Genomic DNA, 72089 nt, shown 5'->3' on the forward strand with positions numbered 1-72089 from the left:
TAATTGTTTATCTAAATTCCATTTCAAGCACCGCAGAAGAATGTGAGCATAGAGGAAACAAAATTAAGCAGCAGTAACAGCAGATGCAAAATTTGTTTCTCAAGTTTTTTTTTGATATATTTTGTGTTACAAGGAGATTTAATGCGTATAGAAAAGTGTTACTATTAGGGCATCTTCAACAGTGTATCAAATATTTCATCAAATCTGAGTAAAAATTTGAGAAATTCCTCTATCTGATATCCAGTTCTTCAACGGTGAATTTTTGGTTGTCAGCAAAACGCCAGTCAACCGGCAAGTGCAATTCTTCATCCAACTGTGCTTCAAGCTTCCTTGCCTAAATGATGCCAGATAATGCCATTCTTCAAAAACAGTTAAACAGAAAAAAACCCATCTTCATAACCACGAATTCGATATAACAATAGCAATTTTGAAGCAAAATGAGAAAGTGATGATGATCACTTGGATTTAAAATGAAAAGAGAGGAGATAATCAACATCAGATTCATGGCATCATTCATGAAGGTTTTCCGTGAAGAGTATGATTGCTCCACAACATTTAATTGTAGAGAAAAAATTGGGACTTGATCAATGAAATGAATCCAAATATCGAAATTCACCACACAGAAGATATATATATATATATATATAGTGTTAGCAGATATTTTAATATTATAATGTATTATAGATTATATCGTGTGCTTGGGTTCCAAGCAATTTGTTCTCCAAGCTACATTTCTTTGCCTCTAAAAAAATTTTCTTTCCTTCCAAGTTCTCTTTTCTTTTCCTCCAAGTATTCTTGCCCACCAAGTAACTTTTGTTTTTTCTTTTCCTCCAAGTCTTCTTGCCCACCAAGTTAACCCTTTTCTTGCCCACCAAGTTTCCTCTCCTATAAATTAAGCTAACCTCTTATCTTCAAAAAGTGAGAAGAAATTTTTGTTATTTTATTATTTTTGTGTGAGATTATCAGGCAAAGAAATAAAGGGTGTATGTGATGAAACTTTGGGTTCAACCAATTGTGCAGTATTGGTAACCCATACGACTTAGTCAGGCTGTTGTATCTTGAGGGAGACAAGTCAAAGTTTTTTCTGTTGCACTGGTGTGAGGTTTTGCCTAACTACAGAGGGCTTGAATTTTCTCAAAGAGAGCGAATTTTCTGCGCTTTAGACATTTCAATAGTTATTGTAATTTTTATTATATCTATTTTCTGGTGTTTTATTTGTAATTATCACCAACAATTTTAAGGAGATTCAAACAGTAAAATTCATGGAGCCAGTATTGGAGAAGCCCAATGGAATACCAGCGATCTCAACAAGCCCTTCCGATTCAAGGGAGCTAATTTCAAGAGATGGAAAGGCAATGTACTTTTCTACCTAAGTCTCCTTAAGGTGGCCTATATCTTGACCTAGAAAAATCCGAACAAAAGTCCCCACTAAAGACATGACCGACAAGGAGTATGCCGCTTATCTTGAAAAAATTGAGAAATACAACACAAATGAGTATAAATGTCATGACCTGAACCCGCCCCTATAGATTAAGGTCATAACCGGCCAGTAATCAAGGGATTACCTACGGCCTCAAACCAAACAAGACATAACTCATCAGAGTCAAGGGGCCAAACAGAAGCAAATTTAAAACTTTTGTCTATATGAGATATGCTTATATGGCATAACAAAACATTTCACATATACTTAATAATAACTCACACCGCATATCAGTAGTCAACATCTTGTATACCCAGGACCATTCAAACACATAGTCGGCCATGCCAAAAGCTTATACACATAAATGGTCTATCATGATCAATAGAAATAGCAAAAGAAATACAAAAGATCATAAACAAAGCCTCTTGCGTAAGGCACCTGGGCTGACTTCACAAAACTCGGGTTCCTTTCTTAAATTCCACTAAGGCTGGGGTCGAACGTCCCTTTGCTCACCTGCATACATATAAATGAGAGTGAGTTAACGCCTAATAAATAATATCAAAATAAAGAGGTTAATGAATGAGATTCGTTCATAAATGAATCATACTTATAATGTACATATTTGAACCACTATTCTCATTCACACCAGATTTACAAATCTCAACAAAGCAAAACGACCTTAGGTCCAACACATCATGTCCATATGCAAAACGACCTCAGGTCCAATTCTTATATAAAACAATATGGCATCGGGTCCATCTATACGAAACGGCCTTTGGTCCAACCAACCCTTTATTCAAAACGACCTTGGGTCCAATTCAAACGTATCAAACGGCCTCTGGCCCATTCTCTTTATATTCATATCCATGTGTATTTCATATTCATGATCATGATCCCTTTCATTCAAACGGCCTTTGGCCCATCACGGTATTCAAACATATCAAATGACATATTCAAACGGCCTTTGGGCTATATTTGCATTCATGTCTAATGGCCTTTGGCCCAATCGTTCATATCCGACGGCCTTTGGCCCAATCATTCATGTCCAATAGCCTTTGGCCCAATCATTCGTGTCCAACGGCCTTTGGCCCAATCATTCATATCCGACGGCCTTTGGCCCAATCATTCATGTCCCACGGCCTTTGGCCCAATCATTCGTGTCCAACGGCCTTTGGCCCAATCATTCATATCCGACGGCCTTTGGCCCAATCATTCATGTCAAACGGCTGTAGGCCCAATTCAGATATATCAAATGTATCAACGGCAAATGACCTTAGGCCCAATTCAGATATATCAAACGTATCAAATGGCTTTATACAAAATTAGGCATATAGAATATTCATTCATATTTCAAATCAACAAATCTGTGAAGCTTATGCAGAAGTAGCATTCGGAAAGTAACATACTTGAAAATATCTTTACTAAGATATTATTCACAGTGTTCTGCTGGTGGATTTGCCCTTGAGTTCGACTCTACACATTACATAACACATATGGGTCACAAACGATTCAATCCGTTCTTAATTCATACATTCCTCTTAGGCTCATATCTTATCATTTTCACACATTCATAATGCTCAATGCATGCTTATGAGTGCTTATAAATGAAAGAGAACGGAAAACAATTCATAAAACCACTTTTCAAAATATCTGAAACAGGGATCCTCGCTCGAGCGGACCCCTTTGGTCTGCAAAAGTACTGGCTACTTCATTTTTACGCTCGAACGTGACTTCAGACGCTCGAGCTGAAAGTCAAACTACATGGCTCCCTGCTCGAGCGTGAATCTCCCCGCTCGAGCAGACGTCCATGTTTGCAAAAGTTCTGGGAACTAGCATTTCATGCTTGAGCGGACATGTGGAATTCTGGGTTTTCCAGCAGCCAATTTAAGCTTCAAACTTGCATTCAAACTAATGTAGCTTGCCTATTATGACTCATACTTCACATGCAAACCTTCTAACATGATACAAATGCTAAATTATAACATTTTGAAGCTCAATTCCCATGGATCAATTTCATACTCATACCATTCTTGCCAAATTCATCTCCAAAATATGTAGTTGAGTCCATAGTCTCATTTTCATGGATGCATGTCTTAAATGACTTCCAATTCAACCCAATCAACATATCTTATACACAAACATGAGGACTCATAACAAATTGTTACTTGCATGCACACATTGATCTCAATTTCATCATGATTAGCATGCTTTACCTTCAAATATGTAACTATATGGCAAGTCATGGTAATTCTATGCATGCATGCTTAATCCAACTTCATATATAACTTAATTCACACTTTTGTTTACAATCTAGCTTCAAATTCTCAAAATTACAATCTCAATATATGAATCAATGCTCAAATACTCACCTTGGAGTTCCAAGCTTCCAATTTCTAGCTAATTCTTGGAGTTAAGCTTCCAAATTCACAACTTTGAGCCAAAATGCACAATTCTTCCTCTCTCTCTCTCTCTAGAACCGGCCCTCTCTCTCTCTCTAGAGTGTGTTTCAGATTTTGAGCTCAAACATATAGTGAGTTTAAGTGCATAAGGGCCTATTTATAGGCTCATCTAATTAGACTTGATTAAGGCTAATTAATTATGCCCAATTCAATCAGTTTAATCTAATTATTTCGTTCCAAATCAGTTTTTAATTAAATTTCACCATAGGCTCTAAAAATTACGCTAATCACAATGGCGTAATCAATTTCGGTTTCTATGGCCGATAAGGCCTTCAATTTTTTTTGTTCAAAGCACAGATTCTAACAGATTTTCCTACGGTGAACAGATACAAAGCCAAAATCACACATAATCATGCAATTAACATCCAAATTCAAATTGAGCACATAATCACAAACATAATCATGATTAATTAACATAGCACAGGACAGGGTTATCACAATAAATATCGGTATTATCTTTTAAATTGTCTTTTGGATCTATTTTATGATTATTATGATACTACTTACGCTACTGCTAAGAAAATTTGAAAAGCCTTGCAGAATAAATATGACACTGAAGAGGCAGGTGCTAAAAAATATGCCGCAGGCCGTTTTTTCCACTATCAAATAATAGATAGAAAATCAGTGGTGGAGCAAGTTCAAGATTTTCAAATGCTAGTGGCTAAAGTTAGATCCGAAGGCATCAAAATTAGAGACAATCTTGTTGTGGCAGGTATTATTGACAAACTACCATCATCTTAGAGGGAGTTTCAGAAGTCAATGCGTGACAAGCAAAAAGAGACGCCCTTGGAGACTCTAATCACACGGATTCGGGTAGAGGAGGAAGTACAAGGACAAGATACGCTTATGACACAAGAACATTCCACTACAAAGGTAAATTTAACTTCTGGAAATACTTTACCTAAAGGTTGATTTCATAAAAATATTCACTTGAAGCCAGTTAAGAAAATCTGGAAAAATACTAGAAGGCCACAAAGTAAAAATTACCCGAAGCGAAAGAAATGGAACCAAGAACCCCCTTCACAAGATCTGACAAATATGACATGTTTTGTGTGTGGCAAAAGTGGGCATATTGCTCGAACATGCAAATTTCGAAAACAATAGTCTTGACCACAGGCTAATGTTATCGAGGAACCATTTGTGGCTATGATTACAAATATTTTTATGGTTCAATTTGTAGAAGGGTGGTGGGCAGACTTTGATGCCAATAGACATGTCTGCTATGATAAAGATTGGTTCAAAGATTTTACTCCTTTTAATGAGGAGATGACTGTTATGCTTGATGACTCCAGTTTAACCAAGGTGCTCGGGTGTAAGGATGTTGAGATGAAATTTACCTTTGGACGTGTGCTTGTTCTAAAAGATGTGTTGTACACACCATTCATGAGGAAAAATTTGATATCGGGTTATTTGTTTAACAAAACTGGGTTCAAGCAGACTATTGAATCTGATCAATATGTAATCACTAAAAAAGGCATATTTATGGAAAAAAGGATATGCATGTGATGGAATGTTTAAATTAAATGTTGAGAATAAGAAAACACATGTTTGTTTACATGCTGTCTTCTATGAATTTTTGACATACTCGTATGTGTTATATTAATAGCCGATATATGGAAGTCATGAGTAGTTTAGGATTAATTCTTAAACTAACAAATAATTTTGAGAAATGTGAAATTTGTAGTTAAGCAAAAATAACTAAAAGATCTCATAAAAGTGTGGTGAGAAATATTGAATTACTAGAGTTAATTCACACTGATTTATGTGAATTTGAAAGAATTTTAATACATGGTGGAAATAGATATTTTATCACTTTTATTGATGATTTTCAAAATACACATATGTATACTTATTGAAAAATAAAAGTGATGCTTTTGAAAAATTTAAAGAATTCTTTCTTGCAGTTGAAAATCAATTCAGTAAAAAGATTAAAAGATATAGAAGTGATAGAGGCCAGGAGTATGAATCTTTTGGATTCAACCCATTTTCTCAGTCTTTGGGAATAATTTATGAAACTACTCCACCATATTCACCTACATCTAATGGTGTAGCAGAAAGGAAAAATATAACTTAACTGATTTAACAAATCTTATGCTAATTGAAATAGGTGCTCCTTAAAATTTGTGGGGAGAAACAATTTTAACTGCATATTATGTTATGAATAAAGTGCCACATAAAAAAAACAAAAGTTTCACATTTTGAGTTGTGGAAAGGACATAAGCCAAATTTGGGATATTTAAGGGTTTGGGGTTGTCTAGCTTTTGTTAGACTTGTAGATCCTAAAAGACCTAAATTATGTGTGAAAGCAACCACTTGTGCTTTTCTTGGATATGTAACAAATAATACAACCTATAGATTTTTTGATATTAAAAACAAAATAATTTTTGAATCAGGTGATGCAATTTTTCATGAAAAAAAATTTCATTTTAAATCTAAAAATGATGGGGGTCAAAATTATCAAAAAAATATTTTATCTGAAATCGGTTCCTCTACTCCTCTTTCACAAAACCAAGACACTATAATTTTTTAACCTAGAAGGAGTAAAAGAGCCAGATTAGAAAAAGATTTTGGCCTTGATTATCATGTTTTTAATGTGGAGGAAACTCCATTAACTTTATAAGAAGCTTTGGCATCTCGTGACTTTGTTTTTTGGAACGAGGCTGTAAATAATGAAATGAAATCATTATTATCCAATAAAACTTGGGTATTAGTAGATTTACCACCAGGTTGTAAAACTATTGGCTATAAATGGGTTTTGAGGAAAAAATTTAAATCGAATGAAACTTTTGATAAATATAAAGTAAGGCTTGTTGCAAAAGGTTTTAAATAACAAGTAGATCTTGACTTTTTTGATACATTTTCTCTGGTTACTAGAGTTATATCTATTAGATTATTAATTGCAGTAGCTGTAATTCATGATCTAAAATTTCATCAAATGAATGTTAAAGCAGCCTTTTTAAATAGAGACCTGAATAAAGAAATCTATATGGATCAACCTAAAGGTTTTGTGGAACCCGGTCAAGAAAGCAAAGAGTGTAAGCTAGTTAAATCCCTATATGGCTTAAAACAAGCCCTTAAACAGTGACATGAGAAATTTGATTCCTGTATGATTGAGAATGGCTATAAAACTAATGAATGTGATAAATGCATCTACTTTAAATCTGAAGAAAATTCACAGGTCATTATTAGCCTCTATGTGGATGATTCACTTATATTTGGCTCTAATTTGCATATCATCGTGGAAACTAAAAATATGCTTAATAGCCATCTTGATATGAAAGATCTTGGTGGGACAAATTATATTTTCGGAATGAAAATTACCAAAACCTATGATGGTATATTTCTTGATTAGTCGCATTATGTTGAGAAAGTTTTGAAAAAATATAATTTTTATAAGTGCAAGCATGTTCTTACTCATTTTGATCCTCATGTGCATTTGTTTCCTGTTGAAAATGATGAGGATGTAATTAATCAAAAGGAATATGCTAGTATAATTGGTATCTTGCGTTATGTGACTAACTGTACTAGACCTGACATTGCCTATGCAGTTAGAGTACTTAGCAGGTTTACTAGCAAGCTTGATAGTGATGACTGGCTAGCCATTGAGCGGATTATGAAATATCTATTTGGTGCCATAAAATATGGCTTGTTTTATAATAAGTATTCTGCAGTACTTAAAGGTTACAGTGATGCTGATTGGAATACCTTATCAGGTGATTCATTATCAATTACTGGTTACTTATTTACATTGGAGGTGGTGCTATAAGTTGGTGTAGACACCCCATTTTTGACCGTCCTCAAGACTTGGACGTCACCATTTGAACACTCGATGATCATCTATGTTTGTGTTCGTCTTGAGTTCCCGGAGACCTCGGCTACGCGCCTTGTCTCAGGATCTCTGGACTCGACTGTTTTGTGTCTGGTTTTGCACCAAACACTTGTGTTTTGCCTTGGAGGGGCATGGAATGGCTTGTGAGCCATCCCCACACATCACCGGCCATGGCTTGAGGCCACCGGCTGTGTTTTGTTTCCACCGGCCAAATGTTTGGCCGGCCGGCACTATATATGGTCAACCAGCCATCTATTTTGGTCAAATTGCATTTTTGGCTGGCCAACCACTGTTCATCTGCTTTTGCAGATATTTTATGCTAGCTGGCATACACTTTTCTCCCCTCCATACACGTGTATGGAGGGATCTCCCTCTTGTTAGCTTGCCTTGGAAGCTTTACAAGATTGAATCCTCTATAAGAGGAGGCCTCTTCTCCCTCTTTTAGGTGAGACAATTTTTTTTCAGAAGTTTTGGGTTCTAGGGTTAGGGTTTGCATATATCCTATCTCTATGTCTCTCTCTCTTTGTGTTTTTGTGTGTGTTTTGTCTTACTTTTGTACACAAACACCCACCATCACACCTTCTCTTGGTTGTAGAGGGGCCAGAGGTCTTTTCTTGAAGTTTTTAGACTGGTTTGGAGCCAAAAAAGCAGCTGGAGTGCTGTTCTTGAAAGAGGTCTTCAAGGGTAAGGACTTTACCTTTAAATATCCCATTTTTGCATAGCTTTTTTACCTATCTTGCAACTGTTTTTAGGCTTTGCATATAATATATAAAAGTTCTGTTTTTGAGTCCTTTAAATAGTTGTTTAAGATTGTTTTGAGCTTTGGGGTTGTTTGACCCCTCTCAAGCCTTGTTAGGTTCCATTTTTGTGCATTTTTGGTAAGCTCCGGGACCATTGTGTTTGGGCCTCCTCACCACTGAAATCTTGAGGGATTTCAGTGGTGAGGATGGTACCTTAAGGTCCTAAGAAGGAGAGGGCCATCCCCTCTCCTTGTTGTCTTCAAAAAGTGTCATTTTAGCCTCATGTGTGAGCACCATTTTTACGTTCATGTTGGCCATGTCTTAAGTGTTATTTGTGCTTATTTTGCCATGATATAGCACTGTTTTTACTTGGTTTAGACACACCATGCTTGCCTTGCATACTTGTCTTGTAATGCCATGAATTGCCTTAACATGTGCCTAACATTTAGACCACTATGCTTACTTGTTTTGGCCTAACTTTGTGAAGCTTTTATGCTTGTTTTAGCATGCTTAAGGTCTTTTTTTTGGTTGCTTAGGCCATCCATGGCTTGCTTTGTATAGCTACCATGTAACCCCCCTTGGCTTGCCTTGAGTTTTAGACCATTGTTGCATGCTTAACTTGTCATGTTTACTTGGTTTTGCACCTTCTATAATATGATTTCAAAGCTTTCTATGCATGCCATGTATCCATGTTTATCCTCTCTTAAGTGTGCTTAAAAGTTGCTCTTTGGTGCCTAAGTGTTGGACCTTATGTACATGCATGCTTGTATGTGTTTTGGCCCTCATTTCCATGGCATTTGGCCACTGATTTGGGCCTATTTGAGAGCTGCCCATTTTGGTTTAAGACCATTCCCACATGTCGTTGCATGCTCATCCATCTTGCATGCTTGTTAGTTTGCATAACTTGCATGCTTGCATGTTTACATTGTTTGTTCACATGCTCATATTGCATGCTTAGCTTCCATGCCTAGGTTGCATAACATTAAGCATGCATCTCTTCCTCTTGAATTGATTATGATGGAGGTTGGGGCCCATTGTTTGTTTTGTGCATTTCATTCCATATTGAAATTGCACACTTTGACTCTTTGGGCCATCACGCATTGAAATGCGCAATTGGTGGTTCGAGAATCGAGTACCATGCCCCTTTGAGTCATAAACATGATAAGGGGTGTGGTGGTGCACACATTTGCTTGAAATGCATTGCCATGCCTTATTTTGCCCTCTGCTGCTGTCAAAACAGGTTTCTGCAGGAAGTTTTGGCCGGCCGGCCATATATACTGCCGACCGACCAAATATATTTGGCCGAGAGCTCAATGGATGGTCGATGACCACTTCAAAATGGCCGGTGACGATCCCACTTGGTCGGTGATGCTCCCTAATATCCATAAAGCGCTCCTTGGGAGTTGTGCAATTTTCAGAAGAGCCAAACAGTGAAAACAGAGGCAACATGTGTCATGGCAAGGGATTTCCGGGCGAAGCCAATCCGAACATGTATGCACCCCTCTTCCCGAGGCCCTTTTACTGCTTTCCATAGCTTAGTTAATTTGTTTAATTAATTAAGGTTTTGTAATATTTAATTAGCTAGGATAGTTAATTATTTATTCGGTTTGTATTATTATTTGGACCCTCCGAGCGAGGGCAAATTTGTAATAAGTGTGGGTGCGTGTGTGCATGTCTTCCAACCCCCACTTCTTTCTCCCTTTTACTTACCTGCTTTCAATGGTTAGTATTAGGGCATATTTAAATTTGCATACCTTATGCTATGCATGCGTGCATCCATACATTTGTCTTGCATGCACCGGGCTCGGCGCATCATACTAACTGCATTGTATTTCAATTCCAAGTTGAATACGTGTTAGTTGTAGCATCATCATATGCCATCCTAGGATTAGCCGAGCCTATCCTAATTGCATTCTGTATGCGTCGCATTAGGCACTTAACATGAACTAGGATCATGCATATGATTACTAACTAATTCACTGTTTTGGCACGGAGTACGATGTAAGTATTTATGCTTTAGCATCCCGTATGAGTGTGAATGTTAACATGATAGCATGTTTACCATGAGGCTACTTGCTTATATGATATAACTGCTTGAATACCTGTGGGTGAAGGTTGGATTGTTTGAATTGGGATAATTCATCGAAATTCGTATTTTAGCCTACCCACGAGTAGCAAAATTTAAACCATTTTCCAAACAAACGGAAATGCGATGCTTTGTTCCGACTTAGGCAATTTAGTCTATACTTGTTTTGCTGTGCGCATCACATAGTAATTCTAGGCTAATAATCAGAATAGGAACACATAATGCTTTCAAAACAAGATATCACGGTTAGTAGAGGCCGATCTTTGATCGGGCGGGCGGAGATGCTCATAGCTGACCTTCCCTAATCGTACCCAAGTTCCCGAGCCGAGGTAACTTTGGTAATGACAGACACGTGGCCTTTGGCACCGAGTCAGGGTTTCCTAAATTTTTCAAAATAAAATATTTAGGTGGCGACTCTGTATCTGGCAAAGCAGTCCATGTTTGGCACTTCTTTTCTAAAAATCTATTTTTCAAAATGATTTGCCGGATTTGGACTCTTTGGTTCAGATTAAGAACCGTGACAATTCGAGAGTCCGAACTATAGTGAGCCCAATATGAACAGAACGGGACTCACCCTCCCGGGGCGTTCGGGGACGTCTATAGTTGGAAATCGAAAAAACAAACTATTATTGCTAATTCAACAATGAAGGCTGAGCTTATTTCTTTAGGTACCGCCAGTGAAGAAGTAAATTGGTTGAGAGATTTGTTAAATGAAATCTCTTGTTGAGAAAAACCGATTCCACCTATATTGATTCATTGTGATAGCACCACAACAATTGGTCGAGTTAATAACCGTTATTATAATGGTAAATCCAGACCTATCAGAAGAAAACACAGTATTGTGAGATCTTATATGAATAATGGCTGTGGATTATATTAAATTTGGTGATAATCTTGCAGATCTATTAACTAAGGCCTTAGCAAGAGATAGAGTCTGGAATATATCGAAGGGGATGGGGTTGAAGCTCATTGAATATAGCAGGAGCCATGTATGAGGATACTTAACTCAGGGATAGAGATCCTGTAACTGGGTTCAATGAGAAAAACGATCATATGATGGCCGTGAGAAATGCACTAAATTAATTTTTACCCATTCCTATGATGTAAACGCATTTATCCTGTAACGTTGTAGAGGTTGAGTTATTAAAAACACTCTTAATGAATTTCTATAGCTCTTATTGAGTGGGGTGTCATAGTTACAGGAGCACCATTGACAGAATTCATCTATGTGAGTGTGGTAGTGGGGCCGCTACTTGTGAGATTTGAGCTAATTCTCAAACACACTCATGAATCCTAGGATCGCACAAGGCCGTAATGTACTGGCTATTAAAGCTTATAAGAACACCTGAAATATTATATGCGTGCAATAATTATTTATCTCCCTTAAGCAGTGTGGCCTCGCCTTTTTCTGTGCCCCCGCCTTTCGGAAAGAGTTTGAAAAGAAGGCCTCACAGTTCGGACTCCCGCGGTTCTGAATCTAGTCTCACATAGTGCAATCTAAAACTGATAATCACCAAAGAGTCCAAATTCGGCAAACCCTTTTGGAAAATCGATTTAAAATTAAATAATGCCAAAATTAGACTGCTTTGCCAGATACAGAGTCACCACCTGACTATTTTGTTTTGGAGAAATTTAGGAAACCCTGACTCCTGCCAAAGGCCACGTGTCCGTGGTCATCAAAGTTGCCTCGGATTGGGAACTTAGGTACGAGAGGGGAAGGTCCTGAAATGAGCACCCTCACTCGCCCGATCAAAGATCGGCCTCTACTAATCATGATATGATGTTTTATAAACACTATGCGTTCTTATTCTGGTTATTAACTAACATTACTATGTGACGCGCACAAGTAGGTATAGACTAATTGCAAGACTTGGAACAATTCAACTCATGTTTGTTTTTGAAAATGGTTTGAATTTGCCACCCTCAAGTGGGCTTAAAATGCGGGTTTGCCACCAAACACGATAGGTTTAAAACATGATTTTGCCACTTCGCAAAGTGGGCTTAAAACGCGCATTTGTTGAATCGTTCCAATTCAAACAATTAAGCCTTCATCCACATGTATTCATGCAATTTAACATTTAAGCATATAGCCTCATGGCAAACATGTTATCATGGCGTCATGCACACTCATGCAAGTATGCTAAAGCATAAAAGCTTACCGAGTACTCTAAGTCAAAACAAAAATTAGATAGAAAGATGCATGATCCTAACTATACAAGATACCTAATGCAACACATGCAATATGCAATTAATAGGCTCGGCTATTAATATAGCATGATTTGAACAACATGCGATTAAACACGTATTCAAAGAAATATTAAAATGACGATGCAGTTTGAATGATGCGTCGAGTCTCGGTGCATGCAAGACAAATGAATGGATTCAAACATGCGAGCATAAGGTATGCTAATCAAAATATGTCCCTAATCTAACCATCGAAAGCGATTAAATAAAAGTGTTAGACTTATTTATTTTGATGATTTATTTAATCATGTTTTAATTTATTTGAAAGAGAAAAATAGAATCCAAAATTTATTTTGATGATTTATTTGAAAGAGAAAAATAGAATCAAAATTTATTTTGATGATTTATTTGAAAGAGAAAAATAGAATCAAAATTTATTTTGTCCTATTATTTCTCACCTAAACCTTTATCCTAAATGTTGTTAGAATGTATTTAATATTTGATTAAATCAGGAGTTTAAACAACCCAAAACAAAGGTTCAAACAGCCTAGCACAGCAGCAGGCCAAAAGGTTCAAAAGGTTCAAGTGGAAGATATTCAAATTAGTAATGATGGAAGTACAACGGCTATAAACGGCTATAAAGGTTCAAAAGGTTCAAGTGGAAGATATTCAAATTTGTAACGATGGAGTGAAAGATATTCAAATTGGTAATGATGGAAGTACAATGGCTATAAATTCAAATGACTACAACGGCTATAAACGGCTATAAATTCAAATGCATACAACGGCTATAATTTTCATTATATATACCAAAGCCTCTAATGTAAACAAGTTACAAAAAAATCTGAAAATATTCTTCGATCTATAATCACTCACATCTATTCTCAGAAATTATACTCTGAGCTTTATAGCTTTAAGCCCATCTTTCCTGTGTGAGATTTACAGAAAAATCAAAATTTCATTTTATATATCTATTTTGAGAGATATTTGTTGTAAGCTTTCTTTGAAAGCAAAAATATCATTTCATCTTGTAAAAGTGTTGCAAACACTGTATTCTTGAAATCTTGAGAGTGATTGTGAATCACCTAAAATTTGCAAGGGTTTAGACTTGTGAAGTCTGTGTAAAATCCATAGAGGATTGCTCCATTTGTAAAGAGGTTGCTAGCACCCCTGTGAAGCTAGAAGATAGTGAAAAATCTCAAGTGAAGCTTGAGGAGTGGACGTAGGCCGAGTTGAAGCCGAACCACTATAAATTTGTTTGCCTCTCTCTCTCCCTTATCTCTTTATTTTATTTTAAATTGCCAGAACTATATTTCACATTTTTACTGTGCTAAAATCATTAACTGACATAATTGTTAAGACACTTGTTTTAATTATATTTATTTCATTAATTATATTTATCTATTGTTAAGACACTTGTTTTAATTATATTTATTTCATAATTTTTATTAGAGTATTATTAATTTTAATTGTAAGAACCTGATTCACCCCCCTTTTAGGTTGTCTTTTGGGTAACAAAAAAGGAGAAAGACGCGGGCTTAGAAGACATGCATACACGCACGCACGCACACTTATTATAACATTACGCCCTCGCAAAGGAGGGTTTGAATGAAGCTAATCTAAGCTAAGCTAAGCTAATTACTACAAAACAAAATAAAGAAATAGCTAAAGCTAAGCTACTTAATTATTACAACAATCAATTAACTAATCTGAGGTAATCAAATACATGTTGCACTAATTAACTAAACTAAATTAATTAAGTACAAAACCAACTCAAAAATAACAATAGGCATGCTGTTCTAGCTAGTTAAACTTGAGATGCATCAAATGCACATGCGCGCGCTTGTTTTCAACCTGAAATGCCACTACTTTGCTGCTGATTGCCTCTGCTTGCACAGTTGAATTCTGGTATGCTGAAAGGGCACTGTTCTGAGAGTACATCAGTGGCTGGCCGGCCACTAATGGAGGCTGCCGGCCATGTGTCTGCTACAAAAGGGCACTGCCGGCCATCAGTAAAAGGCTGCTGACCATCAGTGTGTGGCCTGCCAGCCATTGATAAACAACTTCATTCTACTGTAACAAAACACAACACAGAGCAGGAAAAAAGTAATTTCACAGGTTGTATGTACTGTATACCACTCCTTATCATCAAAACATCTCCAAGGAGTGGTATTCTTGGCTCCAAAACCACCAACCAAGCATTTTCAATGCATGATGGCCAAAGAACCAAGAAATACAATTTCATTGTATGCAAAAACAAGACTCAAGACCACCACCCTATCATGTGTGATCAAGCGTAATGGAGACCAAGGAGATTGACCCATTTCATCACTTTGAGTATAAAATGCTTCAATCTTCCCTGTGTTCAATATAACGTCCGATTGGACACATGCAATGCAACACAATATGCTTATCTTGCTCAAATTTTACTTATCACTTTTGTTTACTCATTTTAGATTATTAATCCATTCCTTAATTGATTAGTCCAAAAGGTGAGTGTCCTCTAATTGAAAGTGGGCTTAAACCACAAACACATTGAGCATGAAAGAGACCTCATGTCGTTGATAATGAACTCCCGAAGGAATTAAACCATTAGGCATAGATGACTCAATTTCACACTCAAGCCAACAAGTGGCTTAAAGCCACTTTCAAAATAAATGAAAGAGTGAAGAATAGAGAAGATTGTAGAGATTTCAGTGCTGAAATGGAGTGCGAAATAACACTGAAACATGCAAGAAACTCATGTAATTCATGTTTAAAGGCTTAAAACAGTAAGCTAGTGAAGCCCTTTACACTAAAACTATGCAAAACACTACTCATGCAACACAAACAGCCCAAAACAGAGCCAAGGCAGCCCAAATCAGAGGTAAAAACATGCTGGAAATAAGCTAAGATAAGCTATAAAAACATGCTAACTTATGGGGCAACTAGGCATGCAAATAAGACAACAAGGAGGGGAGGCTAACCCCTCCAATTTTGGACTTCAAAATATGGTTTTTACCACTGAAAATCCTCTAAAATTCAATGGTTAGAAGGCCAAAAAAATTTGATTTAAAAGCTTTGAAAAGAGGTACAAAAGCTTAACAAACTTAGTAGCAAAAAGGGTGAACCACCCCTAACTCAAAAAAGGGGCCTAAACCACTATTTTTAAACCATAAAAACAGAGATTTTTGGAGGTCAAAACCAGTTCAAAAACATCATGTAAAGATGGCAAAACAAGTATCTAAAAGAAGCTTAAAATACAAGTGTTATACCTCTTGAAGACAAGATGCAATTTAGAGCAACAAAACAAGCTAAATCAAGCCAAAATCCTCTTCTAGAGCTCAAAAAGGACCTCAAGAGACCTCAACTCCAAGGTGAGAGTGTTTGGTTTAGGGATCAAGTGCAAAAGTGTAAAGAAACTAGACTTAAGGCACAAAATAACAACAGAGAGAGAGAGAGAATTTTTGTCTTCAAAATTTTCTAACCCTTTCACATGTAAAAGGGGGGTCCTATATATAGAAGATGCAAATTCTCCCCACAAAGATCTAGCCATACACGTGTTAGAAGATGCATCAATCTGTGCAAACAACTGGGACAAAATATCACAAAATATCTGCTGGAACACTACTGGCCGGTCGGCCATCAGTGATGGCCAGCAAGGCTTCATTGATGGCTGGCCAGGCACATCAATGGCCGGCAGGCCAAAAGCCATGGTCGGCAGCCCTCAAAAATGGTCGGCAGGCCATTACAAACCTCAATCTGAAAGGACTTAAGCATGGTCCAAAGATAAGGCAAAAAAGATGCAGGGTTTGGAAAACTCAAACCTGTGGCATTCCACTGTGGACCTCAAGCACTTGGTGGGCAATGAGACTCGCCACCGGATGTACCTGCAAGATCATCTAAGTCTTCAAAGGCCGTCAAAAATGGGGTGTCTACAAGCAGTCATAGTTCAATGTTGAGCATACTATTGGCTCTAGAGTAGATATTATTGTTTCACTAATGGAGGTTCAATGCAGAGCACACCTACCATGATGCATAATATCCTTATTTGCCTAATAATCTCAGATTTTGTTACCTATAATATTAAAATAGGTGGGGGAATGTTAGCAGATATTTTAATATTATAATGTATTATAGATTATATTGTATGCTTGGGCTCTAAACAACTTATTCTCCAAGCTACCTGTCTTTACCTCTAAGATAAAAAAAATTCCCTCCAAGTTCTCTTTTCTTTTCCTCCAAGGATTCTTGCCCACCAAGTACCTCTTGCTTTTTTTTTTTTTCCCTCCAAGTCTTCTTACTCACCAAGTTAACCCTTTTCTTGCCCACCAAGTTTTCTCTTCTATAAATTGAACTAACTTCTTATCTTCAAAAAGAGAGAAGAAGTTTTTGTTATTTTATTATTTTTGTGTGAGATTATCAGGCAAAGAAATAAATGGTGTATGTGATGATGCTTTGGGTTTAACCAATTATGCAGCATTCGTGAATCATACGACTTAGTCAGACTGTTGTATCTTAGGGGGGACAAGTCAAGGTTTTTTTTGCTGCACCGGTGTAAGGTTTTGCCTAACTGCAGAGGGCTTGAATCTTTTTAAAGAGAGCGAATTTTCCGCGCCTCAGCCGTTTCAATAGTAATTGTAATTTTTATTATTTATATTTTCTGGTGTTTTATTTGTAATTATCACCAATATATAGACATGTATAAAATTGTGTACTTGTTTTCGAAGGGAATCCCAAGAAGTAGACAGATCCATGTTTGAGTTTAGAGAGAGAAAGAGGATAACAAAGAGACCAAGATAGAGAGGGGGAGAGAGAGAGAGAGGCTTCTAAATCCAAATCGTAGTCTTATTTGGAGCAGAGTAGAGCATGTGGTTTGAATTACAGAGACCAAACCAGATCAACAAGAAATGTGTGTGTGTGTGTATGTGTGTGTGTGTGTGAGAGAGAGAGAGAGAGAGAGATGAATGGGTGAAAACGAAAAAAACGGCATGGAAAAATTGTCCAACAGCATGGATTTTTTTTTTTTTTAACAACACATAACAAAAAAGAAGAAGAAGAAAAAGCAAACAATTTTGCAAGCCTGTTGACACATTGCTCTGTTATGGGAATTTTTGAACTAAGAAGATGACTGGGTGGACATTCGGCCGGGCGTTCGGCCGGTAGTCCGGTGGGTCCAAAACTCAACGACTATGCATAGTAAAATGCTGAAAGGTGCCAAACATTGGTGAAACATTTGTTATATTCTCAATTTGATATATGTTTGACGAAACCATTGAAGTAGAAAAAAAAGAAAATTTAAATTTGGTCATGAATTTGGTACAATGTTGGAGATGGCCTTAAGAGAGCCTGTTTGATATGAGATAAAAATAATTAATGTGGATTTTGAAAGCAAGTTATGGTGATTACAAATTAGAAAGGTAATTGGTTCAGTTTGGTCAAAGTAAAAAAAAAAAAATTGACACCAAACTGAACCATTCTATGGTTGGAAAACCTTGATCACATGCTACGATCTTTTTTTATATAAATAAGATTAGTAAGAATTATAAAATTAAGAAAATTAACTTTTAGAGGGAAGAGAGTACGATTTGATTAGGGGTGTTCACGAGTTGGTTGGGGTTGGATTGGACCCTTACCCGTCAGCCGACCGGATTTGATCGGATTAGCATTTGCCCAATTGTGTTCGAACCAATCAGTTGTCGAAATCGACCGAATTGCTATTCGGGTTTTCAGATCGGATGCAGTCGGTTTGGGCTGATTCGGCTTATCACATATTGGGCCTTTTTTTATCCAAAATTAAGGGAATAAAATTGCTTACAGCCCAATTCAAAATTAAAATTACTCCATTAATCACAACAAAAGTTCGCCCATTGAAATTAACATAATGATAAATTAAACTTTATAATTTTGTACACTTCACAAGTAAAACCAGTAACAACATATAATCTTGCACTTTAAAAGTTACCAAACACACTATATAAAAACATGCCATTAAAAATTAAATTAATAAAATAACCCTCCAAAACAGTTTAGGGATCACATTGTTTCTGTAATAAAATAACCCTCCAAAACATCGTATAATAAAATAAACTTAAGCAATTAAGTACATTACATTGTTCCTGTAATCTGCACAAGTTGTCATTTGCATAAGTTGCCTCAAAAACCAAACTAACAGTACTTAGCATGTATATCCCCCAAAAACTTCTATGTTGCATAGTGCACACATATATCTCAAAAAAATCTAATTACATCTCAAAAACATGTTTGTTGTTGCCACTAAAAGTAAGTTATTGTCAAACTTCATCACTATTGGTATTCCACCATCAAACTAAAATTAAAAGCAAGAAACATATTCACAAAAATTAGAAGTTCTTGGCTTACTGTTCTTTTTGGTTCCTTATGTCCTGCAAAAAAGCAACCCAAACTAAAAACTATAAAGCTTATAAGGATAAAAAAAAACTAAATTAAATATGAATATATAACAGTCTTATTGTTAGTTTGTCACACAAATAAATTTCAGATACTTAGAATAGCATTTAAGCTTGGGTTTGCAGCAAAAATTGCTTAAAAAAAAGAAATAAAAAATTATTAATCAATTATAGAAATAAACTTCAATTTAAATTTAATATACATGAAGTATTAACCAACAAAAAGCTACACATTATAAATCAAAAAATCAAAAATAAAAACCCCAAAATGAATAAAGAAAGATACCTCAATCTCTGGAGAATAACCCTCTTCTAGGATTGAAGATCTAGTTTCGCGCATCTCAAAGAAACCCACAAATTAAGCTTCGAAGATAGAAAAACAAGAAGACGCTTTGATTGTTACATGAGAGCTAGAGAGAAACAGATAGTTAGGAGTGATTGCCTTGCTTTTTTCTGGTTCGTTCTTCTCTCTTTATATATATTTTTGGAAAATGCCCCGGACCCCCAGTTTAGAGCGACCCCCAGCTGATGTGTAAAAGTCACATGATATGCACGTGTGTCAATTATCCCACAGTTGAGAATTCAAATTTCTTTCCCAAACACAGACAGATCTCTCTTCTTCTATAACCTTGACTCCGACGATCGAGAAGGCAACACAACTCATTCCATTCACTCCGAGCGATAGACTCTGTCCTTCCCTCGACTCCGACGCCGGACTCCCAACACCGGATTCCTAACCCTCTCTGTCTCTGTTTCCCTCTCATCCGACCAAGTACGATTACGAAGTAAACCTTCCGACTCCCGACTCAGACTCTCTCTTTCTCTCTACGAAGTACGATTAAGACGTATAGCTGCTTATATATAACTATCTGCGTGCGTGCGTGTATATCTCTATGTCTATGTATTTAAGGCTCTGTGTATATATCTCTGTGTATAACTGTATCTACGTATGTTGAGTAAGAATTTTGGTTGAATGTTTGGATTTAGGGAGGTTGATTTGGGAATTGAGTTCGAGCTTTTGATTTTCTTATTAGATTGGCCTTTGATTTGGAGTTTGACCTTGCCTACCACCTGCTCGATGAAATTCCTCAAACAAAATGGCATTTTGATTTGGATTACAGTTTTAAATTTTTTGATAGGTTGTGAAAAACCAACCCAAATCTATTATTGGTGTAGATATTAGTTTTTCAATTTTGGCATTGTCATTTTTGGCATTAGGTTGTAATTTAAGAGGTCATTTATTCAGAAGAGATTAATCTGTTATCTCATGCCAAGAAACTGAACTGTTATCTCATGCCAAGAAGCTAAATCTGTTATTGGTGTAGAGATTAGTTTTTCATTTTTGGCATTAGGTTGTAATTTAAGAGGTCATTTATTTAGAAGAGATTAATCTATTATCTCATGCCAAGAAGCTGAAAACCAATTCAATCCAAATTGAAGAGATTAGTTTTTCAAAACCAATGCAATATTCCACACCTATTATTAATGGACACAATTGTCTACTATGATCTATACTATGATTGGTCTACTATGCTGTATACTACATATGGTAGAAAATAAACTAAAGAGTTTTTAATCTAATCTGATTTTGGTAATGAACTCTAGCCACTTTTGTCTATACTATGATCTATACTATGATTGGTCTACTATGATGTATACTAATCTGATTTTGGTAATGAACTCTTGATAGAAAACTTTGCGGAACATAAACTAAAAACCATTAAGGATTCAATTCTATACATGAAAACTATATGAATTTCTACTATACAAAATAAGTAAATACATACCTTGATCCATGATAGTATGAAATCCTCTTGCAAGAAAGAGAAATCTTGAATGGAAGATCTTGATCTTTAAGTTCTTTACTTGTCTAAGATCTTCAAACCACTTCTCTCTCTCTCTAGGCGATGTGAGCGTTATTATGGTGTCAGCTTGAGTTTTTTATGGAGAGTGTGGTTTGGGACCTTACACTATTTATACTAGTATTCTTTCCATCAAAGAATCCATTGATTCAATAAATTTCATTAAATAGATTAATGTATCTTATATATTCATGATACATAATGCATCTTCTATATTAATGAATTCATAATAGATAGATTAATGCATCTTATATATTCATAATAGATACATAATGCATCTTTAAAATTCATTCATAATGAATCTATTACATTCAATGCATTATCATTAGTCTTCTATACATTATGTATATATAGTTGCATTCATCCATAATTAGTCACCATCTAATTGATGTACATGTATCTTACTTAATGAGATAAATCTAGTATAATCATGCATAAGCCACATTAAGCCATATTTAGGAAAAATTCTTACAATCTCCCAATTGGCTTGCATGATTATATTACGTCACTAGATTATCATAATATGGCCAACATTCTCCCACTAGAAGATTGCACCATCACCATTAGATTCTGTTCAATGAAATTATTATCACCAAATCATTGTAGTCAGTGATTTACACATTGATCAAGACTGTATAATGGTTATAGTGTTAATATTTTCCATCAACATGAATAAGTGAATCTTAAATCACAGAGATGACATTAGCAACATAATGGTGATTAATGCTAATTCATCTATAACGGTCCCGTTGTTTACATTTTCTTCTAAATTGTGCACAAGTATGAAGAATGAAAACAACAAACATAATCATTACTAACAGAAGATGATTATAACATAACATTTATCCCGAACATAATACACTCATTTCAAGTCTAAACATGATAAACTTTCTACTAAGCCTATGCGCGCAACATGTTCTTGAAAGAGCTTAGGTGTGAGACCTTTAGTTAAAGGATCTGCTAACATTAGTGTAATACCAATATGAGAGATGAAACAGTCTGATTTAGAACCGTTTCTTTAACAACTAGATACTTGATATTAATATGCTTTGATCCTCCTGAAGTTTTGTTATTATTGGAGAACCGCACAGCAACATCATTATCACATTAAATCTGTAAGGGCTTCAAAATTGAATCGACAAGTTGTAATCCAGATATGAAATTCTTTAGCCATACTGCATGACATGTGGCTTCATAATGAACTCTGCCTCCATATTGGAAGAAGCTGTCAGAGTCTGCTTATGACTCTTCCATGAAATGGGTCCATTAGCAAGCATAAAAATGTACCCAGAAGTGGACTTTCAAGTGTCTTTACATCCAGCATAATCAGCATCTGAATAACCAACCACTTCAAGGCTGTCTGTTCTTTGATAAGTAAGCATGTAATCGTTAGTGCCTTGTAAATATCGCAACACTTTCTTAACTGCTTTCTAATGATCAAGTCTGGGATTGCTTTGGTATTGACCAAGCATACCAACTACAAATGCTATGTTAGGACGTGTACAAACTTGAGTATACATAATGCTCCCAAATACAGAGGCATAAGGAATTTCTTTCATTTGTTCGCTTTCTAAATTATTTTTGGGACACTGAAATTCACTAAATTTATCACCCTTAACGATAGGGGCAACACTACTTGAACAGTTTTGCATGTTGAACCTTTTAAGAACCTTTTCGATATAGGCTCTTTGGGACAATCCTAAAATACCATGAGACCTATCTCGGTGAATTTCTATCTCAATGACAAAAGAGGCTTCACCAAGATCTTTCATTTCAAGATTTATCGTAAGGAATTTCTTTGTCTCATGTATCATTCCCAAATTATTGCTAGCAAGCAATATATCATCAACATACAAAACTATAATGCAGACATTGATCAACCATATTATCCTTAAAATCAAATTTGGTGAGAACTTCATGAAATTTAAGATAGCATTGTTGAGATGCCTGCTTTAGACCATATATGGACTTCTTAAGCCTACAAACCATATTTTCCTTGCTTTTATCCTGAAAACCTTCAGGTTGGTCCATGTAGACCACTTCATGCAAGTCACCATTCAAAAAAGCTGTTTTAACGTCCATTTGATGTAACTCTAAATCATAATGAGTTACTAAGGCCATGACTATTCTCAAGGAATCTTTATTAGAAACAGGAGAATAAGTTTCCTTATAGTCTATCCCTTCTTTTTGAGTATATCCTTTAGCAATTAATCTGGCCTTGTATCTTTCGACATTGCCTTTAGGATCACGCTTGGTTTTAAAAACCCATTTGCATCCACGCTTGGTTTTAAAAACCCATTTGCATCCAACAGTTGTGGCTTCCTTAGGCAATTCTACAAGATCCCAAACATTGTTGTCTTTCATGGATTTTAACTCGTCTTTCATGGCATTTAACCATTGAGTTACATTTCCATTTTTCATGGCTTGGGCATAAGAAACAGGATCGTTCTCCAAGCCTATATCACACTCATTTAGGTAAACCTCATATTCATCTGATATGGCTGGTTTCTTTTCTCTTTGTGATTTGCGTAAAGGTTGTTCTGCAACTGGGACATCCTCGTTTCCAATGTGAGAAATCTCTTGTGTACCAATAGGTTCAGGTACTACATTTTCTTGAATAATCGTGAAAGGCGTAAAATCACGATTTTCTTCCAAAGAAACATTTTTGAGATTCATACTCCCACTAATGTTTTCATCCTCTAAGAACACAGCATTTCTAGTTTCAACAATTCTTGTGCTATGAGTGGGACAATAGAATCTAAAACCCTTTGATCTCTCAGGATATCCAATGAAATAATAACTTATAGTTCTAGGATCTAATTTCGTTATTTGTGGGTTGAAAATTTTTGCTTCAGCAGGACAACCTTATACATGTAAATAATTCAAATTAGGTTTCCTACCAACCTACAACTCATAAGGAGTTACAGGTACAGCCTTACTAGGAACCCTATTAAGAACATGTATAGCAGTTTTTAAAGCTTCACCCCACAAGTAATCTGGCAAAGAAGAGTTACTCATCATGCTTCTCATCATGTCTAAAAGAGTACGGTTTCGTCGCTCAGCTACATCATTTTGCTCAGGTGTACCAGGCATTGTGTAGTTAGCAATAATCCTATTCTCAGCTAAAAATAAAGCAAAAGCACTTGGATTTTGACTCGACTCAGTGAATCTACCATAATATTCACCACCTCTATCAGATCTTACACTTTTAATCCGTCTGTCAAGTTGATTTTCAACTTCAACTTTATAGAGTTTGAACATATCCAGTGCTTTTGATTTTTCACGAATAAGATACACATAAGTGTACCTATAAAAGTCATCAATAAAAGTAATAAAATATTTATGTCCAGAAATAGTTGGAACAGTAAAGGGACTACATATATCAGTATGAATTATGTCTAATAATTCAGTAGTCCTAGTAGCACCCTTTTTCTTTGTCTTTGTGTATTTTCCTTTAATGCAATTCACACAAGTACTAAAATCAGAAAAATCAAGTGAACTTAAAATTCCGTCTTTAATAAGACGTTCCATCCTTTCTCTTGATATGTGGCCCAAGCGCTTATGCCGCAACATGGATGAATATTCATTCACTCGCTTTTTCTTTTTATTTACCAAGTCGTTTACATTAAAGGATAAAAGAGATTGTGCATAAGTGGAATCTAAATTCAATGAATAAAGATTACCATATAAAATACCAGAACCAATCATATGAGAATTGTGGAATAAAGAGACTCTATTATTTCCAAACTTAAATTCATAACCATAGGAATCAAGTTGTGAAACAGAAATTAGCTTTCTAGTAAAAACAGGAACATAAACTGTGTTTACTAAATCTAAAGTGAAACCAAAGTCTAAAATTAGATAGAGGGTGCCAATAGCCTCAGCGTCCACTTCTATTCCATTCCCAACCGTAATGGTTCGTTCTCCTTTATTTAGTTTCCGCCTTGTAAGGTATCCCTACATAGAATTTGTTATGTGAATACTTGCACCAATGTCAATCTACCAAGAATTTGGTGGAACATCTACCAAAAAGGATTCATAAGACACAAAGCATTGAGTGTTACCTTCCTTGTCCAACCAACTTTTAAAACTTGGACAGTCTTTTCTTATGTGACCTTTCTTTCGACAGAAATGGCATCGAATCTTATTTTCTTCATTAGCCTTGTGAGTTTCATCATTTGCATTCTTCTTCTTCTTACTTTTGCCTTTCTTGAAAATCTTTTTGGTTGGACCCAAGGTGGTAAGGTGAACCATATCATGCTTTTCAGCTTTAAGCCTCTCTTCTTTTTGAACACACATGACAATTAACTCACTTATCTTCCACTTATCTTTCTGCGTATTATAATTGATCTTAAAAGGACCAAATTGCGCAGGAAGAGAAGTCATAATGAAATGAACAAGAAAACCTTTAGAAATTTCTATGTCCATTCCTTTTAATTGAGAGGTCATGTCATTCATCTTTAAGATATGTTCACGAACACCACTTAAACCATCATATGTCATTGTCATCATTTTAATCATGAGAGTACTAGCAAGGGATTTGGAGGTTCCAATGAATTGTTGTTCAATAGATTTCATATAGCTCACTGCATTTTCAGAAACAGGGATTGCTCCTTGAATTGCCGGCATAATTGAGCCTTTCATAATCATTAGACTTAAGCGATTAGAGCGTTCCCATTTTTCATATAAAGCCATGTGTTCCTTAGAACTTGTATCATTAGGCTTTGTAGGAGCTGGCTCTCTTAATGCATAGTCTAAATCCATAATTCCCAAAACAATTCCAATTTGTTCCTTCTATTTTTTAAAATTAGTTCCACTCAAAGCTTCAATACCTGACAAGTAACTATTAATTGCAGTAGGATTCAATGCTGCAAACACATAATATCCATTACATAATATAATCAAGAAAACTACTTTTAAAATCTCATAAAAATAACACCATAAGTTAAATATGTCTAACTATAAAACACAATTAGTTAGATACGAAATCAAGTTATCCTTCCGTTGGGCCGAATAACAATATATTTTAACAATTCATAAAAATAAATGAGATGACTAATAAAAATAAACAACATAAAATAAAATAAAATAATCATTAAGACCGTAACGAGTTTATCACCGTTGGGCAGAAAAACTCAATGTCTTTTATTTTATTTTATTAACTAAAGCACATGAGAAGTTTATTACCGTTGGGCAAAAAAACTTATTGCTATATTTATTATACTAATCATCTCGGTTGTTCAAACATACATAGTGTTGAACCTCCGTTGGGCTAATCAACAATGTTTCAACTCATAAGGTGTGTAACAAAACATTATAAGTGCATAAAACATTATCTTAATTACCACTTGTTCAATAATTTTTAATTTTTATTTTAATATCAATAGAATAAAAGATTGGCCAAAAATAAAAAATAAAATTGGACAAGTGTAAATCAAGGTTTTGCACTTGTTACACAAAAATCATCATAAAATGAAATTCATATTCATACGTTTCATGCATAAGAATTGAGAACCATTGCTCTGGTACCAATTGATAGAAAACTTTGCATAACATAAACTAAAAACCATTAAGGATTCAATTCTATACATGAAAATTATATGAATTTTTACTATACGAAATAAGTGAATATATACCTTGATCCATGATAGTATGAAATCCTCTTGCAAGAAAGAGAAATCTTGAATGGAAGATCTTGATCTTTAAGTTCTTTACTTGTCTAAGATCTTCAAACCACTTCTCTCTCTCTCTTGGTGATGTGAGCCTTATTGTGGTGACAACTTGAGTTTTTGATGGAGAGTGTGGTTTGGGACCTTACACTATTTATACTAGTATTCTTTTTATCAAAGAATCCATTCATTCAATAAATTTCATTAAATAGATTAATGTATCTTATACATTCATGATACATAATGCATCTTCTGTATTAATGAATTCATAATAGATAGATTAATGTATCTTACATATTCATAATAGATACATAATGCATCTTTAAGATTCATTTATAATGAATCTATTACATTCAATGCATTATCATTAGTCTTCTATACATTATGTATATATAGGTGCATTCATCCATAATTAGTCACCATCTAATTGGCCGGAATTCCTATAGACGTGGCCGGATCCTGTCCACCCACGTGTCACGATCGTGGTGGGTTTGCTTGGAGATAAAGCAAAGGTGCACAGAATTCCGCGTGAATGAACAGTAATGGGCGGGAATTCAAATTTTAAATTCCGAATCTCTGTATTTAAAGCTGTCTATATATCTGGGTCCAGCCTCAGATATTTGTCGGTGGAGAGAGATATGAGAGATATGCTTTTGCAGTTGAAGAGTTATTACAGTGAGGTGATTTTCTGGTACCTTGTTTCGTCCCTCCTTTTCTTTCTGCCATTTTTGTCGATTTATTTGGTATACAATGTTATACTCCTTATAAGAGTATCCCGAGAATTACGGGCAGTTCACTCAAATGTGTGTAGATCGCTTTTTGACGTGGCAACTAGGACTGTGGGAAGAGAGCCGGCGGAGAGCTCCGATGAAGTTTGTTCCGGTGTACGAAGATCAGCGGGCAAAAATATCAAAGCTAAGGTGTCTGAACAGAAGGGTTAGCAGAGGTAACAAATCCTGTAGAAGTGTTCGTATAAAAGATTTGGAGTTATTTATAAAAAATGGAAGGAATAGGAAGCAGCCATTACCGGACCCCCCTTGCGTACCGGAGGTCAAGGACACCGGCGGCCAGTGGATATAGGCGTAGTTACCGTAGTCGTGCACTTTTTAAGACCCAGTATGTTCGCAGACGGTACGTTCAGAATATTCCCCGATTTATTAAGAAGACTAAGAGGGGAGTAAGGAAATTACAGCTATACGATGAACAATTAAGGGACGTTAAGTTTGATAATAAAGGCGTGGCGAGATTACTTAATGGTATTGAGTTGGGTAATAAGAGATCTGACCGTCAATCAGACAAGATCGTGGTTAAGGGTATCAAATTCATTGGTAATGTTCAATTGGGACAGGATGCTAAGGACGAAGCTGTGGTCCACCACGTGTTGTTTTTTGTCATCAGTGATAATAGTCCGTCAGATTCCGTCCCTACACCTGACAAGATATTTATTGGAGTTGGCGAGGGTAATCTTGAGACCTGGATTGTTGATCCTGACCAGTCCGACCGTTTTCGGATGCTAAAGAAAATGAGATTCAAGCTCGTTGGTGGCAAGGACAAAGAGTACGTTCGTCACGGGATAGAAGTTGTAGACCGGTTCTTCCCAGTTGATGTTTGGACGTACTACAAAGATACGTTGTTGGGAAATGTTGGAAGCATTCAAAAGGGTGCCATATATTTAGTGGCTGCTACTGTTAGTGGAAAGGAATGCAAAATTACTTTAAGGAGTCAAATGTACTTTAAAACTGTTTAGAATTGTAATTTGATGTATTTTTATTTTTAATGTTCAGGTTAATGGAGGTGGACGATATAAAAACTAGGGTTGTTGAAGGTGTTTCGGCAAGTGATTTCAGTTGTATTGAACTTGCGTTGCCTAATTTATTTTCTCAATTGAGGTTAAGATACAAACAAAAAAGTATTAAGGTTGATAAAATATTGATAAAATATTCCCCCCTTTGCGCACCCAATGCTAGTGGGTTGGTCAGAGTAAATGTTTATAATCGGAGGTTAGACGGTAATGACAGTTTGCAGGCATGGTTTATTTTCCCAGTAGATTGTCAATGCGAGTTAGTCTATTATGGGAATGGTTATTGTTCAATCAACGACAAACAGGTGCCATAGATGGTGAAGTATCGACTTGAAAATTCCAATATTAAAAGGGGGGTTACGTATTGTAAAATGAAGGGGTATCTGAAGTATTCTACGAGTGACATGCCAGAAGATTCGCAAATGAGGGCCCCCTCTATTGTTGTGTTATCTAAAAAATATACTAATGATAATGTTGATGTCTGGCATTGTCCTCCAACGAAGGCCATTTCGATTCTGACACGGACTAAGTCTGTTGGTTTACCGGAGAGGCGAAGAGATTTGTTGTTGGGAGGTTTTGGGGAAAGTGGTTCAGTCATTCATGAACGCAGAGGTCGTCTGAGTTTGTCAGAGATTGATGTACGCAGAGGTGGTGATGAATCTAGTGATGTTGATCCTGGTCCGTCGATTTCAGAGGTTGGTGTTAGCAAAGAGGAAGTTGATCGTAGAGGATCAGTTGTTATGGATGCAGCTGAATTTTCTAATGTTTTACGAAATGTAATCATCAGTGTAAAAAATAGTGATGTGACTCAAGATGTAATAGTGGATGATAAGGAAAATGTAGTAAGTAAATAAAACTTTGAGTGGTTTCATAAATAAAATTAATAAAATTTTTCATTAATCATGACAGTGGTTACATTAACATCAAACCATTCTCTCATTTTTGGGGACATTGCATCTAACCAACTATTGTCCCCATTTGTTAATAAAAGACAAGGAATTCCTCCTCTAATAGTGAGATCTGGTTGGAACTTAACAAATACATGGAAATCTCTCTGCCAGCCTACTAAATTCTTCATTAATTCGGTAGGGACTGTCGAGTATTTGATGTCGTCTATCACGTTGTAGGCTGCGTCTTGGTCGTAGTCCTTGAAGCTTATTCTGCCGGAGAAGTAATTGTGTCGTCCGAGGCTTCTGGCCCAGGCGGTTTTGCCTGTTCTTGAGGGTCCTTCGAGGTAGAGGGAGATTGGGCGGATGGGCCTCTGCTCTGGTTCCTATTATTAGAGGAGGAGGAGAGTTCTTCGTCAGTATATAAATTGTTTATATTATTTTTGTGTATCTCTAATCTAAGGAAATCGTCTTCCCTCCAAACGGAGAGACAGCAATTTTGACATAACTCGTACTGAACGCAATTTCAACTTACAAACAAAATATTATTTTCTGCCCATTTTTTTACTTCTTCATTTAAAAAAGGAAATGAATTAAAAAGGCTAGTATATGGGGGCCTCTCTCTTTCGTAATGATCCCTGGAAAATGTTTTTAATTGGGGGTATTTTGTGAACCATGGCATGAAGGTGCCATATATTTAGTGGCTGCTACTGTTAGTGGAAAGGAATACAGAATTACTTTAAGGAGTCAAATGTACTTTAAAACTGTTTAGAATTGTAATTTGATGTATTTTTATTTTTAATGTTCAGGTTAATGGAGGTGGACGATATAAAAACTGGGGTTGTTGAAGGTGTTTCGGCAAGTGATTTCAGTTGTATTGAACTTGCGTTGCCTAATTTATTTTCTCAATTGAGGTTAAGATACAAACAAAAAAGTATTAAGGTTGATAAAATATTCTCCCCTTTGCGCACCCAATACTAGTGGGTTGGTTAGAGTAAATGTTTATGATCGGAGGTTAGATGGTAATGACAGTTTGCAGGCATGGTTTATTTTCCCAGTAGATTGTCAATGCGAGTTAGTCTATTATGGGAATGGTTATTGTTCAATTAACGACAAACAGGTGCCATGGATGGTGAAGTATCGACTTGAAAATTCCAATATTAAAATGGGGGCTACGTATTGTAAAATGAAAGGGTATCTGAAGTATTCTACGAGTGACATGCAAGAAGATTCGCAAATGAGAGCCCCCTCTATTGTTGTGTTATCTAAAAAATATACTAATGATAATGTTGATGTCTGGCATTGTCCTCCAACAAAGGCCATTCCAATTCTGACACGGACTAAGTCTGTTGGTTTATCGGAGAGGCGAAGAGATTTGTTGTTAGGAGGTTTTGGGGAAAGTGGTTAGTAAATCCGTAAGCCACATTAAGCCATATTTAGGAAAAATTCTTACAACTCTCACTTACCATACAAAAAACACTCAGTTCTAAAGCAAAGGTTCCACTTGGAAATAGCATCATTAGTACCAATAAACACCTCTAGCCACTTTTGTCTATTTTCAAGTAGATAGCACAAACAGTCTTGGAAGACACTCCCTCAAAGATGAACTGAAAATATGGGCAACCTTTAGTTACATAGCAGTAGCATTATTATAGCAGGTTCTTTTATTAGTTCCTACCGTCATTCATTTTATCAGTTTCCAAAATCAACATGTTCCTTTATCAGTTCCCCTTGCAAGCCTCCAAGGCTTGCTGAAATTGCACTGTGAATAACTTAGGCACCGAAATTGCACTGAAATTGCTATTAACATAGGCTTGCACTGTGAATAACTTAAGCTTGCCTTGTAGTTTACTTAACTTACTTAACCAGTCAAATGAATAACTTGCAGAAGTTTACTTAACTTACTACAATAGTTTATTAACCTTCATAACTTGCTATTTCTCCGTTTTTGCAGATGTCAAGTTCAAATGTCAATGGCAATAGCTCAGATTGGTTGACATATGTCAACAAAAATTGTCGTAGATGTAATAAAAAGGCCATTATTCAAATTTCTGAGACCGATCGAAACAAGAACAAGTTATTCTACTCTTGTAGTGATTGTGGTTGTTTTGTTGCATGGTGTTTGCCTACGAATTCAGAATATGGAGGTCATCAAATTCCAAGAGAAGAAGTGCCAATTGTCGGCGAACAAGTTATGACTGAACAACTTTGAGCTATGACCGAACAACAAAGAGAGATGACGGAACAACTTCGAATTCAGAGCGCAAAGATGCAAAAGTTGATATATATATTGTCCGTGTTGCTTGTAATTTATGCCTTAACACTTATGAAGATGTAATAACATAGATATACATTTATGTAAGTTAGAAGTAGAACTAGATGTAAATGTACAAGTTCAACTAGAGTGAACACTTTTGTATGGTGCTGTGATGTTTTAGAGGAAGTTATGTTTTGTTGTGTATTGAAACCTAATTACTGTATATGTACCTCTTTTGTGGTGAGTGGAATGGAAAATGACTTGTTCAAACTTGTACACTTTTGTTGAATACAGGGTAACTATTGAATATACGTTGTTCAATACAGTGAAACTTTTGAATATACATTATTGAATACATGGAAACTTTTGCATATGCATTGTTGAATACAGGGAAACTTTTGAATATACATTGTTGAATACAGGGAAACTATCAAATACACATTGTTGAATACAGGGAAACCATAGAATATACATTGTTGAATACAGGAAAACTATTGAATATGCATTGTTGAATACAGGGAAACTGTTCAATAAACATTTTTCAATACAGAGAAACTGTTAAATAAACATCTTCATTACAATGTTTTACAAATCCACATGCTGAATCTCAATAACAAAGTTGCAACATAAGTTACAATTTCAAAAACAAAGTTACAAACTCAAATTAATAGACAACATAAGTTGCAATCTTAAAAACATAGTTACAAACTCAAATTAATAGCCAACATAAGTTGCAATTTCAAAAACAAACTGTTCGAATACAGAGAAACTAGTCAAACATGTCCGTAATATACAAGCTTCCCGGTGTGCTTGCATTAAAAGCCGATGGGATTAGAGATGCAGAACCATAAATCTGAGTTGGAGCACTCATCAAACTTCCCGGTGTGCCACTTATAAAGTCCGATGGAGTAAGAGACGTGTCTCCAATATCATCGGCCACCTGTGACAATTCAATTAAAAGTACATGTTAGAAGAACAAAATTTGTAAAAACAAGCAATTGATGTGAAGTCCTCTTTCGAACACGTACCGGTACATATATACTATTTTACGTGCCAACCATATAAAGATAATACAGTGTATATGCAGTAGATTTAGCTTGAGCTTGAGCTTGAGCTTGAGCTTCAAATCGAAGCAACTTAGCAGTTTGTATTATTTGAAGAATAATTAAATATTGAAATTTATGAATTGCTTTTATATACTTGAATACAGTTTGTAAAAAAAAAATTTGAATACACAATTTACATTTGCTTTTGTTTATTTTTTTGTCGTTGCCTTGAACTGATTCACAATTTGATCTACTTTGGCAACCTTTCGTTTTGTAACTGGATGACTTCTTCGCCGAACAACCAAAGGACTAATCACCTTCCTACTAGTAGCTCCTTGTGTAGAACCGGTGCAAATCGGACTTTTTCGGGAACATGGTAAATTACTCCCATCACCGGATTCTTCTTTCATGACTCTCTCCTTGATTTCATCCAACCCAAGGTCTATAATTTTAGTTTTGCTTTCAGAGTTACCAGCAAGTTGTATAATGGCAATCAATTTTTTGTTCATCCTCTCATAGCTACATGCATTGAAATCATTCCCAAAGCCAGTGTATGTGGTTTTGATGCATGCGTACTCTCTATCTAAATCTTTTCTCCACCACGGCAGAATGTATTTACTTGGCACCTCATTTATGCACCTTCTCACAAGCACATTGAGTGAGTGAGCACACATAATGCCTCTAAACTCAAACAACCGACACATGTATTGAACTTCACATTCAGTTGAATTAAAATAGACAACAAAGTCCACATGCTTCATCTTCTCACAAACTACTATCGCTTCTTGGACATTATATGTAGAAATTGATCCCTCCTCTTTCAGAAACAACGGCTGACAGTAAACCAATCTCTTCAACTCTCCTTGAACTTCTTTGAATTTTGCATTGGTGTAGGCTTGCTGAAATTGCTTCTTAAAACCATATATAGTTAGGCAATCAAACAATTTGTGTCGAGACTTGAAGTCTGCTTTCTTCTCTTTCTCTACCTTACTTCTCAAGGCATTGTCATGTTGTTCAATGAATTGCTTCAATGTAGTCTTTAGGTTTACATATCCATCAAAAAATGCATTCATACTTTCACTTCGTTGTGTAGTTGACATGCCAGCCCAAAAAATGTCTTTAACATAGACAGGTATCCATCGATGCCGCTCATCAAATAGTACCCCTAACCACTCATTATCATAAAGATTGAATGTTGCAAGCACCTCTTCTTATTTACTCTCAAATTCAGCTCTTGTCAAACAGTCATAAACTGCATTTTGCATAGCCAACTTTATGGCTTCATACTGAGCATATCCTTTCAACTTCTCCGGAATTTTCTTCATGATATGCCATAAGCACCATCGATGTCGAGCTTGTGGAAAGACAATTTCTATAGCATTTTGCATAGCCCTGCACTGATCAGTTATGATAGCTTTTGGCAGATGATTTGACATACAACTTAACCACGACTTGAATAGCCAAATAAATTTGTTAGTGTCTTCACTAGATAACAATCCACAACCAAGCAAAACGGACTGTCCATGGTGATTAACTCCGACAAATAGAGCAAATGGCATGTCATATTTGTTCGTCAGATAAGTTGTGTCAAATGAAACAACATCTCTAAATGCTTCTTAAGTCGCCTAACTCCTTTCATCAGCCCAAACACAAGTTTGTAATGCGAAACTCCTCATCAACATCAATCATATAAAAAAATCTCTCACTATGTTCTTACATCCTCATAAAATAACTTTGAAGTGATTCGACATCACCTTTCCAAAGCCTCAATCTTCTGGCTCTCTCAATGTAATTTCTTGCATCTCGCTCATCAAATGTCAATGGCTCGTATCCTCCTGCTTCAACAACCATTGAATGAAAGTTCCTAGACACCCCAATCCCTGCTTGATCATTAATTTCTAATCTTCTTTTCACAGGAGTAAAAATTTTCTTATTCATTGCAAAATGACGTGAGTCGGTGGGAATCAAATCATGATTATACTCAAGGTTAACTGTGGTTAGTTTATATCTCCCATCCTTTTGTACACTACCTCGTACCCTTGCTTTGCAACCAATTTTTGTGGACAAAGATGGCTTCAGAGGGTTAACTTCTAATTTCTTTTTCCTCTCCCCCGCTCGAGAACATTCAATTGCAAAGTTTTTTAATTGCGCATCATCTTCAAAATGTTGTGCTCTATGAGCCATAAAAAATCTAACATGCTTAGCATATTTGCCATAAAATGTGTACACCTCTTCCCTTGAGCTAAAACACATACCCTTCTTAGGTTCTTCAACTTCTTCACCCTCATTTATTGAAGGATTATCACATACATTTGAATCAACCTCCATTCTTCCACTTTGCGTAATCAAATAACAATTAAACAAATATCAGTTCCCTAACAATGCCCAAACAAAATACTGATTTGATTAAATAACAATTAAACAACCTCCATTCAGATTTCAAATTATGTGACTATCCCAAAATGACAAATTTCATATTTCAGATTAAACAACCTCCTCCAAAATGACAAATTTCATATTTCAGATTACTCATATATATATATATATATATATGAAATTGATTTTTAGGGAATGTCCAAAATGACAAATTTCAGATTAGGGAAGTTAATGAGTCAAAAATAAACTTCACAAATGGAATTGATTTTGAGAAATCAGTTCCATACATATAATCTAAAACTGATTTCGGCATCTATGAGAACTCCATATATGAGAATTAAAGTGATTTTAGAATATATATACAAACTCATTTTAAAGTAATTTCAGAATTTTTGAGAATTAAAGTGAGAATATATATATATATATATATATGCAAACTCATTTTAAACTCCATATCAGAATATATACAAACTCCATATATGAGAATTAGCATATGCAAAGGCCATATGTGAACTCCATATATTCAAATTTCAGATTTGTTTTTTCACTTAATATGGAACTGATTTTTTTATAAGAAGTTAATGAAATTGATTTTTTACGTCATAAACCACCGATTCAGATTACGTGCGAGACAGAGACACAGCCGAAGATAGAGAGCGACAGAGGAGCTGCAGACAGACGAGGGAGACACAGACACGCAGCCGAAGATTGATGAGAGCGACGGGCAGAGATACAAGGCGATAGACAGAGGATAGCCAGAGACAGACAAAGGACAGCTAGAGTTCCCAGCGAGCTATGGTCGTCGTTGATGGCGGAGAGCTACGGTGGAGGAGGAGGATGGTGGCAACAAGTGAGGACAGACAAGGGAAGATGGCAGAGACATGTTTGGGAGGGTCTCGCTATATCTTTTGTTTGATTGTTTTTTTTTTCTTTTTTTCTTTTTTTCCTCACAGCTGCGTATACACCCATACTCCACATCAGTTGCCACATCACTAAGGGTCCTGGGGGTCAATTTCTACCAGGGGTCTGTAGCGGGATTGTATATTTTTTGCCTTTTCAATTTTTCTCCGTGAGAAATGATGAGTGCCTTTTCACTAGTAAACTTTGTGAAGCGTGAAAAACGGCATTGTGAAGTGTGAATCGTATATGAAACTCTTGATAGGTGGGGTGGGTGCGTGAGTGGGTTAAAGTGAAAAGCAAAAGACAATTGAAATATTACAAACTAATTAAATCAAGATAGGTGTACATTTGTTCAACAAAAAAAAAAAAAAAAGTGTGCATTATAGGTCGGTCAGATTGGTTTCGATGGTTGAAAAACTACAAAAACCACTACTGACCATGAATCTACAAAAATCAAATTAAATGAGTCGCAACCGACCATCCGTCTTGTCGAGGCCATCCGTTATCGGGTGCGGTTGATTCGGGCAGGTTAGGCAGGTGCGCGGTTTCCATGAACTGCCCTAGATTTTACCTTTTTCACTAGTTAATGGATGTGAGAAATTATACATCATATCTCACCCTCTCTCATGCCCACTAGAAAGCACACCTAGACGGGCCTGCCACAGTGAACAAACTGCAAGGCTTGAGCTATAACCTGACCTCAGCCCTGCCCCACCAGGCGTTCCCTCAACAGTACCCTTTGTCATATCTGGATCCACCTATCAGATTTAAAACTGTCTAATATAAAATACATGTGTCTCAAAAAAACAACAAAAAATATATGATAAAGCCCACAAATAAGACTTTCAACATCAAATATAAGTAAATGATCTTAAACCATCACATATATATCACAAATTCTTAATTAAAATGGAACCCATAGCCTTGATATATTTTTGGGGGCTACCAAGAGGGTGAATCTTCTCCGATAAAGCAAGAGCAACTGCATCATCTACTGATTATTGTAAAGTCATTTATTGAATTTTCACCAGATTGAAAAACACATTATTCTTGCTTCGATCCTTCACAAATTATTATTATTTGTCATACATAAGGTATAAATGAGCAGCTGAATTCTAAAGCAGGTTCAAAACGAACAAACACAGCTAAACAAGGGTAAGAAAAGATAAATACGGGCTAGAACCGACTGGTCTCTCTCTCTCCATCTGCCTATAGCAAGAGCACATGCCTCTGAAATGTCAGTCTGATATCCTAATCTCAACTCCTAAGATTTCCTTCACCTGCTCGTACGTCACAAAAGCAATAGCTATGGATGGGACCACCTAAACAAAATAACAAAGTTAACAAACATCATCAGAGCCAGATTCATTTGCAATTTCAGAAAGAGCTCATATATTGTATGTATAAGAATTAAACATCGCTAACTCAAATTCAGTATGGCTCATCCACCAAGTAAATATGATACTGACCTTCACTGAATTGGGGACCAAACCCTTGTACAGTGCTCTAAAACCCTCGTGGCGAACGGTTTTTCTAAAAGCATCAATCATGCCTGTATATTCAAGTGGAGCCTTGCTCCTCCCATCACCTGTGATAACAGAAGCAGCATTGTTCCATCCCACCATTTGCATTCTACGACGAATGACATCAAGAGGGTAAGCAACAGTTTGGCCAACAGTGCCTGCTGCAGCTCCACATGCAAGCCTAGTGGTCACGCTCAACTCAGAATCTTCAACAATTCCAAAAGGTCTAGTTTTAATCAACCAATCCTTTAAAGATTCATAAACAGCAAAGTTGAGACCCACGTATGGAATCTGCAAAGACCAAATCAGAGCATAAGCACCATGCACATGACTCAAGAAGAAAACATAAAATTTTCCCTGGTGTATGATTTTAATTATGTCTGTGGATAGGGGCAAGAGAGGTTTCTGCCTCTTAGTGCCTTAGTCCTGGAAAATGTTACCCAATAATTCTCATCTCCCTCAGTCACATGCCAATAGCACGACAAATTGAATTGCCTCACCATTCTGGTCATCTCACCTGCTCTTTCCCCACCGAATACAATATCAAGAAGGAATGTTTTCAGTAATGGCAACTGGTTAAATTTTTATGATATTTTGTTAATGATCTCCCGGGGAATGCCAAGATGGTACCCTTGTCATGTATAAAGTTCTGGACTGAGCACACACTCAAGTGTTGTTGGCCGTTTCGAGATTGTTCGGTATGATTCAACATGTATTCCTAGTTAGCTGACATGTTGAGGTCTGTATGAAGATGGATAAGGTACACGTTCCGGCATACATGTCTATGTGGGTGCATGGGTATCTACATATAAAAACAATCGACAATTCCCTTGGATGGTTAGAAGTTGAGAACTTCCATGGATACATGAAATCATCACGATTGTACTAATTACTTCCTTGCAAGAACTATAGGACTTACAACTCCAATGACAGAAGGAAGCCAGCCCTTGTACAAAGCCCGTGGGCCTTCCTCCCGGAGCACTGTTGATAAAGCATGGAACATTCCTCTGTACTGGTAGGGAGACTTATCTGTCTGCAAAATTAAGAAAAAAAGTAATATGGGGTCATTCTAATGCAAATACAGTGCAAGAATGTACCCAATATTCACAAAGAAAACCCTAGACACTTCCAAAGAGATAATCATTCTTGAGGAGACACAAAGTACCTGCACAGTAAGCCTGCCACGAACCATGTCCATAGGGTAAGTTGCAGACATGGCAATTATTCCAGCACAAGCACCAGCTCCAAGGCGCAATAAAGGAGTGAGCTGAGCATCTTCTGTAATAACATAACAAAAATAATGTCTCAAATGATCCCCATATTCTCTGTCATGTGTCATCTATAAAATAATTTATCAACAAATCAAAGAAAAGGCTCGGAGCAAGCCAAGTCTTACATTCTATACTATGATATTTGATAGCATAGATGGGGAGTAAGCACACAATGAAATAGGGAGAGGGTCACATTTCTAAATTACACCCCTTTAGATTACTATTAGGAGCTGCAAACATACATAACATGGATACCAAGGCAATTTTTACAGACATCAATAATTTGTACACTGAATAATTATAAAATACTTTATTTAGGTGGCATTCAGTAACTGGGATGGTGCATGTAAATATGGTGCAGTAAATAAAATGTGTTGACTTCTGTATATCCAGCCTGTGATGAACTTATGCTAACCATGCTGTTTCACATCTAAAAATTTCTCAGATTTTTTCAAAACTTACAAGACTTTCTGAATCTCTAAATTAATAGAAGTTCTTTATTTACCAATTGTCACAATGTTCAGCCCTATATTAAATTTAAATCCATATCCAGCCAGCCAGACACAACCTATCAACCATAATCAGATGGAAACAGGGAACATTTAACTATTCATGATGCAGAACCCCCCACCACTGGATGAACAGTAATTAGAGAACAGAAACCAAAAAACATTGAAAATAGAAATAATGAATGGCAATAGAAGGGGAACAATTGTTAGTTCCTTGGTACAACCTTAATACTAAAATTTTTTAATGCCGTAGAATATAGTCTTAAGAAGAGCAACAGATATGCAGCTAATTAAATTCCACAGCATGCAGCCAGTAAATAAAAAGAGAACATTTACAAGCACTTAGTAAACAATCTGCTAAATCCTCACACAATAATTAACAAGTTAAGTAGGATTTTCAATTATTGAGAATCAAAATGGCAACTGACCTCCTAAAATGTGCATGAACTAATGAAATGACATGTAAATCTACAAATTTCTGGATACTGAACAAAGAAAACAACAAAACAGAAAGAAATAAACATGGACTTACCATTGCCAGTTTTCTGCTGGTATAACAATAAGATACCCCTGTTGCAATATAACAAGTAACAGTCAGCAAAGAGAGGAAGATACAGAATAGGTGAACAATGCAGTCAGCAGTGTGAAAAAAATAAAATAATAACGCTACTGCAACCACTTTGATCTCTATAACCCATAAAAGACGTAGCAAGTGCAGCTTTAATGGCATCACCCCAACAAGGGGTCTGATAACAAAAACACCTCAAATTACTTTGAACGTGCATTGCCCAATACCAAATTCAACCAAATTGACAAGTGAACAACCAAAATAATACATTTGAGAGTTCTCCAATTTAGAGGAGCCCACCAACATTTTGAAGCACATCAGAATGCACATTCTTATCTTTTAGTTCATTCCTTTTGGATGGGTGTTGAGAACCACCACAGTGAGTTACAGACACCAATGTTTCATAGGTAGTTCGATCTTGCGGTTACAAAATTTGTGTAGGCCACTGAAAATGACCAAAGATCGGTTATGGACAGAAAGAAAAACAAATGTCTATCCCCAACCTTTAACCAGCAAAACAAATGCGCTTTTAAAGAGGCTAAGACATCAGATAAGGAGGGAGGTAACAGAAACAACTAAACAATTCATATGTGGCTTTGAATTTGAAGTCTATTTGTTACATATACATATTTTCCATTTCATATCTGTTCATCTTCTCAATAAACTAATAAATTTAATGCAAAGAAGTGTTCAGATCAAACTAAATAAAAAAAAAGAACTAAGGAGAGCAGCCAAGAGTAGAAATCTAATCAAAGAATTATTATATTCGTGAAGGAATCAGGAAATTTCATACTTGGAAGCTTGCTCATAGCTGAAGAACTTGACCGCTGAGTTTGGGACAATACGGGCACAATTTGTACCATTGCCTTTAAATAATCCTCTTAAGCCCTCAGTTCTCCATATATATTTCAAGCCTTGAACTGTACCATTGTACTTTATGTTATGTGGGTTTTGTACCTGCACATCATAAGAGCTAATTAAAACAAAGAATATAGTAAATATTAGTGCATGAAACAAATTTGCAACGCATACTACATAAAATAGAAGTTTTCAATTGTCTTGTTATATATAAAACGTGTAGATCCTTTTCAAGAAAAACAAATGTACAATTTAAATATCAGAAACATTTAAGATTCAACCCCATCATCATCCAATGAGCCAAGAAACACACACACACAGAGAACAGAAGTGCCCTTGAAGCACTGTGACTGGTGCGTACTATCAAATTAAAGAGGAAATTTCAACAGGTGGCCATAGCACCAAGTCAATGAACAGTTATGCTCCAACATATGCCTTAAAATGAGCACAGACAAAAGAAGGATGTTAAGATGGATGACTGGTAACATACAACACAAACTCATATGTAGGAAGAAACCTGAGATGGATGACTGGTAAACACATAAATGCACACATGCACGGTGAGAAATAATGTTTTTATGTTATGAAGGAATTTGTAATAAACTCAAGGTAGCACCAATAAATAAAAACAAAGAAACTCATCAGAGGTAGTCTGGTTATGTGTATCAAAAACCAATGATTGCATTGCCAAGAATGCACAAAATAATTGAAGCAAAACAGCATCAAGGAAGGTAATTTTTTTTTAAATCAAATAATTGAGGATGATTGAAAATAGATGACTGCAGGTGATTAATAAGATGATAAAGTTCTAAATAAATGCTACATGAAATTTTAAAAAATAAATATTGGAGTCGACAACCCTAGAAGTTTGGATGTAACAAGGCAATTAGAGATTGGGTTCAGCATATGCTCAAATTACAAATGGTAACCATCATTTTCAACATTGAAAAGCAAGATAAGCCACGAAGTGCGATGGAGCATGATCAAATAAAGTGAAACTTTTTCAACATTTCCTATCACCTTGGCAGCTGCTTCTGACAAAATGCAACTAGTTGGACCCCCACATGCTTCGTGTGTGGGGGTCACATCATTGTTGGCACCACTAGAAAATAAGGAATTGTTTGGGGCGTCCTAAATAAGTGCATTTTTTGACTAAAAAGTTGAGGAAAAAAAGATGGTTGTTTGGGTAACTTTATGACTTTACGAAAAAATTTATATTAAAAAATTGTATAAATTAGTGTATAGGAGACGATTGGGATAAAACAGGCTGTACAGTGGGATGAATTAAGGGACAGCGTGTGCAGAGTATAGTGTAAGAGATGGTTCCCTCCTTTTCAGGGCATTGAATTGGACGGTGCTATTCAGCCCATGAGGGCCCACCACGGGTCCCGTTTTGCTAATCGAAACCGTTCAATGTGTAGAACTCGTTGAGTACTTGAAAAAAATCACGTTGATTGGATATCGATAGCTATCTGATCGTATTAGTTTTTTTTCCAACTGTTAACTATAACACCATCCATTTTTTATACAAAACTGATTTGATCATGTAGTTAGTGATATCCGATCAACGTGATTTTTTACAGGCATATAGTACTTGACAAATTCTACACATTCAACGGTTCAGATTATCAAAACGGGACCTGTGATGGGCCTCCATCGGCCGAACAACACCGTGCACCTCGCCTATGCAATTTTTCCAAAAAAGTCAACTATGTCTGTAGGGACGTCAGAGTTGTTTGTGATAATTTTGTGTAAAATTTAATTTTTTATATATTTTTTTTATGAATAGTGATAACTTTTTAATTTTTTTAGTAACTTTTTAGCTTTTTGGACTTTTTTGGGTATCCCAAACCAGGCCTAAATATGATAAAATTTTATTTTACATCCTAAAATATTCATCAAAAACACCCTTACAAGTTATCTGAAAAACTCCGTAAAACTACAACACAATAAAGATAGAAATCATAACAGAGCCATATGAAGGAGAGGTTTCCTTCCTTGAACATACTCTCTACTACCTTAGGCTCACAAATAATGAGATATATATCGGGAGAGAAACAACTGACTTATAGAGATATATATATATATATATAGAGAGAGAGAGAGAGGAACAATTGACTCAAAAGGTAATGAATAAAGATTAAGGCCAAGTTTGGCATATTGCAAAAAAGTCAAAAAATTACTCAAAAAGTTAAAAAATTAACACTATTCACCAAAAGTCAACAATTACGGCTGCACAACTCCCAATCCTAATTTTTCCCTACAAATCAATTTTTACAATTTTTTATTACACATTTTTCCATAAAAAGTCAAAAAGTTAACCCAAACATCCATATTTTCTTCCTCAATTTTTTAGTCCAAAAAGACAAAAAGTGCACTTATTTAGGACACCCTAAACAATCCCTAAATACTATCAAGTTTCCGATTTCTTCCTTCATAAATTTTATATTACCTTACACCTTGTGCATTAAATGCATTCATGCATGCCATCATATAATATTCTATTATTTATTATCATTTTAAAACTTTTCATTTTGGTCCTTTATTTATGAACTTCGCCAGTCCTTTTATTTATGAACTTTGCCAGAAAATGAGTTATACAACCCACTACTACTTCTTGCTTCTTTTCTTTTTTCCATATCAACACATTTTTTAATATAATATATTAGTTAACACAAACATTAATTTAATATTTAAAATACATAGTGCATCAAAATGAACCAACAAACAAAAATCATCACTATAAGAAGACACCAAATTTAATGTGAGTCGGTTAACTCAGCCTACATCCACAGATCTCTCCTATTTGTCTACTATATTAAATAATGGGTTTACACAAAATATATCTAAATAAATGAACCCACATAAAGTGAACTGAGTAATCTCACTTTCTTTAAGGAGAGAGATTCAAGTCCTTACCAATTGGTAAAATTTTCAAAAACCATTTGGTGACCATCTCAAATGACTTGTCTCCCCTATTTAGGATACAACAGCCTAACTATATATCGTATTGGCTCAGAACTATACATCGTATTGGCTCAAACATGTACGTTGTATTGGCTTAGACTATCTTTGTTCAAGAGGTTAAACCCCAAGCTCCACCATAAAAACACTCTTACAAACCATCTGGAAATTTTGTATAAAAAAACACAATAGAAAATATATAAATATGGAGAGAACCAAAACATGAAGGACAATTTTCTTCCTTGGTCAGACTCCCTAGTTCAACATAAAGACAAGAAATATATATATATATATATAGAGAGAGAGAGAGAGAGAAAGAGAAGAGAGAGACTTAACCGACTTAATTGGTTAAAAAATAAATATTAATTCTTAAATCTTTTATTATTCAATCCTTTTTTTTTTTTTTTTTTTGAGAAACTTTCATTTGGTCTTTACTTCACCACGTGGTGCTAAAGAACCCCTTTGTAAAGACAACTCAAAAGCTTTCCAACTCCACCACAATAGTATGCATTGCTATAGAAAGACAAAACGTAATAGACGAAACTCACTCTATATGTTCGCCATGTTTGATAAGAGATAAACATTGAGTTAGATTTTTAGGCAAATTGTACCCCTGCCCCCTGAACTTTGGTCTTTATGAGTTACCAACTCAACTTTGTGTTTACACTCATTTGCACAAGAATTTTTCTTAAGATATGGAAAAATTAGTAGGTAGTCCTTGAGTATCATATAACACATTAGGTGAGTTTTTTTTTTTTTTGATATGTAAGGCATCCTAAGATAGCTTGCGTGCACCAAACTAAGTCCTTACAGCCAAAATAAGCCTTCCAAAACAAGATTTAAGCCATGCGGTCCGTTGCCCCAAGAGGTTTTGCTAGCGAGGAGAGTCAAAATGCCACATGGTACTATGGAACTAGTGAAGTGAAATTATGTGGGTTTATTTAGAAGCTTAATTATGACATATTTGCCCTTCAATTTTTTAAATTGTGCTAAGCATAGACAATAATATATAATTAACGAGATTTAAGTCTTCAGAGGTTGGTAAATTTTTCAAGAACCATCTCAATTGACTTGTCTCCCATAGAATACAACAGCCCAACTAATATGTCGTATTGGCTAAGACCAACTTTTACAAGAAGTTGAGCCCAAAGCTCCATATAAACACCCTTAAAATTTATCTAAAAAAATTGTATAAGAAACACAACATAAAATATAGAAATATGAAGAGAGAACCAAAACATGAGGGAAAGTTAGTCCTTGATCATAGTCCCATAAGTTTCAACACAAAGACATACATATATATATAGAGAGAGAGACTCAACCGACTCAATTGGTTCATTCACAAATAAATATTTTATTATTCAATCATATGTTCTTTTTTTGAAATTATCACTGTCTTTCACTTCATGTGGTGCTAGAGAATCCCTATGAAGACAACTCAAAAGCTTTCCAACTCAACCACAACAGTACACACCGCTATAGAAGATGAAATGTAATAGAAGAATAACAACACTTCTGAAAGTGTATCCATATCAATAAGGACATATTCCGCATATGAAGTGTTAGGACAAGCAAAGCTTCCGTTCTTTTTAATATGGTTAAATACTAACATACTGCATTCGTAATGTTTATTCTTCCAAAGGTTGAACTTTTATGTGGGTTTTTCATTTGAATGCTTAACACCATCACAAACGGTGTACCCTACTGCATATTTTAACTACTCCATATGGAAGAACTGATAAATACAACAATACACCCAGATTCAAAGTTGATCACAAAAGCTTTGATCATTAGCAAGGAGCAAAATTTCTGCACTAATTTAACAAAGAACATGTATTGGGCATTCAATAGGAAAATGAACTGAAATTCTTTAGGATGAGCATATCTTAACCTGAAGCAATATTTTTAATCGTTCCAGTGGGGCTACAGCAGTGCGTGATCTGCAACATTAATAGGAAATCAATGGAGGATTAATGTGGCAATACTGTAAACACAAATAAATTAATTAACTAGAATCTGAAAATTAAAATTTCAATTATTTTCATTAGGGTCTCCGCCTTAATAAACAAACATAATTTGATGTTTCTCACTTTCATTAAAACCAATTGAACCAAAAAATTAGAAATGTCCGCCGCTTTCCCATACCTAAATCTCACACCAACCAAACAATACATATAAAAATGGAAAATTTTCAAGACACAAATAATTTGATCCAACTAGAATCTGAAAATTATATTTCAATTATTTTCATTGGCTCCACTTTAATAAACACAAATAATTTGATCCAACTAATTTAGGTTTATCACTTCCATTAAAACCAATTTAACCGAAAAATTAAAAATGTCCGCTGCTTTCCCCTACCTAAATTTTCTCAGCAACCAAACAGAGCACCAAACAATACATATAAAATCGAAAATTTCCTAGAAAGAGAAATAAAACTCACACGCCTCCGGCTACTCCTCCGGCGACGAGAGACTTGCAGATACTGAGAATCGCATAGCTCGGAGCCTTAACACCTTCTCTCGCGAACTTAGCCTCTTCAGCGAGATTCACGATCGTCGAAACCGCAGATTCACCGGTCTTCACGTCCTCAGAAGCCATCGAAAAAACTCACCAGAAAAAAGCTCAGTCGAGTCAAAAACGCCGGAGCAGACCTAGGTCGAAAGATCGAGATCGATCGCGAGGATCGGTGATTAACGAAGAGAGGGAGTCTACATTCCTTCTCTCTCTCTTCTCCGAACGTCGCTGGCGGCGGCGGCGGCGGCGGAGAGCGAGAGAGAGAGAGAGAGAGAGACAGAGAGGGGGTTTTCGGAGATGGAAATGCTGCACACAGTGGAGTCTGCTTTTTTTTAGGTGTCGATTTTTGTTGTCAGATGTATGTGTATGTCAGGTGGTTAGTAGACTCACACGGGCACCACATGTCGTCTCGCGTGTGCCACGTCGCATCTCCTAATTTAGGAAAAATTGTGCAGTGCTCCTACACCACTCAATAATCTTTCCTAATCTAGGGTGAGATTTCTATCCAATTCGAGGTTGGACTAAAACGTATTATTGGATTCGCAGAGAGCATCATCAATTTTGTTTTAATAATTTTAATCGTTTAATATGTTAAATTTATTAATTAATTTTTTGTAATAAAAATTATATTAATTAAATATCGATATCTACTTAATTAAATTATATTTCTGTCAACAATAAATATGATTTTTAAAATAATTTTTTTTATAGAAATCGAATCCAATTAAGTGGGTATCGATATACGATCAATATAATTTTTTACATTAATAAAATATTCAATAAATTTTACACATTAAACGGTTCAGAATATTGAAGAAGTATCATAGTGACCCCATGGACCCGAACATCACAATTCAATCCATATAGTGGATTAGAGAGAATATGTTTCCGTAACTTATCATTCCTAAATCAAAGTTAGACATATAATTATAAAATCGTATTTAGGGTTAATAAATTAAGGTGTCTTAAGTTGCTGTTGTTTTTTATTATTATCATTATTATTATTTGAGTTATTAATGTAGGACTTGGATAGGTGTTGTGGCACAACATGTGTTGTGTGGCTCATTAGGTTGTGTCTCGAGGTTATTTTTATAATTTAAATTATTTATATTATAAAATTTGTTGAATAAATTATATATTAAAAAAAATTAATTGAACATATGTAATCTCATAATAACATCACACTTATTTTTTAAAAAAAATAAATAATTCTCATACAGATAAGGGAAAACTAAAATAATGTAAACAATAATTAGAAACGGCTCAAGCGGCGATGCCTAGAACCGATGATGATTAGATGATATAATTTTGACTTCTTTTAAAAAAAGAATTAGATCTCATGATTACATATGTCTGATTAAATTAGATTTTTTTTTTATAAATAATATACTAATAAACCTTATATTATAAATGGTTCAAATTACTGAAATATATTTGAAATATACTACCATGGGATCTTATAGCAGGGGTGTTGTGCCAGGCACAACACCACCCCAACTTCATTAATATGTGATCCGGGCACAAAATATGATCCGTCCAAAATATGAATTTAGGAATTGTTTAGCATTAGATTTTTTTGGTTAAAATAGTTAAAAATTTAAAATATCCAATTACATCACTTTCTTTATTTTAATACACGTTTTTTTTTTTTTTTTGTAAAAGAAAAAAAACATAAAATTAACTAAACTAGTCAATTTCCAAACAGTTCAAGTGTTTAGGTTCCTTCAAATTGTGTATACAGTTTAAATTGGACTTTTCAATAGGGATGGCTATTTTAATTGGATTCGCGAGATCTGCCCATACACATCCTAATGGGGCAAATTTCACCCGTTCCAACACTTATGTAGGGCGGGGGTTACCCACACGTATATATAAATAAATAATATATATGTATACATATAATATATAATTAGATATAAGAAAAGAATACTAAAAGTGTGTGATTCTATTTAAATATAAATAAATAATAATTATAAAAGTCTCACTGTTTATATATATAGAAATAAGGAAGATGATTTAGTGTGCTGAGAATTTAAATGATTCTCAATTTTTGTGGCTATTTGAAATATGGTCAGATATTTGTAGGTATCAGGTATTCGCTGGTATCCGCAGGGGCCGGGGGGAGAAATGGAAAACCCGCCTTAAACCCGCCCCGTGGCCATCCCTACTCTTCAATAGTGGAGGTTGAGATTAAGGCCCCATTTGGTAACACTCACTTTTAGTCTAAAAGTCAAAAGTCACTAAGAATGTCACAAAAATTATACTCCTACCAAAAAAATTTAAGATTTCATTTTTTTTTTCTCTATTTTTTGCAAGTTTTTTGGTAAAAATAAATTAAAAAAATCATTGCAAACATATTAATTTTTTTATCTCATATTTTAGTTAAAAAATTACAAAAAATAGTGTTTTCAAACAAGGCCCAGGTTGTCAATTTCTTTCTCTACCACCGCATGCCTTCCTCGGTTCCTATCTCGTATGAGTTCGCCACCCCACCCACTCCTACCTTATTTGAGTTTGTCCCTACATTTCTTGTCCTGCTGTCGCCTTGTATATATTTAGAATCCCAATAAGAGAGTTTGTCCCAATTATATTTATTAAATTTATATAATTTTTTTAATATAATAAGATTATAACACTAAAATATTACACTAAAATTTTCATTTTTACTTTCATTTATTATTTTATGTCTTTACTAAAATGCCCTTTCCCTTTACTTTTCCGACTTGTCACGCCTCGAATATCATGAGAGAGGTGAGGCTAGGAGCTTTTAGAATTGAGCTTGGGCTAATTATTGGGATTACCCTGGTGGCCAGAGCCCATGAGCTTTGTTTAGAAGTCATAGATTAATTTTCCCACCCAATCTAAGGTGCATAAAAGAAAAACAAAAAAAATGAGTTGGGCTTGTATTAAAGGTCAATTTGTTGACCCAAAACTGAGGTACATGATAAGGCCCAATTTGGAACACAAACTAAAAAGTAAAGAAGATCCAAGATAAGAGCCCATCAACACTGGTTTTTTTAAGCAAACAATTACATGGGTTCCTTGCCTAAAGCCTTTAAAACAAGGATAAATCACAAATATATTTTTGAAATTTACTTAAAATATAAATTGACTCATGTGATTTTAAAAATTACGTCACGTCCCTTGACTTTTTGAATTTCATTACATCGGCCCATTTTATTAATAAATTATTAAGTCAATTAATAATTTTTAATGATATCAAAAATTTATTTCACTTAATAATTCAACTAATTTTATTATCGTATAAGAGAGCAGTTAAAAATTTTATTTTTTCAATTAATTTTGTTTAATAAAAAATTCTAACAAAGGAGTATTTGTATTTTTTCAAACCACAGAAGCCAATTCATAGTTTAAGCAAATCTCAAGAAGTGTATTTATAATTTATTCAAAAAGAAAATGGACTGTGGACTCTTTGAGCATGTTTGATTGGGTGGATTAGAGCATGGAATTGAGATTATTAATCCGTGGGCCTAATTATCCTATGTTTGTTTTAACATTTTGGCTTAGGATTATTAATCCAATGGATAATTAATCTAACAAATTTGTAGGATTATTAGTAATGGGTTAGGGGTGAGATTATTAATCCAATGGATATTAATCCAATTGGATAGTGAATACTACACTAATTTAATAGGATTATTAATACTTCACTATTAGTCTTATGAATCAAACATGACCTTTTGGTACAGTGGAAAACACTGGTTTTTGTATTTGGTTAAGAGATTTGAGAAGAGATTTAGAAATAAAAAGAAAAAATGTGTAGGAAATTAAGTGAAATATAAGTATATCTTATTTATATTTTGCCTACATTTTCTATTTCTATTTCCAAATTTCTTTTGAATTCTCCTACCAAATACAACATTAAAGGCCAAACAAGCGCATTGCTCGGATTCGAGGTTCGGGATCTCTTTCCTCTATCCCTCCCCCAACAAAAAATAAAAAAAAAAACTCTTCCAATGACAAAATTTGTAATGATTTATCATTTTTTAACCTTACAATGGCCTTTTATCTTATTTTTTTATGGTTCAATATTTGCACAATTATAGAATCATTTGAACATCTCGAGGTATGACAATCTTGACCCTTTTGATCCGTGTAAATTAAAATGGAAAAATTAAGACGTAGATGATTTGGTGCTGAAAATAACGTATAATGAGTAACAACAATGATACATCCTCCTAAATTTTGAGTTATGAACCAGCTTTAGTGAGGTGAAAAAAAAAAAGAACACAAGATCATAAGGTCACATCATATAAAATCCATACACATATTAAAACTTTTAAAATTCTTAATTTGGAACTATCAATCATTTCTCAAATAGTAAATGGTCACCCCTCCCCCCAATCATCATCAGGAATATTCCTTGTTTAATCCTTTGGGCCACACTTTCAAACTAAAAAAGTTAGAAAAAGTGGAATTGGGCCTAAATGGCAAGAACTATGGTTGGCTTTTGGCCACAATTCTAAAGATAGTCACAAACAAAGGGATTGCCACTAGGGCATTTAAAGCAAAGCAATTAATTAGGTTGGCCACTTTTAGACTGCATGTTAATGTCGACGCATGATAAGGAGCTTAAATAATTGTATATTTTGAGAAGTCTTAAAAACATGTGTTTACAAAATCCTAAACAAGATGAGTCTCGCAACTAGGGCTGGGCATAGGGTTATCCGACCCGCACAAACCGCCCTACCCGACCCTACCCGCACGTGTATGGGCGGTTTCGCAAAGTGAATAGGGTAGGGTGCGGTTTGAAATATATAAGATTTGCGGGTTGCGGGCGGGTTGCGGGTTTGGACCGCACCCGCCACAACCCGCCCGCACTTAGCCAAATATAATATTTTTTTTTAAAGAAATAACATGGACCGTTCATCATCATCTAGATCGATCTATCTATCTATTTGCCCTAATCCCGCAGGCTGCTCAGCTCAGTTCTCACTCATTCTTCTTCCATTTCTCTCTCTCTCTCTTTCTCCCCGATCGACCAAAACCAGCGCCGATTGACCACAACCAGCGCCGATCTGTGTCAGTCTTTGGCTCCGGCAATTCTCAGGTAAGCCTCTCTCTGTTCATCTTCTCTCTCATTCTTGTTATTCCATCTCTCTCATTCTTCCATCTCTCTCTCTCCTTCTCAAAAGTTAATTTAATGTTCAAGTTTTTAGATTCAATTTCTGTATATATGTAGTTTTGTTTTATGTGTACGCGTTAGATCTTGAACTTTTTTACTGCTTTTTATGGATATATATATATATATATATGATTTGATCTCTGGATTGTACAAACCAAGCGAATTTCTTTTGCTTTGTGTAAAATTTGTAATTGTGTCTTAAAATTTTCAGTGGCACTTGTTGGATTTGATCTTCTTAGATTAAACTGTTTTAGATGTTAAATAAAGTAATGCATTTCGTGGATATTTGTGGTTTGATGTCTGGATTGCTCAAATTGTTTGATTTTTGTTCATTTTCTGTGAATTATTCCACGATTTTTTTTTGTGTGTGAAGATTATCTGATTTGAAAATTATCTGTTACATTGTGCACAAATTGATCTAGATTTGTTTTGAATTCACTTTGTTCCTACATCTGTTTTGAGTTCACTTTGTAGATCCGTTGAAGATCTTTGAAATTTGAATCATATGACGTATAATTTTGTCATTTTTGTCTATTTTACTGGAAAATTTTCAAAAAAAATTGGATCATAATTCCATGTACAATCCTGACCCTTTCATTTTTGTGAATATTAAATTTTTGAAAATTTTTATGGTTTTGGTGGATCTGAGTTCTGTGCACTCTTGGTGTCTTGAAGAGCATTATATTCTCCTTTTAATTTATATATTATGGAATGAATAATTTTGAGTTGATTTGGTAGATCTGTTTTCATTGAATTATCAATTCAATTTGGTAGGTCTCTTATGGATTAGTAATTCAATTTCAAACTGGGTATGATGTTTTGATTTGAATTACCTTAGGATTGTTCAAATTGACATTGAGTTCACTTTAATTTGCAGAAAAAATAGAGAAATCCTACACATTCAAGGTGGACAGTATGGAAACCAGATCGGATCAAAATTTTGGGATTGTTGTTTGTGATGAACATGGGATAGATCCAACTGGAAGGTATGTTTGAACTTCAGATTTTCAGTAGACAGATACTTATAGATTTGATATAGTCTTGTTGGTTAATCCTCTTTAGTTTAGAACTCAATTATGATACATTGCACTTGTTATGTATATTATTGATCACTGATTTTTTCGTTGTTTATTTGTAAGAAAAAAATTCAAATCCAAACCGCAAACCGCCCGCAACCGCCCGTACATCCGCAAACTCTATCCGCACAAACCGCAAACCGCATTGCGGGCGGTCGCGGGTTGACTTTTCTCCAAACCGCATAGATGCGGGCGGGTCCAAACCGAACCGCAAACCATCCCAAACCGAACCGCGGACACCCCTACTCGCAACAATTGCCTTGGAGACACTATTTAAAGTGTAATTAATAATGGTTTATTACATTTAATGAGTCCTGAATTTGTTGAATTCTAAATAATGATTGTTTTTATGCTTGAAAATATGAAGTATAATCCCAACATAATATTAACCTAACATGATTTTCTTACATTTTGGGGTACTCGACGTTATTGAAAAACGTGCTCCGATAATTTTAAAGTAAATCCAAAGCTATTTTCCATTCAAATGAATGCATAATCCCAACATAATCATCAATTGAAATTGGTGATTAACATTATTTGTACAAATGTTTCATTAGTGAAATGAGATTTGTGCTTGCCAATTTTCTTTGACCTTTTCACTTGAATGGGTTAAAACAATTAACCAAAATAAAAAGGGATAAGTAAAATAAAAAGTAACAATGCATGATGCATCATGAGAGGTTCACTTACCCCCTCACAATTAAATAATAAAAGAAAAATTACATGATAGTGGGAATGGAAATATTTTTTTTATCAAAAGGTGGGTGCAATTTTTGATATCGTTTCTTTGCACAAAAATAATTGTATCATATATTTATAATTATTTTTGGTTTTTTATAATGATTTGTGATTCTTCCTTAAATAAACACTAGTTAGGAGTGCATGAAGGAATCCAATAATCTTCAAACCAAATTAATTTAGTTTTTAAGAATTGCTTAGTTTGGTTCTGAGTTCAAAAATTATAAAATCAACTCTATCAATTTTAATTCTCAATTTGGTGACTGGGTTTCATTAGGCTGAGTTAGTTACAAGTTAAAGTCGACCCAACCCAAACTCGACACATGCACACCTCTAAGATTTGCCGTATTTGTTTAAACTTCGATTGGTTTGGATGGGGATAGCTCATTCCATGTACAAATTTTGGATTTGTCACGATTACAAATATGTTACTGTCATGTTATTTTAAATGCACTCTATGTATTTATAATTTTTTATTTTATTTTATTTTATAGTATTTTGTCTTAAAAAAATGAGTGGTGGTGTATGCAATTCATTCTAACAATCAATATCCAACCATATCTTAATTGCAATGACACAACATTAAATTGAACCCACTTAGATTTTTTTTTTAGGGATGGCCATTTAAATTTGATCCACGGGGTTTGTCCATACCCGTCTGAATAGAGTAGATTTTACCTGTCCTGACACTTATGTAGGGCGGGGGTAGATTATGTTTTGGTCACCCGCAATGGGGGTGAGGCAGGTATTGCTGCTCTCGGTTCAAACCCAACCCGAAATAATTAATAATATATAAATAAAAAATATATGTATATATATAATATAATTAGATATAAGAAAATAATATTAAAAGTTTATGATTTTGTTTAAATATAAATAAATGATAATCTTAAAAGTCTCACTGTTTATATGTATGAAAATAAAAAAATTATTTAGTGTGCTAAGAATTTAAATGGTTCTTAATTTTTTTACTATTTAAAATGTGGTCGGATATCCGAGAGTATCGGGTATCCGTAGGGGCGGGGGTAGGGTTGAAAAATTCCACCCGTAGCAGAGATGGGGGCGGGGGTGGAGTTTGTCGGCGGGGACGGGAGGCGGGGAATGGCAAACCCACCCGTGGCCATCCATCCCTACTTTTGTTTTTTTTTTTTTTTTCCCCTTATTCTCTCATGTATTTGGATAGAGTACTAGAAAACAATTCAATTGATATGACCCTAACCATTACAAAGTATAAGACTCAAACCTGTCCCGTGGCTATCCCTATTTTTTCTTCTCTTGTTCTCTCATGTGTTTGGATAGAGTGCTAGAAAACAATTCAATTGATATAGACCCTAGCCATTACAATTCCTTTAATACGTCTAAAGTTTAAGTCCCAAACCTGCCCCGTGGTCATCCTTACTTTTTCCTTGTTCTCTCATGTGTTTGGATAGATTGGTAGAAAACTATTCAATTGATGTGGACCCTAGCCATTACAATTCCTTTAATACGTCCAAAGTTTAAACACGATCATTCAATTCATCAAACTATTGAAGGTGATTGAAGTGAGTAATGAGTGAGTTGAATTTGAGGACTTGTTTGGTAATGGCTCTTTTTAAGTAGTTTTTATTTTAAATTTTTTTTAGTGAAAACAAATATTTTTAATTTGGATTTAATCGATATGATTCTAAAAGAGGTTTGCAGTAGGATTTGAATGTGTATTATCCAATCTAAATTCTCACACCTCCTCTATTTGTTCCTCTACCGCACTTGTAGGCATGATTTATTTTTTACAAGTTATACTCAAACACAATAACATAAATGAATATAAACCTTAACTCGGACAATGTCATGGCACATACTCTATCTAAAATAACTCTGTTGGCCAGAAGAGTTTTAAATATTAAAGCTCATCCCTTTTGTATTACTATAGACCTTGAAAAAAATGATTAAAAAATATCAAAAAAACTGTGGATAAGATTTTAAATCATGAGTTTCATTATTCAAGTTACTTTTCTTTTTTGACTCCCTAACTTTTTTTGGTGAACAAAATTCTGCGAATTGTGAACTTGATAACAAAAGAGAAATAAAAAAAGAATTTTAAAATGTTGATCCAAACTTGGATTGGTAAATTCGTCCTTATGGAGCGAATCACGTAAATCAATAAATTCTTGTATTTGTTTAATTTGTTTATCTTGTTTATTTGTTATTTTGTGTCTCAACGATTCTATTTAGGAATAACCGTTTTCCAAACAATCACATTAAATTGAAATTTGTATCATATATTTTATTTAAACTACCATAAAAAGGGAAAGGAAAAAATCACAGGAATTGTGGACTCAAAAGTTACCAAATGTGGAAAACTAAAAGAAAATGAAAAGATTTGACTGAGACATTTTACCAGCTGTCAAAAGTTTTAAGGACAATGGATGCTTTTTAGGTTGATTTTGATTGAAAAAAATGGATGCTTGGTTGAGGAAAACAACAGAACAACAATATGTAATTGAACCCATTGGGAAGCCCACTAATTGAAAGATCACATCACTTGTTGAGTATATATATATATAGCAATTCACCACTTTGAGACATGTTGGATAGCACTTGTATCCCTACCACAAGAATTGTGATGTTTAATTTACCACTATTATCACTATAAATATTCTTTTTGTATTCCTTCACTACTTGATCACTTTTTAGTGGAGGAAAAAAAATATATTTATATGAAACTACATGAGCCTGTAAAAATATACCAACACTATTTGGGGTTTATTTTATTTAAGTATTTATTATCTTTGGAGTTTGGAAGTATATTTTATATATATGACACTAAAAAAAGAAACGAATTCTTCTTTGAAATTTGTTGTTTATAGAAAATATTAAATATGTTAAGTTTATTTTTTGGTAAAAACAAAAATAAAATACATGTTATATCCGTGTTTTAAAATTTTATTTTTTGAAAATAAGTAAGAGAGATGATCGGAAGAGACTGTTGACCATCAAAATTGGTTACCAAAGAAATTTATTGTCGTGACTTGTTTTATTTATTTATAAACTTGAGGATACAGGTTTAAAAATTTTAACTACTCCCTTTATAATTGTTTCATGCTACCATGTCAAAATAAAATATTTAGAATTTATCATCAATTGTCAACAGATTTACTTAAGATGTAGCCTCACGACATCAACTGCAAATATGTACTATAAATTTAAAATTTGTAACATTTTTTTTAATACAATTCTGATACCATAGACTTTCTATTAACTAATAATATCACTAACGAAACAAATTGTTAGACTGACAAACACCTCCATTGGGTCACAAAACACATATTTTTAATTAAAAATAAATAAACATATATGAACCACGAAAAACGAGGGGGAGAGACATTGATCACACGCAACCATTAATAAATTTAAGATAAACATCATTTACAAATCACCAATTAAGCTTGGTTTTGACTTCCAACATCACAAAAATAATACATTAAATAATATTTATTTAACTAATCGTGATTAGTAATGGAACACAATTGCCACCTGTAGATAAGTATTTTGTGAATAACAGTACGTGGTTAAGGTGACACCAAAGTGTCAGCCAAGATGCCACGTGGCTTGGTCATGCGCCGAGATGATCTCGATTAGGCCATGGTTATCTGTAGTGATACCAGAATCCGAGGTAAGCAGATAAGGGACAAGAGTCCTAGAACATAGGAGGATCTCAGTCTTGATAGAGATAAGGCTCAAGAAGAGTTTATTTTTATCTAGATGAAGGTCCAGGATGAGTATGGAGCCTGAGTCTATTGAAGTGAGGCTTCTAAGAGGATTAGGTCACTGCTAGTTATAAAAGCAAGACATCCTCGTGGGTCTGAGGTAAGTTCTTTCTTGTGAGTTTAAGCACAATTTGTTATCTATTAGAGATATTGATTACTGACTTGATCATCGGAGTGCCTCCAGGTGGACGAACCACCGTCATGTGCAGGTTGTTAGGCTTAATTTATTTTGTCGGTGCTCTCCAGTTGAGTTCCTCGTTTGGTTGTGTGGTCAAAAATCAACATCCATAATTTGGCACCGTCTGTGAGAACTTAAGGAGAATAGATGGCTAATAACGAGTAAGGAGAAAAGATCGGGGATGATATCCTAGGTGGGAGTGGTAAACATGCCGATCCTAACATCGAGGAAGAAAACAGTAATGAAAAAGTACGAGATCAAAATCTTGAGAAAAAAGATGTCGGCAAAGAGGGAGACGGCTCGAAGAAAGCTGGCCGAAATGAGTATTACAACGAAGGCGACCTCTAGGTATGGAAGGATAGATGCCTGAGGAGGGACGGCGAGATGAAAATGATGGCAAACAAGTTGGCAGACCTACAATCCGTTATCAACTTCATGATGCAAAACAACATAATGCAACCACCATAACCATTGCAGGACATGCCGATACCAGTGGCCAAGACCGGCACCTAGAAAGGAGGGCAGAAAGCAATCCCAATAGTCCCTCAGCATGACAAGGAGAAGGAACGTTCACATCGGCCTTCACGGGATGTCGGGCTAGCACAGTCAGTGAGAGGTGAGTTGCAAAGGACGCCTCGTACCAAGGGAACCTATGTCAAAGGACATCGGCATGCCTAGGGGAAGGGACTTTGCTTTGATGCAATGAATGAAGAAAAGTCCAAGAGGACACACCACGATGCCGGGAGTAGCGCACCAAAAAGGCTAAAACCTGTTGATAGCCGAGCTCCCGGTCGAACGAATGAGGACCTGAAAGACTACCTCCAGAGGAAGCGACTCAACGCCGAGGTCACATCCTCCGTCAAACAGAGAACGCCGTTCTCAGTGGAGTTGTATAGGTTTGAGGCGTCGAAGAGGTTTCATATGTCGAGGTTCTAGGTTTATGACGGTAAGTCTGATCCGAACTTTCATGTCGGCTTATATTTAAATTCAATGGCTTTGTATAGTGCGAACGAGCAGCTGCTGTGCAAGATGTTCCCTTCATCCTTTGGAGAAATTGCATCGGATTGGTTCCATAATTTGCCGAAAGGAATTGTGAAGAGTTGGGAAGGCCTCACCGAGATGTTTGTGGCCAGGTTTGTAACAAATAAGTTGCAGCCACTAAGGGTAGACTCCCTATTGGCCTTGAACATTAGCGAGAGTGAAAGCCTCAAGGCTTATGCCAAACGGTATTATGAGGTGTTCAACCGAATACCGGTATGTAACCAGGAGCTAGCGGTTGTATCTTTCAAAAACGGCCTGGAGAATGAATGCCCGATTCGAAGGTCACTTGCAAAAATTCTACCAAAGAGTATGGAGGAGCTCATGGCATGAATTGAGAAATATGCCAAAACGAAGGAAGACACGCACGGAGCAAAGGCACCAAAGCAATGGCTCGCCAAAGTGGGGTCGAGGTAACATTGGTTTTAACAAGCAGGAGACAAGCTTGAAGGCTGCACAAGCAATCACCACTGTGTTTCGGATCCCGGTTTACAAAGTTCTAGAAAGAATTAGGAACTAGCCGTATTATAGAGCGCCAAAAAAGATCCTTGGCAAGTTTATGGGAATGAGCCTTAGGAAACACCGTGCCTACCATAATGAGGACAGGCACTTAACTCAGGGGTGCAGGGCTCTGAAGACACACTTGAAGGATTTGGTCAGATAGGGTCACCTGAGAGACCTAATAGATGAGGCCAGAACAAGGAAAGAGCAGACAAGGTTGCTCCAGGTACCGACCGCACCACTTGCACCACCGCCACCACAGCAAGCAGATGGACCTCGGGTGATCAATATAATTCACTTGAACGTTAATGAGAACAAGGTGCGTGGGGAGACTCAGAGAGTGAGGCACCTGCAGCATGTGTATCAGGTCCAGCAAAATAAGCCTAGGACCAATGAGTTTCAGGGGCCAATGGTCTCTTTTACCAAGGTAGACCTGGATATGGTGCAATATCCACACAATGATGCCGTGGTGATAACGCTGAAGATTAGGGAGTACCAAGTAAGGCACATACTGGTTGATCAAGGCAGTTCTTATGACATCATGTATGTTAGATGTTATAAGGAACTTGGCCTTCACCCAGATGATCTGGAACAGTCTAACAGCCCAATGGTTGGGTTCAATGGAACGCCGACGTGGCCTCTATGAGCCAAGAATTTAGAAGTGCAGACAGGCACAAAGAAGGTAAGCACGGAGTTTACAGTAATTGACACCCCCCCTTACAATGTTATCCTGGGTAGACCGTGGTTACATGCAATGAGGGCTATTCCCTCAACATTGCACCAGTTGTTGCGATTCCCAACTGAACATGGAATTGAGGAGGTTAGAGGGGATCAGGTGCAGGAAAAAAAATGCTCCATGACAGCAATGAAGTCCACTTGTAACGTGTGAGAAGCAGAGACAGTGGAAATTGAAGATGAAGACATGGAGGCCCTAGATGATGTCGGCAAAGAACCAGCCGACAAAAGTGAGGAGGCTTTGAAGAAAATTATGGTTCAAGAAGGTGACGAAGAACACTTCTTTTTTCTTAGCTCAAGTTTAGCCGAATAGGAAGAAAAGGAGTTGGAAGCTTTCTTGCGAGCAAACATAGAAGTGTTCGCCTGGACGCCCTATGAGATACTAGGCATTGACCTTGAGGTCACCTGCCACAGGCTCAATATAGACAGGTCAGTAAAGCCTATCATTCAACGGGCAAGAAGGCTAACATTAATTCATGTGGAGGCAGTATAGGATGAAGTGGACGAGCTATTGGAAGCCAAGGCCATTTAGGAGGTGAACTACCTAACCTGGCTGTCCAACATAGTAATTGTGAAAAAAAAGAATGAGAAGTGGAGGATCTACGTGGACTTCACTAGCCTGAATAAGGCTTGTCCCAAAGACAGCTTCCCTCTGCCTATAATTGATCAGCTGGTGGATGTCATTGTAGGGCATGTGAGGATAAGCTTCTTGGATGCTTACAGAGGATACCACTAGATAGCAATGTATCCCCCTGACGAGGAGAAGACTGCATTTATCACCCCGAAAGGGTTGTACTGCTATATAGTGATGTCTTTCGGGTTGAAAAATACAGGAGCAACCTACTAGAGGCTAGTGACCAAGATGTTCAGACATTTGATTGGCAAGATAGTAGAAGTGTACATTGATGACATGGTCATGAAGACCAAAGAACGTGGGAATCATCTGGCCGACTTGAAGGCCATTTTTGATATCCTAAGAACATATCGGCTCTGACTCAATGCTTTAAAATGTGCATTTGGAGTAGGGTCTGGTAAGTTCCTGGGATACTTGGTCACCAGAAGGGGCATTGAGGTAAGCACAGATCAAATCAAGGCCATTCTTGACTTGGAGAGCCTAACGTCAACCACGCAGGTCCAGATTTTGACCAGCAAGGCGGCAACCCTGAATAAGTTTATTATTCGAAGTTCTGATAAGTGTAAACCATTTTTTAGTTTCCTAAAGAAAGCCACAAATTTTTTGTTGATAGCAAAGTGCAAAATTGCCTTGGCAGACTTGAAAAGATACCTAACAACAGTTCCAATTCTGTCAAATCTAATACTTGGGGAAGAGTTGTTCCTATACTTGGCAGTTTCAGAGCACGCAGTGAGTGTAGTGGTAATCAAGAAAGAGAAGGGAGAGCATAAGGCAGTATACTACGTAAGTAAGACCCTAGCAAGTGCAAAAACTAGGTACCTGCCCTTGGAGAAATTGACACTAGCCCTGGTGATGGCTTTGAAAAAACTGAATCACTACTCCAAGCCCACAAGATTATAGTGCTGACTGAGCATCCCATGAAGTCTCTGTTACAACATGGTGATGTGACAGGTACAATAGCTAGATGGGCAGTGGTATTGGGCCAATACGACTTGGAATTCAGGCCTAGAACAGCAATCAAGGGTTAGGTTCTAGCCGACTTTATGGCCGAATTTACCGCTGGTTCCATCCCACATCGGGCTTTGGTGTGCTGTGGCTTCGGTTGTCCAGGTGAGCCAGAGGAAACCCAACTAGGGCCCAAGAACCCCACTCCAGCAAAACAAAAGAAGGAAGAGAAACCAAAGCCCTGTGACATCTACATCGGTGACTCCTTCCACCTGTTTGTTGATGGAAGTTCAAATCGTCAAGGAGCGGGGGCAGGAGTGGTTTTGGTATCGCCAGAAGAGCGAATGATTGAGCAATCTATTCATTTGGGGTTTAAGGCCTCAAACAATGAAGCAGGGTATGAGGCGTTGATTGTAGAACTAAGGCTAGCAGTAGCCATGGAAACCGATGAGGTGGTAGTCTTTTGTGACTCCCAGCTTATTGTGAATCAAGCAACAGGTGAATATGTAGCCCGAGATGAAAGAATGATAGCCTATGTCAAAGAGGTTGTTAGACTACTAGCATTATTCTAGGATTACTGGCTACAACAGGTTAGCCGAGATAATAATAGTCATGCCGATGCTTTGGCTAACCTAACTAGTGCAATGAAATCAGGGGAGGCAAGGACAATAATGGTTGATTATCTGTCAAGCCCAAGTGTAGAACCACTGATCATAGAGTACGAAGCAATGTGTGTGAAGATGGATGGATGTAAGCAATGTGTGTGAAAATGGGTCTAAGCTGGATAGATGTAACAGTAATGTTCCTTAGGGATGGCAAGCTGCTGGATGACCAAAAAGAGGCGCATAAGACTAGATTGAAGTCGGCCAGGTTCAGTCTGACAGCAGAAGGCCACCTCTACAGAAGGTCCTATACTGGGCCTCTTTTGAGATGTATGCATCCCTCCCAAGTTAAGGACTTCTTGTATGAAATACATGAAGGTGTATGTGGAAGCCATGCTGGGAGTAGAACACTGGTCATAGAGCCATATTCCAGGGATACAGGTGGCCATACATGCAGAAAGATGCTGAAGCTTATGCGAGAAAATGTGAAGTGTCAAAGGTTTGCACCTTTGATACATCAGCCAGTAGCAGATCTGAACTCAATGTCCAGTCCTTAGCCATTTGCCCAATGGGGCATGGACCTAGTGGGACAACTACCCCAGGTAACTAGACAAAGAAAGTTCTTGTTAGCAGCCATAGACTACTTCATAAAGTGGATAGAGGCAGAACCTTTGGCCAAAATTAGAGATGTGGATGTAACGCCCTCAAAATAAGACATAATCCAACCATTCAATAAATCCATAAAGTATAATAGAATTGTCATATTTTCATTCATCAGAGTTTTTATTACGATGGATATTACATGATCGCAACAAAATGAATGCCTTACGAGCTTACAGCTTTCCAAGTCATCGCTTGGTTACAACAAAAGAGTCCTAGCTCTATACATAAAAAGCCCTAGGATTGAATATACATTTAACATCAAAATGAATAACAAAAGGGAGTCTTCAACTCCAAAACCTCCCAAGCTAAGATCTCGGAGGTGGCATATCACTTGTACTTGAAAAATGGTGTCTCAAGCAGGGTGAGCCAAAGCCCAGTAGAGATATGCTAAACAACATATGAGAATTAACTAAAACATTAACATCCGATAAATGTTTAACACTTGTAAACCAACTTACACAAAATCCACTACAAATCAATATTGATATCCTAATCAATCCACTTCCCTTTATTTATCAAAATCAATTCATTTACATAGCTCATTGTTATTCAAACAATTCGAAACGCGACTATAACTTATTTATCAACACTTCAATCATAAACGTCATTCATACACTTCCATTCACTTGTCATTTTACGGAACTACGTCCGAGGGAACCGGTACCCAAATATATATAAGATTTCGAGACTTTCACCCTGGACATTCCGGCCAACTTAATTATCAATGGAGTCCATCCCCTATCTCCTCCCAAACAATGGAGTACATCCCCTATCTCTTTCCAAACAAGATACATATGCAATGTATTTAAACATGTTGTCGTACACAATGACCAATTAAATCACATATTCAATGTGTTAATCCAACCGTCATATTCAATGATATAATCCAATTGATTTGCTTCAATTTACCTAATCATCATGCATTTTCTACAACAATCATGACTATCTTCCACCGATAGCCCAAAACAGTTATTTCTAAATAGATAAATAAATCTATCAAACAGATGATTTATCAACTTACCATAGGTGAGTGATTTATCAATTCAACTACATAATTTAATCACATTTTTCCCCAATCTCATAATTTCCAAACCAATTTTATATTTCCACACTTGATTTCATTAATCATACAAATAATTTATTTAATTCAAATTAGGGCATTTTCTCTCTTTAACTTACATGGTACCCAAGACCCAATTTCACCAATTATATCCAAGCAATAACATGTTCAAGACCTCTAATACCCATAGGGAATCCAAATTAGAAAACCCCTCATTCAAACATTTCAATTTCAAACCCTAACTTCACCCAAACTTCCCAAATCTCTCCATTTATACCAAATGACAAATATCTATATTAAAACCCATATAAGAGAGTAGAATATCCCTACCTCAAGTGTAGAAGCCCAAGGGAGAAGAGCCAAGCACGAGATAAACTTCGAAAGTGATGAAACCAACTTTTACTCGGTTGAAAATGGAGATCTTGAAGAGCTCAATCTTTTTATCAAAGGAAGGAAGGTGAAGAGATCACTAGATCTAGGTCAAAATGTAGAGAGAGAGTATTTTAAAGAGAGAGGATCTTAACTTAGGGTTTTGGAAAGTTTTAGAGAGAGAAAGGACAGAAAAAATGATTTAAAAAGTCACTTTCTCGATTTAAAATACGCACAGTTCACTTGAGCGGAGAGTTTGACGCTCGAGCGTCAGACACATAAATTTGACCCGCTCGAGCGCAATAAAGGCCGCTCGAGCGCCAAGACACAACAGTAAGGCACTACCCACTCGAGCGCAATAAGACCCGCTCGAGCGTAAAATAGACTCGCCCAGTATTTTACAGACTTTAGATAGTCGCTCGAGCGCCAGAGGGGCCGCTCGAGCTTAGACCTGCTCGAGCGTAAGAAACTCCGTTTGAGCGTGAAAAACACTTTTGCAGTATTTTTGCAGACGCACAAAGTACTGAATGATTGCAAACCCCGATCGAGCGCAAGAAGGCCCGCTCGAGCGGACGACTAAAATTCTGGGCAACAAGGTTCTAAACCATGTGGCAACTAACCTGCTCTAAATACACCCAAGACATTCAAAAACCCAAATTCAAAGGGTAAGAAGAGGAAAAGACATAAACAACAACATTAAACCACAAGACCCGAGTCTGGAACGCCATAAAAGCCGGGTTAAAAACCGGGATCGCTATAGTGGATGCAAAGAATTTCATCTGGAAGAACATAATCACCAGGTTTGGGATTTTGAGAGCCATTGTGGCAGACAATGACACCCAATTTGCTAGTAAATTGATCAAGAGCTTTTGTGCTAAGTAAAAAATTAAGAACTATTACTCAATTTCAAGTTTTCCCCAGAGTAATAGTCAGGTAGAAGCATCCAATAAGACCATCTTGGATGGGATCAAGAATAGGCTAGAAGCAGCAAAGGGAAAATGAGTGGAAGAGTTGCGCAATGTACTTTGAGAATATCGGACTATGCCGATGAGATCAACTGGAGAGTCTCATTTTGCCATGGCTTATGGCACTGAAGTAGTTATCTCGCTAGAGGTCGGCATCCCCAGAATTAGAACCTAGAGAGTGGAAGATGAGACTAACGAGGCATTCCTAGCCCAAGATCTGGATCTTTTGGAAGAAAGAAGAGAAAGAGTAGCAATTCGGCTGGGGGTATACCGGCAGCAGCTAGCAAGGGCTTACAACAAGAAGGTCAACCCAGGGGAATTCAAGGTTGGGGACCTCCTCCTAAGAAAAGTTGTCGACAATAAGAAAGATCCCAGGAAGGGTAATCTTGGGCCAAACTGGGAGGGACCTTATAGAATCATCTCGATTACCGGTAATGAAGCATATCAGCTAGAAGACAGTGATGGCAAGGAGTTGCTACGATCTTGGAACACTTGCAATTTGAAGTTTTTCTTTCATTAGCTTTTTGGGATTTATGTAATTAGCTGAAGTTTTAATAAAACACTGGCTTGGTTTTGTTTTCATTACTATTGATATTTGTGCGATAGGACCGAAGTAGTCTTATGATGATGTTTCTGATTGAAACATAACGAATAACTTAGAATTATCATATGGTATTGTTGAATTATACTTGCCATATGATAGAGTTGAACTGAGTTGACGATGTTTCCGATTGAAACATGACGAATAACTTAGACTTATCATATGGTGAGTTGAATTATACTTGTCATATGATAGAGTTGAACTAAGTTGGCGATATTTCCGATTGAAACATGACGAATAACTTAGACTTATCATATGGTAGAGTTGAATTATATTTGCCATATAATAAAGTTGAACTTAGTTGGTGATGCTTCTAATTGAAACAAGACGAATAACTTAGACTTATTATATGGTAGAGTTGAATTATACTTGTCATATGATAGAGTTGAACTAAGTTTGTGATGTTTTCGATTGAAACATGATGAGTAACTCAGACTTATCATATGGTGGAGTTGAATTATACTTTCCATATGATAGAGTTGAATTAAGTTGGCGATGTTTCCGAATGAAACATGACGGGTAACTTAGACTTGCCACTGTGGCAGAGTTGAACAAAGTTTGATCTAGTTAGATTAATAGAGAGACCGAGGTCGCAATACTCAGCTAAACTGTGTTTGAGTCAGACCTCGGCAAGAATTGGAGTTGCTTACTTAATGTGAATATAAGTGGTACTTAAATTCACATTAGGGGGTAAGAAGCAAGAATAGGCTTGACACTTGTTAATTTTTTTTTTTTTTTGAAAGAATTTACAAGTTAGAATCAGCCGAGGTAAATACTTGAGGGGTTAACTGAGATATTTGTCACCTAGGATAACCAAATAGTTTGTCAAAGCTGGGAATGGTTAAAAGAATGAAGTATAAATAAAAGACAGTAAGTACAAGTGACGGAAGAACACTTGTAAAAATGTTTGAATCAAATATTTTTAAGTGTTATTTGGCCAAGATCACAATAAAAGGTGAACTCCGAGGTGACCAACTAAGGGTGGATCCGAGATAATCCTTGTGCAAGGTGTTCTAAGCTGAAGTAATCACTCAAACAAAGTTGTGGAAGTGCAAAAATATTCTAAGTATGGAAGCATACAAAGACAGTCAAAATTTAAAGAAACAAGCACACATTCAATACTCAGAAGAAAAGAAGGCATTCATTTAAAGGAAACTTGTTCCAAAACAAAAAGGCACTTCGACCTAGCATAAGAGATTACTTGTCCAAGTTACAAAGAGAAGTTATAATTGAAAAAGAAAAGTTTAGAGTTAAGAAAAAATCCTAAGTGCTGGAAACATTGGCATTTATCTTAGATTGCTCAACCTCGATTGTTGACATTGTGTCGGCCTCAGTTGGCAGTAAAGCTTCCTTCTCTGCCACTATCTTGGCGTCAATTTCGAGTAACATATCATTGAGGCTTTTCTCGGTTGTATGGACTTCGGTTTCAGATGTCGTTTTCTTAGGAGAGATGCTTTTGGAGACCTCGTCCTCATCATCTTGAGTTAAGTCCAGGACTTGCTCATTTAGAGTGGGGGACTTGGCCTCAGCAGCAACTTCCCCCTCTTCATCGGCATCATCAGTTTCGGCGTCTTCATCCTCAGAGTTCTTTAATGAATGAGGGAAGGACGCATTGAGCTGGTTAATGTCTCTGAGTGGGGAATCCATGGGGACAGACAACTTGTTGAGTGTCGCCGTCCAACCGAGGTAATAACCTCGGTTGTAAGCCAAATTGACTTGCTCTTTGTACTGGTCGCGGACGGCGGCTTGGCCTTTTTCAAAAGTCTTTTCGTCGGCCGCCTTGACCTCGACTGCTTCTAAGTCAATGGCCTCCTTGAGCTTGGCCTCTAGCTCTATTGCCCTGGCCTTGGCATTCTCGACAGCAGCATCAGCAACTCCGGCTTTAGTCTTAGCCTCGATTTGAGCAGCCTTGGCTTGACCCAGCAAACTTCGGTTACTAGCATCGACATGGTTGAGTGAGGAGAGGAGTTTGGTAGCTTCTTGAGTTTTCTTTACTAACTTCATCCTCATCATCTCGATCTTGACCACGTATGAGTGCACATGCTGGATAGCCTGCAAGGAATAAAATAGATTAGTAAAAATTTTAGATAAGTATTGGAAAGCTTAAAACGATACAACAGGAGACTTACCAAGACTGAGTGCTACATCATTAAGCCAAAATTCTCATACTCATGAAGGTCGGCTATGTGATTCATATCTTCTGGTAGGAGTACGACTGTTGACAGGGCGGTGCCAACTTCGACGCTTTCGATCGCACTGTCAGCGGCTGTCAATGGTTTGTCCTCCACCATGACCTCAGGCGCCCAGGTCATATTACGAGGGAAGCTACTGCTGCTAGGTGACAGTAGTTTTCTTTTCAGTCTCGGCCAACTTGGAGATTGGCACAGTAGCCTCAAAGTCAACTTAAGTCACTGTAGCCTTGGCCTTGGCATTCTTCATTCTTTTTGGCTTCAGATTGGATTGAGATGGAGAAGAGGAGGGCAGCACAGTCACAACCCTAGGAATGTTGGTAAGAAGATCTTTAATGATGGCTGGTTTGCAGCCCATCTCGTCTGCTGTTGCAGCAACTGTGACTCTGGTGCCAAAATTTATTGCTGGCAGGGTAATAGAAGGGTTTGAGGGGTCGGTCTCGAGAACTCAAGACCTCGACGTCTTCTACTTCGAGTTTTGCCAGCAGGGGCGTTAGCAGGAGCTCGGCGTCGGCGCTAGCTCTGGGCTAGAAGAATTAATTGGGGGGCAGAAGTTGAAGGCTAGTTTGTAGGATCAGATGTGGAGGCTTGATCCAGCCTTGGCGACGATGTGACTGGTGGAGTTGTAGCGAATGGAGGGGACTTGCTCTTGCGAGGGACGTCGTGCAAAGGGTTTTTGTATGCCGGGATGTAGTTGAGGAGGACGGGAGCCTTGCGGACTTCAATTGGTAAGCCGAGAAGGCGAACTGAGTCCTTGCTACGCACGTAGAACTGGAAAAAATTATTTTCTGGCTGAGGAAGGGCTGGAAGGACAAGGAAAAAACATCAGAACAAGTTAACAGAAAAATGACTAAGTAAAGTAGTAGAAGAGGGACTTTTAAGAAGAGTAAGTCCTTACCCTTGTCATCCTTAAAAATGTCATGGTGCAAGGGGAAGAGGTGGAGCTCATGGACTGGCGTGAACTCCCAATTGCCCGAGACAATCAGGTAGTCGTTTGTCACGCCCTTATTTGAGTCTGGAATGTCTACTATCAATTTGTACTGGGTAGATCTCAGCTTGAGGTAGTACGTATAGCTAGAGTTGGTCTTAAGGCCACACATTATGTAGCAGTACTGGATGTCAGATAGGGTTATTCTGGCATTCTGCCCGCGTGCCAACTCGGCGATGCCGTTGATAATCCTAAAGGAGTTTATAACTAATTGCATAGGGTTCAGTTTGTAGTAATGGAGGACTTCCCTAAAAAAGATGTCTAGGAGAAACCTGACTCCACCCTCAATAATGGAAACTACTGGAAAATGTAAGTAATCCTGACCTGGCATAATAGAGTCCTCTTTACCAGCCAACCTGATCAGGACGTCGGCTGGGATGGAGAACTCTTGCCTGAAGTATTCTATTTTGGTCGGGGTGTCTACACTCCACCTAAACATACCCATGATCTCGGCTAAAGGTGTTTTGCAAAGGACTTCAGAGAAAAGTCACTGGCAGGGGTTTTAGAATCTCAGCTAGGCTCTAAACAGGCATTGGGGCAAGGGTTTTGAAGATCTAAAGGGAAAATTTGTTTCAGTTTTTCCTAAGTGTGTGAGTTCTAAAGCAAATCCCAAACCTGAAACTACAGAAACAAGAATCAAAGAACAAAGATCTAAAAACAAGCAAGAAAACATAAAGGAACATGATTCAGAATCAGAGGTAAGCAAGATTCAAGAACTAAACCGAAGCAGAAATATAGGTAAAACAACACAGATATAGTAAGAATAGTGCAAATGACACTCAAGAAACACATGAACAAAATAATCAAAGACAATGACAGATTAAAGCATTTAATAGCAACAGAGATGTGATTTCAGATGTGGTGCAGAACAACGTCTAAAGCATTGGGGCAAATCACAAATTTACAGATTCAAGATCATGAATCAAAAGGCAAGGAAAAATATATTACAACCACGAATATAGATTCAAATGGCAACAGATACAGTGTGGACATCTGGCAGGAGAAACATATAAAAGAGGATAGTGGATGATTAAAGTTAAAGAGAAAGAAACTAGTAGCTTACAGGGTAAAGCCGAAGAACTGAATGCCAGGGAGAGGGTCACCAAAGTCAGGCCACGTAAACGATCGGAAGTAAATGACAACAGGCTCGCGTGAATATAACAGTTGCAGAGGGCTCGAAAGCACAACAATGGAGGATTGGGAACTTTGAGAGAGAAAAATTGAACAGAAGAGGGAATACAATAATGAAAAGTGAAGAGGCAGAGAGAGAGAAAGAGGAGTTTTGTCAAAAACACGAGAAGACGGCAAAACGTAATGAACTAGCCTTGGACGACGTGCTTGTCAAGGGGTGTAAGCAGAAGCGACGCAACCTGATAGCGCGTGTCAGGTATGAACTAATAAGGAAGGGACGCGTGGAGGAAACAATCGAAAAGCACAATTAGAACTCTTGAAATTTTTGAGGTAGAGAGGCCATAACCTCGGCTAGAGAAGCGATCTCAGTTGAGATGCTTAAAGAAACTTGATTTTTGGTTCTTGGTCCTTGATATAATGGGCAGCAGAGTCTTGGTTACTAGAAGCCAACGAGTCATAATCTCGGTCGAAGAGAAGAGTGGATTGTTAGCCGACATGCTATGTAGACAAACGATGTAAGTTCCATCACCTCAGATTGTCGACGTAATAGAACCCACCTAGGGGGCAGTTATGGGGAAGTATTTTGTGAATAACAGTATGTGACTAAGGTAACGCCGAAGTGTTAGCCGAGGTGCCACGTGGCTTGGTTATACGCCGAGATGATCTCGGCTAGACCGAGGTTATCTGCGGAGATACCAGAATCCGAGGTAAGCAGATAAGAGACAAGAGTCCTAAAACAGGGGAGGATCTCAATCTGGATAGAGATAAGGCACAAGAAAAGTTTATCTTTATCTAGATAAAGGTCCAAAATGAGCATGTAGTCTGAGTCCATTGAAGTGAGACTTCTAAAAGGATCAGGTCACTGCTGGTTATAAAAGCAAAACACCCTTGTGGGTCTGAGGTAAGTTCTTTCTTGTGAGTTTAAGCACAATTTGTTTTCTGTTAGAAATATTGATTACTGACTTGATCGTCAGAGTGCCCCTGGGTAGACGAACCACTGCCTGATTCTCATCTTCTTATGCAGGTTGTTGGGTTTAATCTATTCTGCGGGTACTCTCCAGCTGAGTTTCTCATTTGGTTATGTAGTCAAAAATCAACACCCACACACCCAATTATGTAGTGAATAATTTTCACATTAATTATTTGATGATACCTCTAGTACTGTTGAAAAACAAAACATTATCTAATTTTATGTAAAGTTGCAAGTTGGATCGAATTTTGAGAGTTCCATATAGGGGTGCAATGCAAATGAATTAAACCGGGTTGAATTTTGAGATGTTCGAGTTTAATTAGGTGAAAATTAGTTGGGATTAAGGTCTCGTTTGACAACATCATTTTTTAGTTTAAAAGTAAAAAAATTACTAAAAAAATCAAAAAGTTAACAACCTATACCAAAAAGTTAAAGATTCATTTTTCTTTCTACTTTTTACATATTTTTTCGTAAAAAATTAAAAAGTCATCTTAAACATACTATTTTTTTACATCATACTTTAGTCAAAAAATTACTAAAAAAGCTTGTTCTCAAACAATTTGAGTCAAGTCTAAATAAATAATTAGAAAAAAAAAAAAACCTAGAAAGGGAGAATTATGAGGGAAAAAAAATCATTTTATTAATATATTTTATCAATCATACATATAAATATACACAAACACTAGTTTTTTTAAAATATTTTTATTATTTAAAAATAAAAAAATTAATTTTTATGTTATTGTGCTCATGCGTCTATTCGGGCAGAACTCAACTGAATTATTAAGGAGAGTTTTGAAAACATAATTAAAAATTATATTTTAAATTTTTTGTAAGAGATAAAAGTAAATTATAAGTTAAGAGGTAATTTTTAACTTACTTTTCAAAACACTCTTAATTTAGCATAAAAATTTAGCTCGAATTCGTAGAAGGAGTCATAGATCCATTTTAAGAGAGGGTCCCACCATGACTTAGACTATTATAAGTATTATGTGATCTATTTTGTAGGAAAATTATTTTCTAAGTCCGTCCTTATCTTACGTCGTGTGTCCTTATAATTGTAGGGAGTGATGTAAGTAATATATATATGTATATATATTTTTCCTATGTTTTAAGGAAAGTGATTAGGTATTCTCTTCTTATAAAGTGGGCACATAACCGGACCAATCTGCTAGATAACTTCTCTGTAGGTTCCACACAAATATATGCGATAAGCTCTCTTGTATATTTCATTTCTTCATATTCACCGATGCACCTCTTGTAAGTTTTAATTTGGACTTATTTTGATAATCTAAATCGTCTATTTTATAAGTTTCATAGTAAAGGTTATCTATATAAAATATTAGATTTATCGGACAACTATAAACACATAAACAAATTATGTTTTATTTTGCAAAATGAATAGTTTCAGTTTACAATCTTATTCGTTATTTATTTTATAAAACAATATTTGATTTGTTCTTATGTTTAAAAATGTCCAATGAAATTGATTTTTTACATGGATACTTTTATTACGAAACCTACAAAGTATGGTTTGGATCATCGATATGAGTTTGAATTTGAACCCAAAAGAAGAGTATGGAAAGATGCAAGTATAGAGGAAAACTTATCCTTATATATAACTCGCGTTGTAAGTGTCCTATGATCCGTTTTGTAATTTATTTTTTATTTGTAATTTTGAGTT

The 72089-nt window shown here is 36.3% G+C and overlaps 3 protein-coding genes and 1 long non-coding RNA gene across 4 annotated transcripts; 1 reads left to right on the top strand and 3 right to left on the bottom strand.

The window, feature by feature from the left end:
* Window positions 1–32370: 32370 nt before the first annotated feature.
* LOC145819450 (protein FAR-RED IMPAIRED RESPONSE 1-like) lies at window positions 32371–34206 on the bottom strand. The gene is made up of 3 exons (XM_082913445.1): window positions 33867–34206; window positions 32965–33812; window positions 32371–32541 (listed from the first exon to the last, which is right to left on the bottom strand). Exons 1-3 carry the CDS (start codon window positions 34204–34206, stop codon window positions 32371–32373), a joined length of 1359 nt encoding a protein of 452 aa, XP_082769571.1.
* A 154-nt stretch (window positions 34207–34360) lies between these two features.
* Window positions 34361–34975, bottom strand: LOC145819451 (protein FAR1-RELATED SEQUENCE 5-like). Its single transcript, XM_082913446.1, has one exon. It carries the CDS (start codon window positions 34973–34975, stop codon window positions 34361–34363), a length of 615 nt encoding a protein of 204 aa, XP_082769572.1.
* Window positions 34976–36918: 1943 nt separating this feature from the next.
* Window positions 36919–46673, bottom strand: LOC114296691 (mitochondrial adenine nucleotide transporter ADNT1). Its single transcript, XM_028241014.2, has 8 exons — window positions 46060–46673; window positions 45508–45556; window positions 40588–40751; window positions 39759–39796; window positions 38612–38724; window positions 38366–38479; window positions 37393–37737; window positions 36919–37245 (listed from the first exon to the last, which is right to left on the bottom strand). Exons 1-8 carry the CDS (start codon window positions 46215–46217, stop codon window positions 37162–37164), a joined length of 1065 nt encoding a protein of 354 aa, XP_028096815.2. The 5' UTR covers window positions 46218–46673; the 3' UTR covers window positions 36919–37161.
* A 4340-nt stretch (window positions 46674–51013) lies between these two features.
* LOC145820666 (uncharacterized) lies at window positions 51014–52402 on the top strand. The gene is made up of 2 exons (XR_014362659.1): window positions 51014–51204; window positions 52157–52402. It is a non-coding gene; the product is annotated as an uncharacterized LOC145820666 (long non-coding RNA).
* The last annotated feature ends 19687 nt before the right edge of the window (window positions 52403–72089 follow it).

Source organism: Camellia sinensis, chromosome 2, assembly GCF_055761805.1.
Source record: "Camellia sinensis isolate YWXY chromosome 2, ASM5576180v1, whole genome shotgun sequence".
Taxonomy (NCBI): Eukaryota; Viridiplantae; Streptophyta; class Magnoliopsida; order Ericales; family Theaceae; genus Camellia; species Camellia sinensis.

Excerpts from the sequence above, each read along its gene's own strand:
- LOC145819450 (XM_082913445.1), bottom strand. The coding sequence starts at position 34,206 with ATGCCATTTGCTCTATTTGTCGGAGTTAATCACCATGGACAGTCCGTT. Across the intron at positions 33,813-33,866 it reads GACAAGAGCTGAATTTGAGA|GGGTACTATTTGATGAGCGG; the intron begins GTAAATAAGAAG and ends ATGAGTGGTTAG. Across the intron at positions 32,542-32,964 it reads AAGGAGCTACTAGTAGGAAG|GTGGCCGATGATATTGGAGA; the intron begins GTGATTAGTCCT and ends GAATTGTCACAG.
- LOC114296691 (XM_028241014.2), bottom strand. The coding sequence starts at position 46,217 with ATGGCTTCTGAGGACGTGAAGACCGGTGAATCTGCGGTTTCGACGATC. Across the intron at positions 39,797-40,587 it reads AGCTATGAGCAAGCTTCCAA|GGGTATCTTATTGTTATACC; the intron begins GTATGAAATTTC and ends ATATTGCAACAG. Across the intron at positions 37,246-37,392 it reads TGGTCCCCAATTCAGTGAAG|GTGGTCCCATCCATAGCTAT; the intron begins GTCAGTATCATA and ends TATTTTGTTTAG.
- LOC145819451 (XM_082913446.1), bottom strand. The coding sequence starts at position 34,975 with ATGGAGGTTGATTCAAATGTATGTGATAATCCTTCAATAAATGAGGGT.